A 72,089-nucleotide genomic window follows, 5' to 3' on the forward strand; every position below is an offset into this window, starting at 1 on the left:
TGCTATGTATATCACTGAGATGCACGTGGTATTCATGGTGACATGCTGGTACGTGCTATGTATATCATGAGCTGCACGTGGTATTCAGTGCACTGTCCCAATACAGCCTAATAAAAATGCAGATCTTTGGTTTAGAAATATATGCAACTTTGCAGTGAAGAGACCAGACAGAAAGGCAGGAAGGGCGTAGTGACAGGTCGGAGACTCCAACCTTTACTTATCCATGTGCTGAATGAACCTGTGCGTTTTATCTCTAATAAAAATAATAATTAGTTTTCCGCTGGCAACCAAAGATGTGGAAGAAAACTAAACTAAAACCCCCAGATAGTGTTAAATTTAGAATTGAAATGCTCTTTGTCATTGTGGATTAAATCTTTATTGTCCGTCTCATTTACAAATCATAAAGAGATTATCTGAGCTATAAAATAAAGCATTATTGGATGTGGCATGCTGGAAAATGGAATGTTCAATGACTTGTTGTATTGCTCGTGGGAGGAACTGCGTTGTATGACCCTTGTAGGTTTAGTGCTTCGTTTTGAATATATTAATTGTGGGAGGAAAGAACGAACTTGATCGAACCTGAATGCCTGACAGGCTTTATATAGCCTCTACTTGTTTAGCGCTTCCCGGGCATTAAAATTAAAAAATGTGGTAGCGAATTATTTTTATATTCAAAACCATTAAAAAATTCCAGCGATGGAATTCTGTCATCGTTGCCTTCAATGAGAAGCACAAAAATCGTAAGGGTCATACAATACCTGGGAGAATGGGAAGTAATCAGTTTGATACAAGGAAAAGGTGGGTAGTTGCATGTCCTTGGACCAAGAATTCTTCACCAGAATCAAGTGGGAAGGATGGAGTGTAGCAAGAGAGGAATGAGGCAGAACACGTGTATAGACTCAGACAAGACTTTGCAAGAAGGTAAAAGATACTGAAAGTGAAAGTGGCAGAGATAAGTGACAACACAACCGAGGCATAGAGGGAAGAACAAGGTAATTATGGGAAAGGTGGGAAGACTGCATGACCGAGATACTGAATAGTGGAGACGGTGGTGATGATAGTGGAGACGGTGGTGATAATAGTGGAGATGGTGGTGATAGTGGAGACGGTGGTGATAATAGTGGAGATGGTGGTGATAATAGTGGAGACACTGGTGATAGTAGTGGAGACGGTGGTGATAATAGTGGAGATGGTGGTGATAATAATGGAGACACTGGTGATAGTAGTGGAGACGGTGGTGATAATAGTGGAGATGGTGATAGTAGTGGAGACGGTGGTGATAATAGTGGAGATGGTGGTGATAATAGTGGAGATGGTGGTGATAATAGTGGAGACACTGGTGATAATAGTGGAGACGGTGGTGATAATAGTGGAGACGGTGGTGATAATAGTGGAGACGGTGGTGATAATAGTGGAGACGGTGGTGATAATAGTGGAGACTGGTGATAGTAGTGGAGACGGTGGTGATAATAGTGGAGACACTGGTGATAGTAGTGGAGACGGTGGTGATAATAGTGGAGACGGTGGTGATAATAGTGGAGACGGTGGTGATAATAGTGGAGACACTGGTGATAGTAGTGGAGACGGTGTTGATAATAGTGGAGACACTGGTGATAGTAGTGGAGACGGTGGTGATAATAGTGGAGACACTGGTGATAGTAGTGGAGACGGTGGTGATAATAGTGGAGACGGTGGTGATAATAGTGGCGATGGTGGTGATAACAGTGGAGACGGTGGTGATAATAGTGGAGACGGTGGTGATAATAGTGGAGATGGTGGTGATAGTAGTGGAGACGGTGGTGATAATAGTGGAGATGGTGGTGATAGTATTGGAGACGGTGGTGATAATAGTGGAGACTGTGGTGATAGTAGTGGAGACGGTGGTGATAATAGTGGAGATGGTGGTGATAGTAGTGGAGACGGTGGTGATAATAATGGAGACGGTGGTGATAATAGTGGAGACACTGGTGATAGTAGTGGAGACGGTGGTGATAGTGGAGACGGTGGTGATAATAGTGGAGACACTGGTGATAGTAGTGGAGACGGTGGTGATAATAGTGGAGACACTGGTGATAGTAGTGGAGACGGTGGTGATAATAGTGGAGACACTGGTGATAGTAGTGGAGACGGTGGTGATAATAGTGGAGACGGTGGTGAAAATGGCGCTGTGTAGCGATAGTTGTTAGATACGATTTTGTTCGGATTTTCAAGCTGGTGAGGGTTACCTACCCAGGATAACCCAACATAATGCGTCACTGAGGACTGTCAGTCTTATTTCCATTGTGGTCATTTAATCTTGTACACCAGGATGCGACCCATAACAGTCTACTAACACCCAGGTACCTACTTACTGCTAGGTGAACAGGGGCAGCAGGTGTACGCAAACATGACCAACGTTTTCACTCGTGCCGGGGATCCAACTACGGACACTTAGTGTATGAGCCGAGTGTACTGTCAACCGAGTTACAGGGTGGTTGTAAAAGGTGGGTAGTGATGGTTACGGGAGGTTTGTATTAATGGTTGCTGAGTGTGTGGTGATAGTGATGGTTGAGGTGTGTTGGTAACTGCTGGTGTCTATGGTGATAATATTGTGACGAGAGTGTGGCAGGGCTGCAGCCTCGTACTAGCATTCTTATTTTTGTTCATTCATATTATTTGTCTGAGCTACTAATATTTTCTTTCAAAAGCGCATCTTTTGTATGACTGTTCTTTAGTTTAATATTAATGATTCATATAAAATCATAACATCAACCAATCAAGACTTGACAACTCGTGGATTGCATTGATTTGTTCAGTATTGGCGGTATTGCCTCTTTGACAGATTTTTAACTTTACTCGTTTTCCATCAGACATCCGTAGAATACTTTCTGTAGCCAGCTGAACGTGTGACCTAATTACCAGATTGCAAGACGTTTCACTATGTAATCTGGAAGGTTACGGTTGGTCTGTTAGGAATGTTACGCCGGCAGGTGCTGTGCTGCCAGACGCACAACATCGTGCGTCCGGCAGGCGGGCGAGAGTCACATGCCAGACACCTATATATACACGTTGAGTGTACACGAGTCTCAGTCGATTACAAGATTTCTTTATAAAGTAACGTGCATCGAAGGAAGTCAAGTGATTGGTAGACAGTATTAAATTCATATTATTAAAGTCTGCTGGCAGTGAAATATCGGCGTTCCTACAATTAAAACCTTTTTCAACTAATTCTTAAATTTGACTTAGCGCTCAGCGGACTGTCATATGCCGTCTGAATATTAATAGTGAAGGTGCCAACCTTCACCCATTTCTCTGCTCAAATATTACTAAAAAACTGGAATAATTTTTACTAAATACAAAATTGACCATTGAAACGAGATCAGTATTCCTCGCAGTCATAATTGACAGCTTGTGACCTCAGGAACGACCACCACAAATTGTAGCAAGGGTTGAGACTTGAGAAAAGCCGGTGGATAAAGATAGGCGAGCATTGTTACATTGTTCAGGTGTCAGTCAAGATAAACCAGCACTATGATGCAAGTAAGCACAATGTACGCCCAATCTCTGGAGCGTCAGTTAGTATCAAGACGTTCACAACTGATCCACAACCTCTCTCGCTCCAGCTGTGGCCAGGTGGAACCGATGCGACAGGTTGCAGACGCCCCAACTTTGGACCCATTACCCCCTCGGCCACCACCTCACAGCAAACAAGAGGGATTACACGGTAGTGAAGTTGACCCCAAGGAGTGTACGGACCGCCTGTGTCGTCTGCCGTCGCAACATCGAGGAGGACATATGTTAGGGTCACCAAGACGACACAATGCTACGGCGACGGCTGTGTCCGCCGCTCGTCTCACTCAGTCCACGGGCAACCTCACTGTCCAGTCCGACCTCTCACTCCTGAGGAAGAAAGAGGATCATGCTTTATCCCTCTCAGCTCCACATTCTCCTGTTATGGACAAAAAAGCTGCGAAAAAGGCCAAGGAGAAGCAAGAAAAGGAAGCCAAAAAGATGCCTTCCAACTTCATGCTGCTGACACCATGGTTCACCAGGCAGAACTCTGAGAAACTCCTGTCACAGGTCCGCTCGGGAGACATCCTGGAATTTAATATTAAATTCCACCACCACTGGGGCATCGCCATCGTTCACAAGAACAAAAGTAAGTGCCTATTCTACTATTCTATGTTACAGATTTATATTTTCGTAGTTATAAGAGCTAGATTAGCACGTCAATCTGGAGTAATTCAGTGGTAGAGTGGTCGGCTCACAGAATAAGAACCCGGGTTCAATATTGGGTGTGTCAAGATTCTTGATACTTGGGCAAGTTTCCGTATGCCTCTTGCCTCTGCTCCCTTACCTGTATGTGGGTTTTAGCGGATTCTTGTTGCATGTAGGGGGCTGTAGTATGGTTTAAATGAGCTGAGGTAGAATAGCGTCTCAGCTTGCAAATAAAACTTTGTAAAACAATACTTCTAGTCCTGTATGTTGTTTAGCTTGTTTAATACATCCCATACTTTTATCACACTCTTAATGAGAGAACCAGGTGTATGAAACAAGAAGTTTTATAGGGCTTGTAAGAGTTTTATTCATTACTGCATTCTTTGATATTCTCATTTCTTACTAGTAAGGCTGCATTTGTTGCACCTCCCTAGCAAAGAATTATAGCAACTATGTTGAATTAGGAAAAATACTTAACAACTGGGCTTCTACGTTGTAATAATATCTTTATTTACTAAAAGTACTTGTACATATTGTACAGGCCTATCTGACATCAATGACATACAACTATATAGAAAGCCCCATGTTATACAGAGCATTTCGGGCAAATTAAATTAATTTTGTTCCAGGATGCGACCCACACCAGTCGACTAACTGCCAGGTACCATCTGTAAAATTAATTGCCATCCTAATGGCACGAAAGTTAACTTACGTGAATAGGCTTGACTTCTTTATTATTGATTCTCTCACCATTGATGCACCTTAACAACATGCTCATTGGAGAAGCCAGGTATATATATTAAAAAATCAGAGTAAAATTAATTGATGTAGATTTCTCATGGATTCCTTCACACGCACTGAATTACTACTACACGATAAGGCTGATAAATTAGTTTAAGGACCCTGAAGGAAGATGAATTAACTTATTAGGAGAAAAATTAATGATGAATGTGAATCTCCTAAGAATACAGTTAGAAACCTAACTAGATCTAACATTCACTTTGATAAACATATACAGATGATAGTCAAATTAAATGGAAATTATGTGGCGAGCCATATGGTCACATACTTGAACACTGTATATGGTGTCTTCTTACTGAAGAATCTAGAGATAGTATAATAAACTATATGATATCTCAGGCAGTGGCGCAGCCAGAATCTCAATCTGGAGAGGATGAGGGGAAGGGGAACTGCTGAGTTAAGATATCAATCTGCGGGGCTCAAAAATCATGTGAAAAGAGTGAAAGAAATCGTTAAAAAAAAAAAACACGATTTTCAGTATGCATGGGAAATTTCTTAAACTATCGTGCTTTCGTCGTCACTGGTCAGTATAATAGTAAAAACTAGTCATGAATTGAAAAAACAAAACATAAGTGTGTTTGCATCTGGAGCTCCCCCCCCCCGCACCTCCGTGACTGTGCCACTGTCTCGAGGTATCTTATGAATGACAATAAGATACGAGACAGTTTTATATAAATATCCTCAGTTTGCTTGTAATATGACATATAGGCTGCCATTATATGTATCCATATATACTTCTGTTAATTCTTTTGGGGCTTTGTTCCTATGCGTTTTGTTCATCTATATATTCTTGCACTACAGTCTTCAGGATTTATATTTGATACACAATAAACTAGCCGCTTTGGCTGCAAAATCTAATCTTCAGTGGTGGACCAAATATACTCTGTGACCCCCGTCTCGACTGTCCGCCTCCCTCATCCCTCCAACCGTCCCCAACCATCCCTCTCAACTCACTAGACCCCCCTGGCATCCATTCCCCACCTACCTACTCACCTACCCCCTCCCTCTCACTTTCCGTCCTCTGCTTCCGCACACCCTCCCACCCCTGCTAAACCATCCCACCCTCACTCCCTCCCTGCTTGACCCTCCACCCTCCTACTTCGCTTGTGCCCCCCTCCCCTCACTTTAACTGTCTGCTTCCTAATCGCTTGCTTCCTTATACAGTTTAATTTCACCTTTACGTACCCTCTTCCATCGTATCTTCCTCTCCAGCATCTTTATACATTCCTCCGAGATAAAATAAGGTCCCCTTTCCCCTGAATCATCATAGCCCGCTCCCCATCCCTCTACAGTTTACCACTACCGTAAGTTCCCTTATCACACTCTTCCATCTTCCATGCCTCCCTTTCTAGTTTTTCTACACACTTTTCCTGCTTCTAACATGTTACCTTAATTAAGCCTGGCGCAACACATACAACTCTACCTTACTCCTCGCCTACCCGTCGCTCCTCTCCCTCTGCTATACTTCACAACTTAGTAAGTTTATTCAGGTATACACAAATACAGTTACATAGAATTATCATACATAGCAGCATATGTGTAGAGAACTTCCTTCTCTTACATCCTAGCACACTTTCCCACTTGCTCAGGCTGTGTGATGGAATAACAAAATGTAGAAATCTTTTATTCTCACCACACAACTCAGAATTATGTAGCTGCACATTGAGGATGTACCTAATTTTGTTAAAATAATCCTAGCTCTTATATCCCCAACCTCTTCTCTTTCCCCCACCTCCCCTATATCTCCCCCTCCCTTTCCCACAGTTTCTAAACACTTTCCCACCTCCCCCTCCCTCTGCTTCCAAACACACCTTTCACTCTAGTTCATACGCCTTCCTGCCTGTGCCTTCCTGTTATTAAAATGATTCACACAATATTTAAGATTCCAGTCTGTATACATTTTAAGTCTCATTATTCACACACTAAGTAGTGTGCAGCTCTTGAAGAAAGATAATAATTTTCAGTGCACCAATTTAATAATGAGAGTTAAATTCTTTGAAATAATAAACTTTGTGAATTTTTTTCTTGTATGTATCAACATTTTTCCCAATTAATAACCCGATATGATGTTTATACACTCAGAGCCAAGCTTAGCCACTCTGGAGTTGGCACATCTTGTGCGGGATAAGGACGGGCGCCAGAGAGCAGTCCGGCAGCCACTCAAAGACTACTGGCATGAAGGGGTCACAGCCAGGGTCAACAATTCCAGAGACGTTCATAAGCCTCCCCTGGCCGCGGGCGAGGTTACCTCAGCAGCCCTCAAGGTGAGCAGGTGACCCTGCTTAGTGGCAGGTTGCTTTCTCTGCTGATTTGAGGTCTATCATTAATATCATTTACCTCCAGAGGAGGCATCCCGACACTGGTGAAGGACTCTTGATCCAAGGAATTGGAACCACTCTCCCAATTGGATCAAACCTAATTACCTTCCACTCCCCAGGCGCTGTATGACTCCTGAGGGTTGAACGCTTCCCCATAAATATAATAATAATAATATAATGCCAGTTATGGTTGGTTGAATCAACATAACGATGATTTATTTTTATTTTAATATTTTATATTAGCCTTTTCGTTATAGTAAAGATAAGGCAGGTTTGTTTGTTACCAAAACACCCAAACTATATACATTTAATGCATTTTAAGTGGTAAGTTTAATGTGTTTTCTTGGGGTGATCATTGATATTGGACAATTTTGGTGTGAACAGCTGATTGTGCAGCCTTACCGCGTGTGGCAGAACTCAGAACAGATGGTTGTATCGTGTCGGTATGGTGATGGGCAGCGAGCACGCCAGCTGAGCGACGCTGCCAGGTGGGTCGCCCAGCTACCTCCTGATCCTCTTTTCTTTGTAGACACTACTTCTCGCCATTTTCCGGCCTTCGTTTGATTGTAAACATTAATTTCCGCCATTTCCTGGGTTCCCTTTGCAAACAACACTTCCCGCCATGTTCAGGCTCTTTTGTTTGTAAATTCTACCTCCTGCCATTGTCCGGCTACTTTGTTTGTACATCCTACTTCCTGCCCACATCAAGGAAGGTATCTTAACGCCAGTGAGGGGCTCTTGATCCAACGAACTGGACCTAACCTTTCCTTCCTTGGATCGATCCTGAGTGCTTCAATTCCACAGAGCGCTATATGATCCCTATGGGCTTACAGATCTCTCTAGGAGTATAACAATCTGTTCCCCAGCCATTTTCAGAGTTTTCTTTGTATGTAAACACAACATCCGCAATTTTGGGCTACATTTTTTGTAAACACATCCCATCATTTTCTAGCTTTTCCTCGTTTGTAAACCCTACTTCCCACTATTTTCTGCCACCATTGGGTAATTACACAGCTATCTTGTAGTGTGTTAACCTGTTTATAATCTGAGGAGCAAAGCTATGCTCCTGGTGGCCAGTGTTTTTGTTTTATTTTGATTTTTCAAAATTTGCGGATGTTTTAGCACGCTACCAATCTCATTCCACCTCTTACCACTGTCTGTGAAGAAATATTTACTAGTATTCTTTCAGTATAACTGTTAATGTACTTTCTATCTGTGGCTTATTGTTCTCCCTGTTGATGGTGCTAAGAAGTCCTCATCTATCTTCCAGTATCCTTTTATAATCTTACTAAAAGTTATGTAATCTTGTGTCTTTTTATGACTACCATTCAGATAATTTTCAGGGTCTTCAGTCATGGTAATGCATATTTTTAATTTTGGATATATATATATATATATATATATATATATATATATATATATATATATATATATATATATATATATATATATATATATATATATAATTTCCCCCAACAAGTCGGCTGTCTCCCACCGAGGCAGGGTGACCCAAAAAAGAAAGAAAATCCCCAAAAAGAAAATACTTTCACCATCATTCAACACTTTCACCTCGCTCACACATAATCACTGTTTTTGCAGAGGTGCTCAGAACACAACAGTTTAGAAGCATATACGTATAAAGATACACAACACATCCCTCCAAACTGCTAATATCCCGAAACCCCTCCTTTAGAGTGCAGGCATTGTACTTCCCATTTCCAGGACTCAAGTCCGGCTATATAAAAATAACCGGTTTCCTTGAATCCCTTCACTAAATATTACCCTGCTCACACTCCTACAGATCGTCAGGTCCCAAATACCATTCGTCTCCATTCACTCCTATCGAACACGCTCATGCACGCCTGCTGGAAGTCCAAGCCCCTCGCCCATAAAACCTCCCTTACCCCTTCCTCCCAACCTTTTCGAGGACGACCCCTACCCCGTCTTCCTTCTCCTACCAATTTAAATGCTCTCCATGTCATTCTACTTTGATCCATTCTTTCTAAATGACCAAACCACCTCAACAACCCCTCTTCAGTCCTCTGACTAATACTTTTATTAACTCCACACCTCCTAATTTCCTCCGAATTTTCTGCATAATATTTACACCACACATTGCCCTTAGACAGGACATCTCCACTGCCTCCAACCGTCTCCTTGCTGCTGCATTCACAACCCTAGATTCACACCCATATAAGAGTGTTGGTACTACTATACTTTCATACATTCCCTTCTTTGCCTCCATAGATAACGTTTTTTGACTCCACATATACCTCAACGCACCACTCACCTTTTTTCCCCTCATCAATTCTATGATTAACCTCATCCTTCATAAATCCATCCGCCGACATGTCAACTCCCAAGTATCTGAAAACATTCACTTCTTCCATACTCCTCCTTCCCAATTTGATACCCAATTTTTCTTTATCTAAATCATTTGTTACCCTCATCACCTTACTCTTTTTCTATGTTCACTTTCAACTTTCTACCTTTACACACACTCCCAAACTCATCCACTAACCTTTGCAATTTTTCTTTAGAATCTCCCATAAGCACAGTATCATCAGCAAAAAGTAACTGTGTCAATTCCCATTTTGTATTTGATTCCCCATAATTTAATCCCACCCCTCTCCCGAACACCCTAGCATTTACTTCTTTTACAACCCCATCTATAAATATATTAAATATATAATATATTAATATGTATTAAATATATAATATGTAATATATATATATATATATATATATATATATATATATATATATATATATATATATATATATATATATATATATATATAATTATATATATAATGTCATGCCAAATAGGTAAAATTGGTCAATTAGCAATAATTCATTTAAAATTAAGTCCTTTCTAAAATTTTCTCTTGTACATTTAAATATATACTTTTTTATTTATGTTAATGTAAAAATTAATAATTTTGTCCCAAAAGAACCATAGAAAACTTACCTAACCTTATTGTAAGAAGCTAAATTTAATTTAGCCTAATCCAACTAAATATATTTTATATAAGTTTACAATAATTTAATAAACACAGTGAAATATAATTTTTTTTTGTTAGGTTCAGAATGATTTTTGCGAAATTATTGCATATACAAAATTTTGCTTGCCTTATTCAGCAAGAGGAGCATTGCTATTTAAGCCAAAATGGCAAGTTTTACCTATTCAGCACGACACGTATATAAAGTGGAACCTTAGTTTTTGTTTGCCCTGGTTTTCGTCGAATTCGGTTTCCGATGACTTTTTTCATCAAATTTTTGTCCCAGTTTTCGTTCATCACATCGGTTTTCGTTAAGTAGACAGTGGTCCGCCGTACCAAACATGTCTGTCAGCACCCACACAGAGCATCCCACGCGTTGTGAGTCAGTCTTGCTTTGTTTCTCGTCAATAGTTGGTGGTAGAGGGCGGTAGTGATGGTGGTAGAAGATGGTAGTGATGGTGGTAGAGGGTGGTAGTGATGATGGTAGAGGGTGGTATTGGTTGTGAATGTGGTAGTGGGTGGTAGTGGTTGTGAGGGTGGTAGTGATTGTGATGGTGGTAGTGGTTGTGATGGTGGTTGTGAGGGTGGTAGTGGTTGTGAGGGTGGTAGTGATGGTGGTAGAGATAGCCTCTCCTCGCCGTCTTCCATACACCAACAATAAAGGTAAAAGTGATGTTAATTAAATGTTCATTTATCCATTTCATTAGTCCATTACATTTCTCATTGTTTTCTCTATGTAAAACTATAATTATTCTCTATAAAATGTAATGTTTGTTAATACTTTTGGGTGTCTAAACGGATTAATTAGATTTGTATTATTTCCTGTGTGAAATATTGCTTCAGTTTTCATCGAATTCGGTTTTCGTCAGACTTTCTGGAACAAATTAATGATGAAAACCGAGGTTCCACTGTATATCAAAACAACCACAGGGAAAGTTGAATATTGTATCGCTTGTTCACGATTTTTGCACACACACACACACACACACACACACACACACACACACACACACACACTCTCTCTCTCTCTATATATATATATATATATATATATATATATATATATATATATATATAATGTCGTGCCGAATAGGCAGAACTTGCGATCTTGGCTTAAATAGCAACGCTCATCTTGCCATATAGGACAAGCGAAAATTTGTGTATGCAATAATTTCGCCAAAATCCTTCTGAACCTAACAAAAAAATATATTTCACTGCGTTTGTTTAGTATTTAATTATTGTAAACAGATCTAAAATATATCTAGTTTGGTTAGGCTAAAATAAATTGTTCTTGTTATAATAAGGTTAGGTAAGTTTTCTAAGATTCTTTTGGAGCAAAATTAAAATTTTTTACATTAACATGAATAAAAAAAATATATCTCTAAACGTATAAGAGAAATTTTTTAGAAAGGACTTAATTTTAAATGAGTTGTTGCTAATTGACCAGTTTTACATATTCGGCACGACATATATATATATAATATATAATATATAATATATATATATATATATATATATATATATATATATATATATATATATATATACACACACACACACACACACAGACACACACACACACACACACACACACACACACACACACACACACACACACACACACACACACTTGAGTATGTGCATGGATACGATATTATAGGGTCATATTTAATTTTACTTGACTCAATGTTTATGCAATATATTTTTATAATCCCCAGATCATTTTCTTTAATGTTTCCACACACATTGTTTTTATACATTATTTTGAATGTTAGGGATCTAGATCAAATTTTCTCATCCATTTGTCACTAAACTTCCTCAACTTAATCTTGTATAAGATTGTATTGTATCAGCGACTCTGCATGTGCAGTACACACACACACACACACACACACACACACTCTCTCTCTCTCTCTCTCTCTCTCTCTCTCTCTCTCTCTTTCTCTCTGCATATACCATATATTTACCTGTTTTCTTAATATTGTAAATTCTTTTGCATAGAAAACTATTTTTGTTTATGCCGGTGTAAAAGAACAGTTTATTTGCTGAACATAGCCACAGGGCGTTAACTACCTTCTTCACTCTCCCACGAGCATCCTTCCTAGTAACCAGATAACACAACCCACTAATAAACCTTCCCCATCACTTCGAAGATAACTAGCATCTAACACCATAACTTACTGTATTTATAAAAATGCGCCCATCATTGCAGATGACAAGGCATGTGAGCTTGTCATTTGCACCAACCATCCCTCGTTACAGGGAGTGTTTTAAAGCAGGTGAAGACTTTATGATCCAAGGAATTGACCTATCATCTCCTTCCTTGGATAGAACCTGATTACCTCACACTCCTCACGTGCAGTAGGTAACCTTGCAGGTTATTGCACTGCCCACTGAGTTTAGTAATAATAAAAGCACCCACCACCATCTATGACTTAACACACATTCTCACCTTTCTACTATTGATGTACCCACAGGTGGGGATCACTGAGCAGGTGCGTGGGTCTCTGGCTCACCCTCACCTCCTCCACACATACCTCTCCTACTGGATCCCCAGGACCACTCAGGAAGAGAACAGTCTCCGTCACTTTCTGAGCAGCGAGCACCTGGCCTAGTATGGCACCACCACTTGTATTAAACATTTTTATTTGTAAAGGGAAAGGTGTTATGAAGGTGTAGATATTTTTTTTATGCAAGAATTTATTTGCAATTATTGTACAGATAGATTATATTTTGATTTATTGTGTGTAATCTATAAATATACAAGAAAAATGTCTTCTGAAGAAGCCTATCAAATGAAAATATTTTTTACATTTGATTGGATTTATTGTGAATGGGATACTTCTAGTCTTTGTATTTTTTCAAAAAATGAAAATGATAAACTTTGTTGAAAAATAATAAAAATATGGACAATTGTACTTCCATCAACAAATTATTTATGATGGGAGTAATACAGATATTTCCAAGTTTATGGTTGATCATTTTGTAAATAGAAAATTTATTATGCTTATTATACATTGTACCTAAATTAGGAATTAGAGAACAACAATGGGTCTTGAGTCACACACACTGTATAGAACTGTATTCTGTAGTTTTCTGGTTAGTCTTCAGCTCTTGACTCGTGTTCAAATTCTGTTGAGAAACTATGGGTTTGAGAGTAAGCCGTGAGTGAAAAAGTGGAATTGGAGTAACTTGACCAGTGCCTGGTGTTGCAAGTAACTTGACCAGTGCCTGGTGTTGCAAGTAACTTGACCAGTGCCAGGGGTTAGAAGTGAAGATGATTCAGGCTGCCATCAGCCTTTTCTCTACCACCAGGAAAGTTATGACACACAAAATGGCTTACACAGGTTATGTACAAAAGGCAAAACAATTGAGATTGTATGAAGAAAACCATAAATCTTTTTTTGTTGTTGTCTGAAGTCAGAGGAATATGGACAAAGTAAAACTTTTGGATGTTAGCAGCCTGTCTTCACCTGTTTGTGTATTAGGTTTCAGCTTACAAGGCTTCATTTTAGCTGAGCATCGCTAGTCGAGACTATTTTAAGCCCTAAAATACAGATTAAAAATTAATCACAATATATACACCGTTATAGACATTTGGAAGGTCTGTGCAGTTGAAGATAATATATGTTTAAAGAATTTCGTTTTGCTATTCTAGTTGCAGTAATGTCATACACTCTTATCTCACCATGCTCTGACACTGAAAAATTATTTCTCTCGAGCTAAAAATGTTTTATCATTCCTGAATCTTGAGCTTCTCTGAGTACAATTTTCTCTGAGTGAAAGAGCATCAATTTTGCTACTAGGCTTTACTTGCCACTTTATATGATTATATATATATATATATATATATATATATATATATATATATATATATATATATATATATATATTATATATATCATTAGTTATTGATTGATGTCATTAGTTATTGACTTGAATTTTTTTTTTTTTTTTACTTCTGTGCTTGTAATATGTTAATGTGAAGAGCATTCGCTGTAATGTTAGGAGTATTATAAGGTGATTTCATAACCACTGACTACCTGTGTTGTCTTGCGCACTTGGATGTCATGAGCATCGATTGCCTACCTATTTTGTCAGATACATACTGTGCTTGTTTTGAATAAGCATGAACTAATGTTGAACTGTATGTGCACACATACATATTTGTTAGCCTCATATTTAGGAAGACAGCAGTTCAGCAGTTCCTATACTATTAATTAGTAGCGTACTGATGACTTGCTACTGACTTGACAAGTCTGTTACCAAGGGTGGCATTTCTACATTGCATCAACTTTACTCACCATCATCTGTAAATTATTACCATTTTCTTTGGTTGTCACATGTAAATTGAGTCATTTTTCTCATGTCACTTGTAAATTGTCATTATCTCGGCTAATCACATGTCACTTGTACATTCCCTGTCATTTGTATATTGCGTCATGTATCTTACTGCATCACTTTAAAACTACGCTATTTTCTGTATGCTACATGTAAAGTGTGTAATTTTGTGTGCCACTTGTGAAATATGTCACCATAATCGTGACAGTGTCACTTTTCCATGTGGTTTGACAAGGACTTTGCTCTCCTAGACTCTGCTTTCCCTATTACCTTTGCCTCCTCATTCCAGTCTTGGTGTTGTTCCTCGTACCTGAATAAGGACTCATCAGAACCTACCCGCTTTCTCCTTAATCAAATTAAATATTTCTACAAGGTGCTTACTTGTGGGACAGTCATTCAGGTAATCAGTTCCAGTGTTATCGTGAAAGTGGAAGTTACAAGAACTTGCTATTTCAGTATGTTAGGCCATGTGGTACATGAAGTCCTTAGGAATTTTCCCAGGTTACAGCCTAAGGGAGGAAGAGGTTAGAAGTTCGCAGGTAAATACCCTGCTCGGGCCTTAAGCTTATAATTTTAGTTAGGTCCGTATCTCAGGGATACAGCTTCTTTCCTCCTCTTCTCTTAAATGTTTTGTCCTGAGAGACATGCCTTGCCAACAATGACTTTTCCTACTAGGTTCTGATAGTTGGGCCCTTTTCCATTGAGGAATGTGGTGGGTAGGACTTAATTATATACTTCATATTTTGAAAAGTTTAAAAGTACTTGTTAATCATTAGACTTAGTGCAGGAACAGTTGAACCTCCAGATTGTTTAGTTAATGTAACATTACAGTATTAAGAGCCTCCACATATTATAAGTCTAGTTTAAAGACTTAAAACAAGTTTCTTTTAAAGGGTATTTACAAGTATTTCATAAAATATTTACCATTTAAATATGTTTCACATTAAATATTAGTTCTCAAAAGAAATATTTTTATAGATTTGGTCAGTGCCAGATTTTGTAGTAATATAATTTTTTATGACAGTTGGGATAACTGTACTGCACTTTGTTTCTCACTGTGAAACATTTTAGTAAAGAGTTTATTTCCCAGTAAAACGAGACATGCCATCAGACTTGCCTCATCCTTGTTTTGTCTCCCTCTGCAGAAAAAGTTAGTACATATATATTGTATCTAAAATACTGAAAGGTTGAATTCAACTTGATCAATGACCACTTTTTTGTTTTATTATTATACAGGAGTTATGTTTAAAATGCACCTGTGAGTCAGACTGTTTACCCAGGAGGTGATTAGTTCTGAAAGGCAACAGATTTCAGCAGCTGAAGAAAACCACACTAGGGAATCATGGGATGACCAAGTACTAGTCCAGACCAGACTGACTTGTTAATTGAATTGTTTACTTGTTATATTATATGAATTTCAGTGTTAATTCTTTGGCACTGTGATGTAGCAGTGGTCTTTAGTTTGTAAGGAAAACTTGTGTAAATAAACATTATTATATAAGAGTTATATTACGTTAGCAGTGTTTTGTATCCATGACCAATGATCTCTTTTATGTAGACGCTCCACATTGGTCTGAACCTCAATGGTTACTCTTGTCTATGCATGTAAATATTAGCTCTGTGATAACTAATGATATATTAAGGTAACAACCACACAGCCTCAGTCTCCAACCACGACTGTACATTCCGCGCAGTTCACTTCCACATCAGCTGCTAACAACGCAAGTATTGACAGCAGCATTTCCAAGTGATTCTTGCGATATGTTTCCCATATTTGACTGGTAGCACTACTGTCAGCCTTGACTGTGACATCGTCTTCAAGTGCTGTAGTGTTGTTAACCATCCTTGACACCTGGTGCTACTCTGACCCACACAACACTTACGCTGTTTACTACATTTCATAGCTGGTGCTTCTGCCAACTTTGATTTTAACAGCAATTCAGAGTACTTCTGAGGCTGTTATCTGCTTTGATAGTTGATAGGACCATCACTCTTTTTGTTTTAATTTGTAATGACGCGTGTTATCTGTTGCTAGATCCTGATGCATGGTTGCAGTGCAACCTTAAGTATGGGTGCTTGTTGAGGAGTGAATGTTGCTGAATGTTGAGGTGAGTAAATGTTCCTGAATGTTGAGATGAGTAAATGTTCCTGAATGTTGAGGTGAGTATATGTTTCTGAATGCTGAAGTGAGTAAATGTTCCTGATTGTTATGGTGAATAAATGTTCCTGATTGTTACGGTGAGTAAATGCCTGATTATTAAGGTGACAAAATGTTCCTGATTGTTACGGTGAGTAAATGTTCCTGATTGTTAAGGTGACAAAATGTTCCTGATTGTTAAGGTGAGTAAATGTTCCTGATTTTTATTAAGGTGAGTAAATGTTCCTGATTCTCAAGGTGAGTAAATGTTCCTAATTATTAAGGTGAGTAAATGTTCCTGATTGTTAGGGTGAGTAAAGGCACCACAAAATCGTTACATATTCAGAGTTTGGCCAATCATAAGATATAAACATTTTTTTTTTCAGTTTGGCAATGTAGTGTAAGTTTCTTAGTTTCATTTATATGATCTTCTGTTGACAATATTTTTTTAAATAATAACTCATAGATGTCCTACTCTGATGCTCTCAGTACTTTTTCACGTTGTATTTTTCCTGTGGCCTTACGTCACTCTCCCATTTCGATTACACGGCATTAATTTACTTTAAATGTACTCACCTAGTTGTGGTTGCATTGGTCGAGTCATAGCTCCTGGCCCCGCCTCTTCTGTGTGTGTGTGTGTGTGTGTGTGTGTGTGTGTGTGTGTGTGTGTGTGTGTGTGTGTGTGTGTGTGTGTGTGTGTGTGTGTGTGTGGTGTCAAGCATGGTTCAGCAGGCCTGCGCCCACAGTAGTGCATCCAGGATTTCATTGTGTAGGGAAGGGGAGGGGGGTGATTAAGATACTGGAAACACCAAAGAAATCGTCTTTAATTTAAAAACATGTATATGAAATTTCTTGAACTATCATACTTTTGTGGTCACTACTGTAAAAATTAATAATTAATGGAAAAATATATTGAAAGTATTTGTCTCTGGGCTTCCTAAGTCTTCATTCCACCCCTCCCTCCCTCCCTCCCCCTTCACCAATGATTGTCACGCGTCCTACAACAGTCATCTTCTCTGTTAACATCCTTTATCCACGTGGCAGCTTGTGTATATCTTGCCTGCACTCCTCCCTACCCTGTACTGTGTATGTCTTGCCTCCACTCCTCCCTACCCTGTACTGTGTATGTCTGGCCTCCACTCCTCCCTACCCTGTACTGTGTATATCTTGCCTCCACTCCTCCCTACCCTGTACTGTGTATGTCTGGCCTCCACTCCTCCCTACCCTGTACTGTGTATATCTTGCCTCCACTCCTCCCTACCCTGTACTGTGTATATCTTGCCTCCACTCCTCCCTACCCTGTACTGTGTATGTCTGGCCTCCACTCCTCCCTACCCTGTACTGTGTATGTCTTGCCTCCACTCCTCCCTACCCTGTACTGTGTATGTCTTGCCTCCACTCCTCCCTACCCTGTACTGTGTATGTCTTGCCTCCACTCCTCCCTACCCTGTACTGTGTATGTCTTGCCTCCACTCCTCCCTACCCTGTACTGTGTATGTCTGGCCTCCACTCCTCCCTACCCTGTACTGTGTATGTCTGGCCTCCACTCCTCCCTACCCTGTACTGTGTATGTCTGGCCTCCACTCCTCCCTACCCTGTACTGTGTATGTCTGGCCTCCACTCCTCCCTACCCTGTACTGTGTATGTCTGGCCTCCACTCCTCCCTACCCTGTACTGTGTATATCTTGCCTGCACTCCTCCCTACCCTGTACTGTGTATGTCTTGCCTCCACTCCTCCCTACCCTGTACTGTGTATGTCTTGCCTCCACTCCTCCCTACCCTGTACTGTGTATATCTTGCCTCCACTCCTCCCTACCCTGTACTGTGTATATCTTGCCTCCACTCCTCCCTACCCTGTACTGTGTATATCTTGCCTCCACTCCTCCCTACCCTGTACTGTGTATATCTTGCCTCCACTCCTCCCTACCCTGTACTGTGTATATCTTGCCTCCACTCCTCCCTACCCTGTACTGTGTATATCTTGCCTCCACTCCTCCCTACCCTGTACTGTGTATATCTTGCCTCCACTCCTCCCTACCCTGTACTGTGTATATCTTGCCTCCACTCCTCCCTACTCCTCCCTACCCTGTACTGTGTATATATTGCCTGCACTCCTCCCTACCCTGTACTGTGTATGTCTGGCCTCCACTCCTCCCTACCCTGTACTGTGTATATCTTGCCTCCACTCCTCCCTACTCTGTACTGTGTATATATTGCCTGCACTCCTCCCTACCCTGTACTGTGTATGTCTGGCCTCCACTCCTCCCTACCCTGTACTGTGTATGTCTGGCCTCCACTCCTCCCTACCCTGTACTGTGTATGTCTGGCCTCCACTCCTCCCTACCCTGTACTGTGTATGTCTATGTGTATGTTTCACTGTGTCCTTTTTTTTATATTATTATTGTCCATATTTTTATAAGAATTGCTTTTATTTTTTTTCCATTTTTACTGACGTCCTGATCCTGCGTTGTAAATTCTATATAATATAGTTTGCAGAGTTGCTAGTAAGGTTGTGTCAACATTCTCCTGCTAGCAGGGTTGTGTCAACACTACCCTGCTAGCAAGGTTATGTCAACATTCTCCTGCTAGCAGGGTTGTGTCAACACTACCCTGCTGGCAAGGTTGGGCCAACACTACCCTGCTAGCAAGGTTACGCCGACACCCCTGCTGGCAAGGCTGGGATAACACTAGGTATCATTGCTACACTTGCTCAAACTCTACTCTGTGTATAATTTACATAGTCTACATTATTTTGAAAGGACACGAGTGATGAAAGAAAAACTTTTACTACCTATAATGGTGTTTGTTTTCTTCCAAATGTAATATTCCGTTGTGCAGTTTCCTCCCAAATATATTTTGTAATAAATCTGAGCTGTTTGTTTTATTGACATTCCCTGTAGCGCTGTCTGACCCCTTAAGGGTTTAGCACTTCTTTATGATTATAATAATTGACATTCCCTTCAAGCGGGATGAAGATTTTCTGATTCGATGAACTGGAGCTTCCCTCTTCATGAAGCCATCCTGATTACCGCTAATCATGATGCTTTACGTATGATCCGCTGTATAATCCTACGGGTTTAGCGCTTCCCCTTGATTATAATAATAATACGTATGATCCCTACGGACTTAGCGCTTCCCCAGTAATATTACGAAAATTATCTGGACAAACCAAATAGAGCGGGGCTGTGACTGGTGTGTACACGTCCGTTCAAAAATGTTCACACACACACACACACACACACACACCCACCCTCAAGGGAGGTTCCTTAAAGCTGGTGAGGGGCTCTTGATCTAAGGAATTGGATCTGTACTCCGGTTCGCTGAATTGAGCCTGAATGCCCCTCAAGGAAGGTTCCTTGATGTTGGTGAGGGGCTCTTGATTTAGGGAATTGGATCTGTGCTCCAGTTCCCCGAATTAAGCCTGAATGCCTTCCATATCCCCCCCACCCAGGCGCTGTATAATCCTACGAGTTTAGCGCTTCCCCCTTGATTATAATAATAATAATGAGCCTGAATGCCTTCCATCTTTCCTTCCCCCACACGTGCGCTGTATAATCCTACGGGTTTAGCTTTCCCCCATGATTATAATTGCAAATAATCACACGAACATTTGATCACACAACTGAGGGTTGTGTCAATATATAATAATCTTTATTTCTATAAGTACATGATACAACTTTCACAGACCATAGCTGCCGTGAATGACATATAAAAAGACCTTCAGTGCTGTATGGCCCATGTGGGTTTAGCGCTTTGTTTTGATTATTATATAGAAAGTCCCTGGTTATGCAGGGCATTTTGGGCAACTCAGGTTAATTTTGTCCTCAGGATGAGACTCGCACCAGTCGGGTAACACCCAGGTATTTACCGCTAGGTGAACAGGGACAGCAGGTGTCTTAAGGAAATATGCCCAGTGTTTCTACCCGTACCTGGGGATCGAACCACAGACAGTGTGTGAACCGAGTGTGAGTTCGTTACGAACTGACCTACAGGACACAAAACCACAGTTCTCTCTTGAGGTGTGGCATGTGATGTCACCGGTTATTGATATCTTGTCAGCCATATTGGACGTGAAACCGTATGAACAACTACGTACACGTTCCGAACATGTATGTGAGATTTCTGTCACCTTAGTCTCTATGATGGTTACTGCTGCGCTGTTGTAGTCTTAAGTCTTCAATAATCACGCTTTGCTTTGTAATAATCTCCTCTTCAATGGGGGCTCCTTGGCGTGGTGAAGAGGCTCTTGGTCTGAGGAATTAGACCTGTCGGTCTTCTTCCTCAGACCGAACCTAATTACCCCCCAATCCCCCCTTCCCTATCCCATCCTCCCCCTCCTCCCCTTTTCCCTTTCCTCCTCCTCCTCCCCACCCCTCTCTTTTGCCCTTCCTCTTTTTGGCCATTGGAATTTTTCCCACAGGCGCGCTTGTTCCTAGGTAGGGGAAAGGGTACCGGGGTCCATCCCATTTCCCATTCAGTTGAGGTTCTTGGCGGTATCGCTTGAGGATGTCCCGATCCCTCTCCGGTATCCCGGGGAGTGGCTTTGGGTGTCTTTCGGGAGACGGGTGTATCTCTGGAAGCCACCTTTCAGATTCCGGGGGTGGTGGCCGAAGGAGCTATGCTTTGTGGCAGATATCCAGCCGCCCTCTCTTTTGTCCACGGAGGTAGCTCGGCAGATGTGAGGTTGCTATCCCGGATTACTGGTTTAATGGCATGAAGGGTAGGGTATGGCATGGGTTCCATGCTGCATCTGCGCTACTAGCGGTGCCGAGGTCCTCTTGGGCGCAGAGGGAGATTTCTGGCCCTTTCATTCCTCCTGGGAACTATTCCTCCCCGCTCCCCCCTTTTTTTATTTTTTTTTATTTTTATTTTCTTTTCTTTCTTTTTTTGCTTAAAAACAAAAAGCAAAGGAGTTACCTAACCATGGAGAACCCAATCCATGAACCCACTACCCCTGGGACCCTTCTTGATACTGCACCCCATTCTGACCCTGCCTTGGTTTTTGACCACTCTTCAGACACTCCTGATGCCCCTGTACCTCTTGCTGGTGCTGTTTCCTCACCCGCTTCAGGTACCGGGGCTTCGACTGACTCCTTGGATTTGTCTGACCTCCGCACTCTCCCTCTACGGTATGGCAATTTTCGAATCACCAGCCCGTTTCACGACGGACCAACTCCGTTCCTACTCCTAAATGCCAGCGACAATCTCCTGATGATGTTCCTTCGTTACCTCCTCTACTCAGAAAAGACCCTCTACTCAGAAAAGACCGACACGTCGTGCACTCCCTCTCCACGCTCAGTTTCGGACCACACAATGGACTAAATTCTTTACTATAAAACCGACTTCTGCCTATCTTTCTGACCATAGTATTGGCAGCTGTATAGCCCTTGTGGCTTAGCGCTTCTTTTTGATTATAATAATAATAATAATAGTATTGGCAAAGCGCTCCTGCGCCATGTTGGTAGAGATATTTCATTTCATGCTCTCAAGAGCAGTATGTGCATCGTCACTGTCCAGAATGCTACCCAAGCTCATGATCTTTCTCTCCTTTTGCATAGCGATACTACTCCTATCACTATTGAAAAACATCTTTCTCTCAATTCTTGTAGTGGTACTGTCGTTCTGCCCCATACAGAATTTCCAGTCATGTGGCAATGACATTCTTGAACAGCTGGAACTCCAGGATCTCCCAATCCTCAAAGTAGACACTTATGTCCTTCCTGCCCGCCGTGAACTCCTGTCCTCTGTTTATGTCGCAGGACATTGGTTACAAGTTCCAAAGGTGATCCCTACACCGCAACAGTGTAGAAATTGCTGGTGTTTTGGTCACCTAGCGAAATATTGCAGATCTATAGCCAAATGCCCAGTCTGTGGTGCCGACGACCATTCTAATACATCTTGCAGTGAACCTCCATCTTGCCTTAATTGTAATGAGGCTCACCCTTCGTACTCTCGCCATTGCCAGGTCTACTTAAATGAGCGTGAAATCCATTGCCTCAAATAGGCAGAAGGTCTCCCTTATGCTATGGCAGTTACTCATCTCCGCCTCCAAGGGAAACTACCCCGTGTTTCTTATTCTCGTGTTTCAAAACGTCCCCCCACTTCTGGGGTCCCATCTTCTGCAGCCTCCTCTGTTGTTACCCCTCCCATAGCCACTCCGGCATCTAATCCTTTTGCTGTCCTTGGCTCTGACGTCCTGACTACAACTCAGTCTGTTCTCGCATCTTCGTGTCCTTCCTCACAAGCCCCAATATTGACAAGACCTCGTACGACACCTTATACCAATCGCCCCTTTACTTCTCAGAAGTCCAAAAAATCCCCATTGCTCAAATCTTCTTTGCCCCTTCCTTCCCTTCTTCCACCTCCGCACTTTACCTTTCCAGTCTCTGTGCCTAGTTCTTCCCCTCTCTCTGGCTCTATTACAAGTGTGGAGGTTCACCCTCCTCCTCGTACTATGCCTTCCACCCCCGTCCCCTCCCAAGTTTCTCCGTCTTCTGCCACCTCCCAGGCTTCTGCCTTTTCTGTCCCCTCCCACACTTCTCCAGTCCCCTATACTCTTTCGTCCCCCTCTACTTTGGTACAATCCCAATCTTTACTCACCCTCCTCCTTCTACCTCCAATATTGTCTCCCATACATCTTTGAATTCAGAAACACTTGAAGCCATTTCAGAATATATTGCAGAGACTAAACCTTCAATGGACACTGATCCACCTCCTGTTCCTTCTCTTCCCTCTCCTCCATCTCCACAACTCCATTCTTCGCAACGCTTCATTCCTTCGCTGCTTGAACGTCTTCCAATGCCACCACACGTTGACTTTTCTAACCCCTCTAGTCCGTAGGTGCCCTTCCCTAAGGATTCCTGGTATTTTCTTCATTGCCAGTCATGGCCTATTTACAGTGGAATATCTGCGGGGTGAGCTTCAGATGTTGCTTTCCAGGTTTTTCCCTGTTGGTGTTTGCTTACAAGAACCAAAATTACACTCAGCTGTTTTCCAACCTCTCTCAGGCTATAATTTATTGTATTCTTCGGATCCTTTCTCAGATGGGACATTTAATGAAAGTGCTCTTCTACACAATGATATTCCGTACTGTCAACTATTTGTCCATACCTCGCTGCATTACACTGCAGCCCGTATCCACTTGAATAAGTGGTTTACAATATGTTCTTTATATCTCTCTCCTCGAGCATTTTCTATCCCAGATTTTGCCTTTCTCGTTTCATCCTTACCACCACCACTTCTGTTACTTGGTGATTTTAACGCCCACCATTTCCTCTGGGGGGGTCTCATTGTGACTCATGTGGCATCCAGTTGGAGGCTTTTCTCGCCTCTCACCCCCTCCATGTTTTAAATACGGGTACTCCCACCCATTTTGATCCTCGTACTCATACTCTCTCTTGCATCGATCTATCAGTCTGCTCTTCCTCCACTGCACTAGACTTCACCTGATCTGTTCTACCGGACTTACATGATAGCGATCATTTTTTCCAATTATTCTTACTTCTCCTTCATATTCACCACCTTTCCATAGCCCTCGCTGGCAATTTGATCGGGGAAATTGGGACCTTTATTCGCAACTCACTGCTTTTAGTGAGGTTCCTTCTTCATCCTCCCTTGATGAGCTCCCACACCTCTTCTCAACGTCAGTTTATACCGCAGCTTCTCATTCTATACCCCAAACCTCAGGCAGGCATTCTCAGAAGTGCGTGCCTTGGTGATCTCCTGCTTGTGCTCGTGCAGTACGTTTGAAACGTGCTGCATGGGGCAGGTACCAGTACAATAGAACCGATGAGAGACTTCTTGATTTTAAGCAGAAGCATGCGATCGCTCACCTTGTCATCCATGATGCTAAACGCACTTGCTGGCGAGACTATGTTTCCACCATCACCTCTGCTTCCTCTATGAGTGCAGTCTGGATAAAAGTGAGGAAATTGAGTGGTAAATACTCTCCTGACCCCGCTCCTGTTCTACGGGTCGCCGGTATTGATGTAGCAAACCCTCTTGATGTTGCCATTGAAACTGGCACTCATCTGGTCCATATTTCCCGGGGGGCTCCATCTATGCCCCTCGTTTCTTTCCTCAAAGTCTGCCAGAGAGTTAGTACCCTTGAACTTTTTTTCTCTCAGAGAAGAACAGTATAATGTGCCTTTTACACTTCAGGAACTGGAGGCAACGCTCTTAGCTTGCCGATCATCGGCAGCTGGGCCTGACGACATTCATATTCGTATGTTACAACATTTACATCAATCAGCCCTTGCAGTCCTCTTACACCTCTTCAATCTTATTTGGGAACAAGGAGTTCTTCCCCAGCTGTGGAAATCTGCCATTGTTCTCCCTTTCCGCAAGCCGGGTACTACGAGACATGATGCCTCCCACTATCGTCCCATCGCTCTTAATAGTGCAGTTTGCAAAGTGATGGAACGTCTGGTAAATCGACATTTAATGTGGTATTTAGAGACACACAACAGTCTCTCCACTAGTCAATATGGCTTTCGTAAGGGCCGTTCTACCATCGACCCCTTACTATGCTCTGTTCGTAATGCCTTTGCGAATAATCACTCAGTTATTGCCATATTTTTTGACCTTGAGAAGGCATATGACACAACTTGGAGGTATAATATTTTGGCCCAAGCTCACTCCTTAGGCCTCCGAGGCAATCTACCATCCTTCCTTAAAAACTTTTTAACTGACAGACATTTCCGTGTTCGAGTCAATAGTGTGCTTTCCCCGGACTTCGTCCAAGCTGAAGGTGTCCCTCAGGGATGTGTTCTGAGCACAACACTTTTTCTCCTTGCTATAAATGATTTGGCCTCTGTTCTTCCACCCAATATTTGGTCATCACTCTATGTTGATGACTTCGCTATTGCTTGTGCAGGCACTGACTGTCATCTCATTACAGTCTCTCTCCAGCATGCGGTCGACTGTGTTTCCACTTGGGCCACCACGCATGGGTTTAAATTTTCCAGTACCAAAACTTACCAAATTACTTTCACTAGATGCTCTGTCATCTCCGATCATCCTTTGTATCTCTATGGCTCCTGTATCCCTGAACGTGATACAGTCAGGTTTCTATGCCTTCTCTTTGACCATAGGTTATCCTGGAAACCTCACATTATCTCTCTGAAGGCAACTTATCACAGCCGGCTGAACCTTCTTAAAACCCTTGCTCATCTTTCCTGGGGAGCTGATCGTCGAACTCTGCTTCGCCTACATTCAGCCCTCATTTTATCGAAACTCGATTATGGTGACCAGATTTATTCAGCAGCCTCTCCTGCTACTCTCTCTAGCCTTAACCCCATCCATCAACAAGGATTATGTTTATGCCTTGGTGCTTTTCGCTCTTTCCCTGTTGAGAGCCTCTATGCAGAAGCAAATGTTCCATCCTTGTCTGAGCGCCGTGATGCCCATTGCCTTCGTTACTTTGTACGCTATCACGATCTCCACAATCCTTCCATTTATAGAATGGTCACCGATATTAGTAGACATTCTTTATTTGTTCGCCGCCCCTGTTTGCTCCGTCCCTTTTCTCTTTGCCTACATTCGCTCTTGTCTTTCCTTCAGTTACCACCTTTATATGTTCATGTAGCATCTCACTTTTCCTTACCCCCCTGGGAAGTTCCAGCTGTTCGGGTCTGTTCTTTCTCACTCCCTTGCTTGAAAGCCCAACTGCCTATGGTGGCTTCCCGCTCTCTTTTTCTTGATCACTTCCACTCTCATTCTCATGCCATCGCTGTGTACACAGATGGCTCTAAGTCTTCAGACGGCATCGGATTCGCAGCAGTGTTTCTGGACAGTGTCGTGCGGGGGCATTTTTACTGCTGAATTGTATGCCATTCTTGCAGCACTTATTTGTATCGCATCTATGCCTGTCATCATTTGTGGTAGTCTCAGACTCCCTTAGTGCTCTACAGGCTATACGAAAATTTGATACACTTCACCCCCTAGTTCTCCGTATCCAACTTTGGCTACGCCGTATCTCTACCAAGCATAAAGATATTGTTGGGTCCCTGGTCATGTCGGTGTACAGGGCAATGAACAGGCAGACACTGCTGCACGGTCAGCAGTACATGACCTACCAATTTCATATAGAGGTGTTCCATTTCTGGACTATTTTGCTGTAATAGCTGCCCACCTTCACACTCATTGGCAACAACGTTGGTCAACTCTGCTCGGTAACAAACTTCATTCAATTAAACCGAGGATAGGTTACTGGCCGTCTTCTTGTCATCAGTGCCGAGGCTGGGAGACCACTCTCTCCCGCCTTCGCATTGGCCACACTCGTCTTACTTATGGGTATCTCATGGAGAGGCACCCTGTTCCTCTCTGTGAGCAGTGTCAAGTTCCAGTATCGATTAGCCACATTCTGTTAGACTGCCCTCTCTATCAACGAGCACGCAGAATTTACCTCCAACGTCATCGCTCTACTACTCTCTCTTTACCTTCCCTTCTTGCTGATGGACCCATCTTTAATCCTGACTCTCTCATTGACTTCTTGACAACGACTGATTTACTCCACAAACTCAGCCCTTTCTACCTCAATCTCTTGCTGCCCTCTACCCTTTCACCATCCATTGCCCCGCTGTTCTCCGTAACCTATTACTCATCCATCTCCCTTTTGCCACCTAATGCCCTCGCTTCCTTCCTGCCCTGCAGCGCTGTATAGCCCTTGTGGCTTAGCGCTTCTTTTTGATTATAATAATAATAATTTGTAATAATCTAAGTCTACGATGGTTACCATATGTATTGTTGTCGTCTTCTAAGTCTACGATGGTTCGAGTTTCATAAAACTCATGTACAACAGTTAGGTATCTTTATTCCAATATCGTATTAGATATCTTTATTCCATTATCATATGAGATATCTTTATTCCTTTATCATATTAGATATTTTTATTCTAAGTCTCTACGATGGTTACTGTTTGTGTTGTAGTATTCTGAACCTACGATGGTTACTGCTCCTAACATTCTGAAGGTTCCTCAAGCTTTCTGAATGATGAAAACGGTGGATATCTGCTCTGAGAAGTAAAGACTAGGAGTCCACAGTCATGAAGCTGAGGGAAGACTAGGAGTCCACAGTCATGAAGCTGAGGGAAGACTAGGAGTCCACAGTCATGAAGCTGAGGGAAGACTACGAGTCCACAGTCTTGAAGCTGAGGGAAGACTAAGAGTCCACAGTCTTGAAGCTGAGGGAAGACTCTTACTCTAAGGATTTGCAGTTTCTCTTCTTTCCTGTGGATTATGTTATTATCCCTCATTCCCCAGGCGCAGTATTTCCTTATCACTATCAGTGATCTGACCTGAGTTACTCTTAAGTGGGCCTATCTTGTCCCTAATCTTACTTCTGTATACCTGAAAGAACCCTTTTGGGTTAGTCTTCGAATCCCTTGCGACCTTAGCCTCATAATCCATTTTTTGCTGTTATTATTCCTTTTTTTATTTATCTCTTTAATTGACTATATTTATTTCTTAACTGCCCATCCCCTCTTTTGATACGCCTATATATGCCTCTCTTTTGACCAGTGAGATGTTTTAATCTATTGTTCATCTATTTAGGATCATTTTTCTTAGATCTAATTTCTCTACTCGGAACAAAAGTTGTCTTGGCAGCTAGAACTATCCTCTGAAAAACGACATATTGGCAACCAACACCACCTACCTGACCCATACTCAGGTCATCCCAATTTAGCCCACCCAGGTAATTTCTCAGTCGCGAAAGTCTGGGACAGAGACTTGATTGCAGTTATCTGGGTAACTCCATGATATGTTGAAACTAAGTGATTTGTGATTGATTTTCCCTAGCTCATCATTAACTCAAGATTATTAGTTAATGATTCTTTGTTGGCAAGTCAAGCAGGTTGGTTCAGTCAAAAACTATTTTAAAAAGCAATCCTGAATCGTATCAAGAAAGTCACTAGACTTAAGATTTCCTGTCACATTGTTCCACTCAATTTGTCTAAAGTTAAAATCTCCCATTAACACAACATTTGCATATCACGACGCCTTATGAATTTCGTCCTATAACAGCCTACTGCACTCCCTGTCAAGATCTGGGGCATGTAAATCACACCCAGAATTAGTTTGTCACGACCCTCGAGAAACTGTAGCCAAACAGATATATATATATATATATATATATATATATATATATATATATATATATATATATATAAAAGTAGGCCTTAGACAAGGATGTGTGATGTCACCGTGGTTGTTTAATATATTTATAGATGGGGTTGTAAGAGAAGTAAATGCGAGGGTCTTGGCAAGAGGCGTGGAGTTAAAAGATAAAGAATCACACACAAAGTGGGAGTTGTCACAGCTGCTCTTTGCTGATGACACTGTGCTCTTGGGAGATTCTGAAGAGAAGTTGCAGAGATTGGTGGATGAATTTGGTAGGGTGTGCAAAAGAAGAAAATTAAAGGTGAATACAGGAAAGAGTAAGGTTATGAGGATAACAAAAAGATTAGGTGATGAAAGATTGAATATCAGATTGGAGGGAGAGAGTATGGAGGAGGTGAACGTATTCAGATATTTGGGAGTGGACGTGTCAGCGGATGGGTCTATGAAAGATGAGGTGAATCATAGAATTGATGAGGGAAAAAGAGTGAGTGGTGCACTTAGGAGTCTGTGGAGACAAAGAACTTTGTCCTTGGAGGCAAAGAGGGGAATGTATGAGAGTATAGTTTTACCAACGCTCTTATATGGGTGTGAAGCGTGGGTGATGAATGTTGCAGCGAGGAGAAGGCTGGAGGCAGTGGAGATGTCATGTCTGAGGGCAATGTGTGGTGTGAATATAATGCAGAGAATTCGTAGTTTTGAAGTTAGGAGGAGGTGCGGGATTACCAAAACTGTTGTCCAGAGGGCTGAGGAAGGGTTGTTGAGGTGGTTCGGACATGTAGAGAGAATGGAGCGAAACAGAATGACTTCAAGAGTGTATCAGTCTGTAGTGGAAGGAAGGCGGGGTAGGGGTCGGCCTAGGAAGGGTTGGAGGGAGGGGGTAAAGGAGGTTTTGTGTGCGAGGGGCTTGGACTTCCAGCAGGCATGCGTGAGCGTGTTTGATAGGAGTGAATGGAGACAAATGGTTTTTAATACTTGACGTGCTGTTGGAGTGTGAGCAAAGTAACATTTATGAAGGGATTCAGGGAAACCGGCAGGCCGGACTTGAGTCCTGGAGATGGGAAGTACAGTGCCTGCACTCTGAAGGAGGGGTGTTAATGTTGCAGTTTAAAAACTGTAGTGTAAAGCACCCTTCTGGCAAGACAGTGATGGAGTGAATGATGGTGAAAGTTTTTCTTTTTCGGGCCACCCTGCCTTGGTGGGAATCGGCCGGTGTGGTAATAAAAAAAAAAAATAAAAAAAAAAATATATATATATATATATATATATACATATATAAATATATACATATATAAATATATATATATATATATATATATATACAAACATTGTCACTACGTCCACAGCAGGACTCGAACCTGCTAACTCTGTATCAGAGTCCACAGTACTTTACCAATAAGCTACACCCAAGATAAGTACAGGCGCTTAGCCGAAGCTAAGCGATGTTACCCACATACCCCCGGACACCAACCTCGTTTTGAAAGCTATTTCATCGGATCCTGCCACATGCAGTGGACAACGAGGTTGGTGCCCGGGGGTATGGGGTAACATCGCTTAGCTTCGGCTAAGCGCCCATATTTTTCTTGGGTCTAGCTCAGTGGTAAATTACTGCGGACCCTGATTCAGAATTACTATTATTTATAAGCATTTCTGTGTCTTATATTGCATTAAGAATGATCAAAATATAAATAAGCCTCTTACTAATAAAAGACTACCAAAACTCGCTAATACTTACAGCAGCTGATAGGGCATAAATATAGACGTATCAAAACATGTTTATTTATTCTAGCCATGTTGATAAATTGTGATGCAAACCCAGAGACTACCAACTGTCGTATTCTTGTTACCCAGCCCCTAACAAAGTACCAGAATGCTTGTTACCCAGCCCCTAACAACGTACCAGAATGCTTGTTACCCAGCCCCTAACAACGTACCAGAATGCTTGTTACCCAGCCCCTAACAAAGTACCAGAATGCTTGTTACCCAGCCCCTAACAAAGTACCAGAATGCTTGTTACCCAGCCCCTAACAAAGTACCAGAATGCTTGTTACCCAGCCCCTAACAAAGTACCAGAATGCTTGTTACCCAGCCCCTAACAAAGTACCAGAATGCTTGTTACCCAGCCCCTAACAAAGTACCAGAATGCTTGTTACCCAGCCCCTAACAAAGTACCAGAATGCTTGTTACCCAGCCCCTAACAACGTACCAAAAAGCTTGTTACCCAGCCCCTAACAAAGTACCAGAATGCTTGTTACCCAGCCCCTAACAACGTACCAGAAAGCTTGTTACCCAGCCCCTAACAAAGTACCAGAATGCTTGTTACCCAGCCCCTAACAACGTACCAGCATGCTTATTACCCAGCCCCTAACAAAGTCCCAGAATGCTTGTTACCCAGCCCCTAACAACGTACCAGCATGCTTGTTACCCAGCCCCTAACAAAGTACCAGAAAGCTTGTTACCCAGCCCCTAACAAAGTACCAGAATGCTTGTTACCCAGCCCCTAACAACGTACCAGAAAGCTTGTTACCCAGCCCCTAACAATGTACCAGCATGCTTGTTACCCAGCCCCTAACAACGTACCAGAATGCTTGTTACCCAGCCCTTAATTAACAACGTACCAGCATGCTTGTTACCCAGCCCTTAACAACGTACCGACATGCTTGTTACCCAGCCCTTAATTAACAACGTACCAGCATGCTTGTTGCCCAGCCCTTAACAACGTACCAGCATGCTTGTTACCCAGCCCATAAAAACGTACCAGCATGCTTGTTACCCAGCCCATAAAAACGTACCAGCATGCTTATTACCCAGTCCCTAACAACGTACCAACATGCTTGTTACCCAGCCCTTAACAACGTACCAACATGCTTGTTACTCAGCCCCTAACAACGTACCAGCATGCTTGTTACCCAGCCCTTAACAACGTACCAGCATGCTTGTTACCCAGCCCTTAACAACGTACCGGAATGCTTGTTACCCAGCCCTTAACAACGTACCAACATGCTTGTTACTCAGCCCCTAACAACGTACCAGCATGCTTATTACCCAGCCCCTAACAACGTACCAGCATGCTTGTTACCCAGTCCCCAACAACGTACCAACATGCTTGTTACCCAGCCCTTAACAACGTACCAGCATGCTTGTTACCCAGCCCTTAACAAAGTACCGGAATGCTTGTTACCCAGCCCTTAACAACGTACCGGAATGCTTGTTACCCAGCCCTTAACAACGTTCCAGCAAGCTTGTTACCCAGCCCCTAATAACGTACCAGCATGCTTGTTACCGAGCCCTTAACAACGTACCAGCATGCTTGTTTCCCAGTCCATAATTAACAACGTACCAGCATGCTTGTTACCCTGCCCTTAGCAACGTACCAGCATACCTGTTACCCAGCCCCTAACAACGTACCAGCATGCTTGTTACTCAGCCCCTAACAACGTACCAGCATGCTTGTTACCCTGCCCTTAACAACGTACCAGCATACCTGTTACCCAGCCCCTAACAACGTACCAGCATGCCTGTTACCCAGTCCCTAACAACGTACCAGTATGCTTGTTACTCAGCCCCTAACAACGTACCAGCATGCTTGTTACCCTGCCCTTAGCAACGTACCAGCATACCTGTTACCCAGCCCCTAACAACGTACCAGCATGCTTGTTAATCAGCCCCTAACAACGTACCAGAATGCTTGTTACCCAGCCCTTAACAACGTACCAGCATACCTGTTACCCAGCCTCTAACAACGTACCAGCATGCTTGTTGCCCAGCCCTTAACAATGTACCGGCAAGCTTTTTGCCCAGCCCTTAACAATGTACCGGCAAGCTTTTTGCCCAGCCCTTAACAACGTACCAGCATGCTTGTTACCCAGCCCTAAGCAACGTACCAGCATACTTGTTGCCCAGCCCTTAACAATAACCCGGCATGCTTTTTGCCCAGCACATAACAACGTACTGGCATGCTTGTTACCCAGCCTTTAACAACATACCGGCTTATTAACGAGACACTAACAACGTACCAGCATGCTTGTTACCCAGCCCCTAACAACGTACCGGCATGCTTGTTGCCCAGCCTTTAACAACATACCGGCTTGTTAACGAGCCACTAACAACGTACCGGCATGTTTGTTGCCAAGCCCCTAACAACGTAGCTTTATGTATCAAGGCATTTGTAAGTTTTTAGATAATATTCCGTGTGGTGAGAGGTACTGTTCACTCTGTACTGATAGTTTCCAGAGTGGTGAGAGGTACTGTTCACTCTGCACTGATAGTTTCCAGTGTGGTGAGAGGTACTGTCCACTCTGCACTGATAGTTTCCAGAGTGGTGAGAGGTACTGTCCACTCTGTACTGATAGTTTCCAGTGTGGTGAGAGGTACTGTCCACTCTGCACTGATAGTTTCCAGTGTGGTGAGAGGTACTGTCCACTCTGTACTGATAGTTTCCAGAGTGGTGAGAGGTGCTATCCACTTTGCACTGATAGTTTCCAGTGTGGTAAGAGGTACTGTCCACTCTGTAGTGATTGTTTCCGAGTGGTGAGAGGTACTGTCCACTCTCCACTCTGTACTGATAGTTTCCAGTGTGGTGAGAGGTACTGTCCACTCTGTAGTGATTGTTTCCGAGTGGTGAGAGGTACTGTCCACTCTCCACTCTGTACTGATAGTTTCCAGTGTGGTGAGAGGTACTGTCCACTCTGTAGTGATTGTTTCCGAGTGGTGAGAGGTACTGTCCACTCTCCACTCTGTACTGATAGTTTCCAGTGTGGTTAGAGGTACTGTCCACTCTGTAGTGATTGTTTCCGAGTGGTGAGAGGTACTGTCCACTCCATACTGATAGTTTCCAGAGTGGTGAGAGGTGCTGTCCACTCTGCACTGATAGTTTCCAGTGTGGTGAGAGGTACTGTCCACTCTGTACTGATAGTTTCCAGTGGGGTAAGAGGTACTATCCACTCTACACTCTGTACTGATAGTTTCCAGTGAGGTGAGAGGTACTGTCCACTCTGCACTGATAGTTTCCAGAGTGGTGAGAGGTACTGTCCACTCTGTACTTTTCGTTTCCAGTGTGGTGATAGGTACTGTCCACTCTGTACTGATAGTTTCCAGTGGGGTAAGAGGTACTATCCACTCTACACTCTGTACTGATAGTTTCCAGTGTGGTGAGAGGCACTATCCAATCTGCACTGATAGTTTCCAGAGTGGTGAGAGGTATTGTCCACTCTGTACTGATAGTTTCCAGAGTGGTGAGAGGTATTGCCCACTCTGTACTGATAGTTTCCAGATTGGTGAGAGGTACTATCCACTCTGCACTGATAGTTTCCAGTGTGTTGAGAGGTACTGTCCACTCTGCACTGATAGTTACCAGTGTGGAGAGGTACTGTCCACTCTGCACTGATAGTTTCCAGAGTGGTGAGAGGCACTGTCCAGTCTGTAATGATAGTATCCAGTGTGGTGAGAGGTACTGTCCACTTTGTACTGATAGTTTCCAGAGTGGTGATGTTCGATAACGTGGATGGGGTTAAGAATACTCACGTAGGCTGGTAGTATGTATAATATAACAGAAAGTATGGTGAAGCACCAACAGCCGACCTGCCTCTCTCTGCTCCCTATCTTGACTGACTCACAGTGCCTATGGGTGAGGGAGTGTTTGAAATCCTGCTATGGTCAGCAGCAATATGAATACAGTCAGTGATTCACGCAGAGACGGTTGGTAGTGAGTCATCTACTGGTACACTGGTTACTGGTAACTGGTTACTAGGAACTGGTACTACTACTGAGAGCTCGGCGACGCTAACGTATGTCGTCCCGACATACAACTAATACAAACTAGAGACGGCAGGTGTACGGCTTGGGCTGATTCTATACAATGTCAAAGTACACAACAATTGAACATTATAACATACATAAGTAGAATATTGGAATGGAAGCTTACGTAACTGAAACTGTAATGCAATACAAGGTATAATATAGCACAACTCATCGAATGAAACTCAGCATTGGGATTACACAATAGAAGTGATAAAAAAAAAATTTGATCGATCGATCTGTATTCATGTGATCTACGGATTCTGAGGAAGGAATATCTACAAAGAAAGAAGTGTTTAACAGAAGGCAGATTCGGTGCACTCAAATCTAGACTGTTAACTCTCAGAATTCGGAGAGAACGTGAACACAAAAAAAAATTCTTGAATACTGTTAAGTTGATACTGTAATTATTCATCTATACAGGTTATTTACATTTAACCCCAACTCTGCTAGGGTGAGATTGACATATGCAGAATGGGTGTCATCTCTGGGAGGATCAAACTCTGTTGCACTGGCTAACTCATGCTGTATTTGAGGCAAATCTGAATTGGAAGTAACAAATGATACTTGAGGATTTCTCAATACCTGTCGTGTATGTAGGGAATAACGACATTCAGGTTGATCGTCTGACTGAGTATCAGAGGTAGAGAGTACAGGATCAGGAGGATTGTCAGAGTCTGTCACATTAGTCTGGGTTGGAGCATCATTATCATCACATACTAACTTCATATGATCTAAATGCGATTCTTTATACTGACCAGTACTAATTTCTCTAACCTTATACTTATTACCAGTGATATGTTCAACTACTCGATAAGGACCAACAAACTTTTGATCAAGCTTAGGCATTGCAGACGTTTTGTTAATGTTAGTCAGCATAACTCTCGAACCTACTTTGATTTTGGATGGCTTTGCTCGAGTGTTTGTGACTCTTGTAAATTCTGCTGTTGATTTATGAAGTGTTTCACGGATTCTTCTAAAAACACTTTGAGCTAAGCTGGTACGAGTTGCTATGAAATCATCAGGGTTGTAATTTGGTTTCGGATTAGAATATAGCAACTCATAAGGCAAACGTTTATCTACACCATACAATGCATAATGTGGGGTGTCACCTATAGAAACATTGTAAGCAGAATTTATAGCACACTGCACATCAGGTATAACTTCATCCCAAGTTTCACTGTTGGGATTGATAGTTGCTCTCAAGACATCAAGTACTTTCTTATTGGTACGTTCCGCTAACCCATTGCTGGCAGGATGATGAGGAACAATGGTGGATTTAGAGATCTTGTACAAGGTGCACAAATTTTCAAGAATCTCATTACAGAATTCTCCTCCATTATCTGTTACTAGGGACTTAGGGGTGGTATGCCTGCAGATAATGCGTTCTTTAAACGCTTTAGCTACTGTCTCGGCAGTCTTATCTGCAATAGGAACTAACTCACAATATCTGGTGAAATGATCTACCATAACACACAGATGTTTGTTGCCCTGGAGGGAACATTGGAAATTAGTTAACAAATCTAGCGCAACTCTTTCCCAAGGTTCGCTAGTGGTTGGATACACTTGGATTGGATTAGGACCATTAGCATTACCTTTATGTTGCATGCAGACACTACATTTCTTAACATACTCAGAAATATCAGTTGCCATACGAGGCCAAAAGTATTTCAATCTGGCTTGTTTTACTGAACGATCCATACCAGGGTGCTCAACACCTGGTACATCGTGAACTAGCTGTAAGGCTACATTCACTAGCGACTGTGGAATTACTAACTGGTATACTCTTCTGCTAGGAGTACCCAACTCGGCTGTTCGATACAGTAATTCTTGGTTCATGACAAAGTCACTGATGGGTGCTGGTGGCTTCACATTCAGAATAAGATCTTCCTGGAGCAGGAATCGAATAACACCAGACCACATGGGATCTGTTCGTTGAGCATTCTTTACATCTTCAGCACTAAATGGAGGGTCTGCAGTTACTATACTAACATGTCACGATAAGGCATCTGCGACTACATTTGACTTGCCAGGTAAGTGTTCATAGGTCGGATTGAACTCTTGGATAGTCAAGGTCCATCTGGCTAACCTTCCAATAGGTTGTTTGTTCTGGAATAAAGGTATCAGTGGAGTGTGGTCTGTCAAGACATGAACAGAGTACTGATAAATAATGTCTCGGAAGTGCTTTAAAGACCATACTATTGCTAAAGCTTCTTGCTCAGTTACTGTATAATTACGTTCAGCCTTCGTAAGGACTCGGCTAGCAAATGCAACTGTGTTGTACTTGCCATCAGTGTTCTGAGCAAGTACGGCACCTATGCCAATAGAACTAGCATCAGTAGTCAGATAGAAGGGCTTAGAAAAATCTGGAAATTTCAAAATTGGAGCAAATGTTAGCTTTTCTTTTAGAGTTTGGAATTCTCTTTCTTGACGGAAGGTCCAAACAAAAGGAGCATCTTTCTTAAGCAACTCAGTTAGAGGAGCAGCTATGGAAGAAAAATTGGCAATGAAAGATCTATAAAAACCTGCTAAGCCCACAAAGGATCTTACAGCATCAGCAGTTTTGGGAGTTGGAAAATTTAGTACTGCAGTTACTTTACTTTGGTCAGTCGTAACCCCTCTAGGAGTGACTACGTGACCAAGAAACTTAATTTCTGATCTGAAAAATTGACATTTAGACAGTTTGATCTTTAAATTGGCTTCTTCAAGCTTACCAAGTACTACATCAAGTCTTTTCAAGTGTGTATCCACGTCTTTAGACATGACGATTACGTCATCTAAGTACACCATAAGTGCATTACCTATGAGACCTCTAAAGATATTAGTCATGAGCCTTGAGAACGTGATAGGGGAGGATCATAATCCAAACGCCATACAGAGGAAGTGATAATGACCTGTAGGAGTGGAGAATGCAGTTAGCTCTTGGCTGTTCTCGTGAAGAGGGACTTGCCAAAACCCTTGTAACAAATCCAGGGTTGAAAAAACTTTGTTATCTCCAATGTTACGTAAAAGATCACCCAGTACAGGGAGTGGAAAGCGATCTGGAATAGTTTTCGCATTTAACTTCCTAAAGTCAATCACTGGGCGCCAGGTACCATCCTTCTTAGGTACTAGGATCAAGGGTGCATTCCAAGGTGAATTGCTAGGTGCAATAACTCCATCATCAAGCATTTGATTGATCAATTCTTCTGCGACAGCAACTCGTGAATGAGGCATTCTGTACGCAGGTATATAGATAGGTCTAGTACCAGGTTCAAGTGGAATACGATGGGACAATAAGTTCGTTAACCCATCTTCTCACCTGGTAAGGCAATAGCTTTACGACGTTTGTTCGAGTCAACAAACGCTTGACTACATCTGGGAAGTCAGTGGGAGCTATGTCTTTCTCCTCAACTGGTGGAACAGATTGATCCAGTGAAGTGGATGAGGTCTCCCCGGTAGAAATAGCACCGACCCACTGGTCAGGTGACAACTCATCCTCTACCTGAACAGGGTAAGGATAGTGAACAAGGTCAACAAGATTAGTATTTGCTCTGAGACGAACACTGTGACCAGAAGTGTTGGCTAGGAAGAAATAGATCTTACTATCTCTTACAACATGTAAGGATGGTTCAACAAATAGACCTTTTACTTTGCAGGAATCACTGTCAACTAGGACGTTATCACCATCTGGAACACTAGGAACAACAACAGACACTCTAGTGAGAGCACTAGCTGCGACAGAAACGTCTTTCTGCAGACGGCATGTGACATCAACAAGAGATGGCATTACTAGTTGCAAGTAATTGTTTTCCGACAAGGCGTCCCCTGTGGAGAAACTACTACTTGAACTAGCAGACATTGCAGGGATAGGCTCAGCACTCAAGGTAGTCAGAGCGTCCTCGGACACTTGAGGTAACTGGACACTATCTTGCAAGTCTGAAGTTGCAGGAACACAGACAGGAATGACAGGATCATCAGTGCCTGACCGCTTGGGTATGCTACTGGAAAATGCACTGGCCTGTAAGGACTTAATTCGAATGTCGTACTCTGCGGCAGTATGGCAGATCTCGGATCCAAGCTGGTAACCCCAAAATGGTACGATCAAGTCATCAATTTGGGCATGCCATCGATAAGGGTCGAGCACAATGCGTAAGTCTCGCATGGAAGCAAAGCCCAGTAGAAGGTCACCAGGGAAAGTAATCTGGTCGACAACAAGGAAGGAAGCAGTGAAGTCTCTACCTTGGATAGAAAAAGTGAGGGAAGTCCGACCTCGGACACGCAGGTGAGAACCAGCTACTCCACTAAGGGAGGACACATGAGTCGGTTCTACGAGAAGGACATGTCGTAACTGCTTATCCCTAAACAAACTAGACCTAATAATATTAACTTGCGCACCAGAGTCCATGAACAAATGAACGGGCGCATTATGAACAGATGCTTGCACTATAGGACCTATGGTTGCATTGGAAGTTTTGTGCAAATAAAAAGGTGGATTGTCATCAGCAAAGATTTGTTCCACTTCATCCCCAAAATCATCTACATCAGAGACATGCGAAGCAACATCATCAGCAGGATTGTCATTCTCGAGACTGCTTAAGGCTTCAAAGGAATTGTGAATGGGGATGGTGTACTCATTATCACCTACTGTCACCATGGGACGGTTTGACTGGGGCGCTCGACTGGGGCGCTCGATTCCCCCGAATTGGAAGAATGAGCATGGTTCTGGTTATTTTGAGAACCACGATGTCTGTTTCCTCTACGGGTTCTGCGGTTGGAACGGCCACGGAAAGACCTAGAGTACTGAAGGTTGTAGAGAGCATTGCACTCAGATGTGTCATGTCCATGTATTCTATGATAAGTACAGTAGGGAAGATCTGACTGGTACTCATCATCAGCACGACGCCTCTTAGGGTGACTATCAGGACAATTAATTGCAATATGGCCACGGAAACCACAGTTGTAACAAGTCCGCTGACTATGGTTACTGAATGTACTATGAGTACTACGAGGTTTATAATGACTCTGTACACTGGTCCTTGGTGATCGCTGAGATGGTTGACGACCACGATTTGTCGCTGTGGCGCAAACAAGAGGTGGTGCAGACTGAGGCATAGGTGTGAAATTACTTTTGATACATGGGAAAGTACCCTGGGGGCATAAGGAACGTACATGATTTAGGGCTGTAAGGGGTTCCATCGTCACAGTTGGAGGATTAGCCTCAAAAGCACACACGGAAGCAGGCGGCATTAGTTCTTTGATTGCTCCGAAAGCTGCTATTTTAGCAAACGATGCTGTGGATGGTTTATCCTCGTCAGGGACAAAAGCTGAGGACTGGACAGCTTTGATAAATGATGATAAAAGTTTGTCTAATCGAACAGCAAATGCACTCAACGATTCATTAGTTATGGGTGTAGCATTCACTAGTTCCCTAAGAACGACATATGGATCAGCTGTTTTTACTGGTACAAGGAAAGAACGAATCAGTTCCTCATATTGTGACCACTTAGTAAGATTCCTGAAGTCTCGCATATCAAGGAGATCAACAACGTGAACAGCAGCAGGGGATCGATGAAGAGCTTCTTTCGCAAGTCTGATAAGACTTTCCTCAGAAGGAGGACCTTCAACTAGAGCATTAACACGAGAACGAATGGCAGTAAACCATGCTTCAAGACTATGTACATGGCCATTGAATAAAGGTAACGCATCAAGGGAATCACGAGTAAAACTGTAGTGTCTCAGTGTCTGGGTCGGTCTGTCAGTCCATAAGGAACTGTGAGGACTGATGACAGAAGCAGCAGTAGCCTGAGAGGTCTGAGTGTCGACATTCACTAAAGTATCACTTAGCGGTATGTGAGACATAATGGCAAAGAAGTTGCACGAGAACAAATAAGGCAAAAATAATGAACAATAAAAATGATACAAAATGCTAAAATTGAAATAAAAGAGATGCAACTAATTCTGCAGAAGTAATAAAAAAAATGTCCAAGATACACTGCAAGAGGAAGAACAACTCAATGTAAAGGACTGCTGGACAAGATAAAAAAAAATACATTGAAATTTACAAGTAAGAATATTACTGGAGACTGAATTAAATGCAAAATGAGCTGTCTGTACTCTTGCTAATAAAGAAATTAACTAATAAAACTGTAAATCAATGTAAAAAGTATAAAATAAAATCACTAAATTGTATGCAACGAGAGATAACTGGGAAATTTAAATATTTTCTAAGAATGCATAAACAAAATTAAAATATAATGCAAAGACAACATGAGGAAAAAATAATAAAATGAAAAACAAGACTCACACAATAATGAACTGAGAATAATAATGTCAATAAAAGAAAATAATTCACTGCAGAACAAGTGCAACAAAATAAGGTGTAGAAATAATCACTGCAGTAATAAAAGTTACACTGGGAAAATGTTGGTTAAATAATAAAATAAAAATATGAAGAGAAACTGATTGAACACTTTAACTCTTAATTGTAAATTAGACAAAACAATTTACTCAAACAGAGTAAAGAAAACACTTTACGTTAAAAAAAAAGAAGTTAAAATTACACTAAGAGTGAATTTGTTCAAAGAAATATGAAAAATATGAATAAAAATAAAACAAGAAACAAAACTGGAAGTGTAACACTTACAAGTGGCGGGGCACACAACACTTACAAGTGGCGGGGCACACAACACTTACAAGTGGCGGGGCACACAACACTTACAAGTGGCGGGGCACACACAACATATTCACTTATTCATTTTTTTTAGTATATTCTTACAACAAAATCTTGCTGTGACTGATACGACAAAAATTGCTGGCAAAAATAATGGTACACAAGTCTGGGAAAAGATCAGGGAATGAGACACTGCTGGTGTACGAAAAAAAAGGTACACACATAGAAATAAATGGATAATTTGGTCGACGACAAATACTGGAGAATACAATACTGAAAGAATACAAAAAAAAAAAAAATGAATGAATTACTTCACACGGAGTGACTGACTGGGGAAGGCGTAAGGAGAGGAGGAGAATGAGGTAATCAGTCCCTCAACCTGGAGTCGATGTGTTCAGTCCATAAAAAAAAACACAGATAAAAATTATAAAAATGAAACACAAGAGATGAGCGATAACACTGAAAAATATTGCAAAAATAATGAGTCAAAGAAACACTGAGTCTACACTGAAAACACAAGGTTTAGAGTACACAAGAAATTGTAAATGTCTCACACATGCAAATGTCTTTAAATGCAAGAAAATGTCTATAAACAGAAAATTATCACTGAAGTCTGGAGTAGAAAACGGGATGACGAGTGATGAGGAGAAGGTTGTCCTGCTGGTGATTACGCCTCCTACACTCACACTGTCGTCGGAAGAAATGCGCTTTCTAGGTGAACTCACATAACTGGCTTTATCGTTGGCGCCAGCTACAATCTCTTGACCAATTATGTGAGCCAAAAAAGTACTAGGACCCGGTACAAGGGCGGAAAAAAGAAAAAACCCACAGGTAGATGAGGTGGGTGGCGGGTGGTGGGGGCAGCGGGACAAGCTGGCCCTGTGTGCTCTCACTGCCACGCACTTCTCACCACGCACAAGGTGGCTTAACTAAATCACAATGCCACAGGGATGATGAAGACCACTCTTACCAGCATCCAAGCACAAGCGATATATGAAACAATACTTCAGAGGAACTTGCGTGGCTTACTTCTCTCTCTCAGCTGGGTTAGAAGCTGGGCTGGCTGACTGGCTTAACCCAAGAGAATGGCTGACTGGAAGACGTGTAACGATGCACACAGCATGAAGGAGCAGGTGGATGACAGGAGACAGGCTGGATGGTAGGCTGACTAGCATTCACTTCCACAGTCTGGCTTACTGACTGGCTTAATTGCAAAATCCGGGTCAACATCTCGGAGATTGAAGCAATTAGCACACGAACTAAGCCAGGAAGCTTGAAAAACGGCTGCAATAGGCTTGCAGGCTGGAGTACAGGGTGGAGGTGAGTGAGGGTAGCAAGTAGCTGGAGGTGGCGGACGGTTCACCTTTGACCTGCCGGCTCCCCACAAACAGTTATCTAACGTCTGAAATACCCTTAAATCCACGCCCACACCGGTGCCACCATTTGTCATGTGGGTTTTCGATAACGTGGATGGGGTTAAGAATACTCAAGTAGGCTGGTAGTACGTATAATATAACAGAAAGTATGGGGAAGCACCAACAGCCGACCTGCCTCTTTCTGCTCCCTACCTTGACTGACTCATAGTGCCTATGGGTGAGGGGTTGTTTGAAATCCTGCTATGGTCAGCAGCAATATGAATACAGTCAGTGATTCATGCAGAGATGGTTGGTAGTGAGTCATCTACTGGTACACTGGTTACTGGTAACTGGTTACTAGGAACTGGTACTACTACTGAGAGTGAGAGGTACTGTCCACTCTGCACTGATAGTTTCCAGTGTGGTGAGAGGTACTGTCCACTCTGTACTGATAGTTTCCAGAGTGGTGAGAGGTACTGTCCACTCTGTACTGATAGTTTCCAGAGTGGTGAGAGGTACTGTCCACTCTGTACTGATAGTTTCCAGTGTGGTGAGAGGAACTGTTTACTCTGCACTGATAGTTTCCAGAATGGTGAGAGGTACTGTCCACTCTGTACTGATAGTTTCCAGAGTGTTGAGATGTACTATCCACTCTGCACTGATAGGTTCCAGTGTGGTGAGAGGTACTGTTCATTCCAGTGTGGTGAGAGGTACTGTCCACTATGCACTGAGAGTTTCCAGAGAGGTGAGAGGTACTGTCCACTCTGCACTGATAGCTTCCAGAGTGGTGAGAGGCACTGTCCACTCTGCACTGATAGTTTCCAGAGTGGTGAGAGGTGCTGTCCACTATGTACTGATAGTTTTCAGAGTAATGAGAGGTACTATCCACTCTGCACTGATAGTTTCCAGAGTGGTGAGAGGTACTGTCAACTCTTTACTGATAGCTTCGAGAGTGGTGAGAGGTACTATCCACTGTGCACTGATAGTTTCCAGAGTGGTAAAAGGTACTGTCCACTCTGCACTGATAGTTTCCAGAGTGGTGAGAGGTACTATCCATTCTGCACTGATAGTTTCCAGTGTGGTAAGAGGTACTGTTGACTCTCCACTCTGTACTGATAGTTTCCAGAGTGGTGAGAGGTACTGTCCACTCTGCACTGATAGTTTCCAGTGTGGTGAGAGGTACTGTTCATTCTGTACTGATAGTTTCCAGAGTGGTGAGAGGTACTGTCCACTCTGTACTGATAGTTTCCAGAGTGGTGAGAGGTACTGTCCACTCTGCACTGATAGTTTCCAGAGTGGTGAGAGGTACTGTCCACTCTGTACTGATAGTTTCCAGAGTGGTGAGAGGTACTGTCCACTCTGCACTGATAGTTTCCAGTGTGGTGAGAGGTACTGTCCACTCTGTACTGATAGTTTCCAGAGTGGTGAGAGGTACTGTCCACTCTGTACTCATAGTTTCCAGTGTGGTAAGAGGTACTGTCCACTCTCCACTCTGTACTGATAGTTTCCATTGTGGTGTGAGGTACTGTCCACTCTGCACTGATAGTTTCCAGAGTGGTGAGAGGTACTGTCCACTCTGCACTGATAGTTTCCAGAGTGGTGAGAGGTACTGTCCACTCTGTACTGATAGTTTCCAGAGTGGTGAGAGGTACTGTCCACTCTGCACTGATAGTTTCCAGAGTGGTGAGAGGTACTGTCCACTCTGTACTGACAGTTTCCAGAGTGGCGAGAGTCACTATCCACTCTGCACTGATAGTTTCCAGTCTGGTGAGAGGTACTGTCCACTCTGTACTGATAGTTTCCAGAGTGGTGAGAGGTACTGTCCACTCTGCACTGATAGTTTCCAGTGTGGTGAGAGGTACTGTCCACTCTGTACTGATAGTTTCCAGAGTGGTGAGAGGTACTGTCCACTCTGTACTGATAGTTTCCAGTGTGGTGAGAGGTACTGTCCACTCTGCACTGATAGTTTCCAGTGTGGTAAGAGGTACTGCCCACTCTCCACTCTGTACTGATAGTTTCCAGAGTGGTGAGAGGTACTGTCCAGTTTGCACTGATAGTTTTTCAGAGTGGTGAGAGGTACTGTCCACTCTGCACTGATAGTTTCCAGAGTGGTGAGAGGTACTGTCCACTCTGCACTGATAGTTTCCAGTGTGGTGAGAGGTACTGTCCACTCTGCACTGATAGTTTCCAGTGTGGTGAGAGGTACTGTCCACTCTGCACTGATAGTTTCCAGAGTGGTGAGAGGTACTGTCCACTCTGTACTGATAGTTTGCAGTGTGGTGAGAGGTACTGTCCACTATGTACTGATAGTTTCCAGAGTGGTGAGAGGTACTGTCCACTCTGTACTGATAGTTTCGAGAGTTGTGAGAGGTACTGTCCACTCTGCACTGATAGTTTCCATTGGGTGAGAGATACTGTCCACTCTGCACTGATAGTTTCCATTGGGTGAGAGATACTGTCCACTCTGCACTGATAGTGTCGAGTGTGGCGAGAGATACTGTCCACTCTGCACTGATAGTGTCCAGTGGGGTGAGAGATACTGTCCACTTTGCACTGATAGTGTCCAGTGTGGCGAGAGATACTGTCCACTCTGCACTGATAGTGTCCAGTGGGGTGAGAGATACTGTCCACTCTGCACTGATAGTTTCCAGTGTGGCGAGAGATACTGTCCATTCTGCGCTTTTATAAATCAAGAGTTTATTCAATGACAAGTAAACTGATTTTTATTATCAATGCAGATTCGCTTAAGTAACGTCCAATATGGCTGACAAGTGTAATTTCAGGTAAAGTCACGTGACGGCAAAGTCGCGATATGTTTCTCTGGTGGTATAATATAACTATCAATTAAACCCCCATGAAGTTTATTTAAGAGTCGACAGAATAAAGTGAACAAACACTGCAACGTTGCTTCTTATGGTTTACACTCTTAAGTTATATAACTCATTATAAAGATTGTGTTGACAAGGAAGCGATGAGTGAACTTTACAAACATTGAGCACTTATATATTTGTATAAATGTTAACATGACGGAAAAGTTAGTTGTCAGTTGTAGTTTGTGAATCTCGTCTTCGTATTACTCTGCATCTAATGCAAGCTATGGAAAGATCCTTGATGCCGGTGAGTAGCTTTTGATCCAGTGAAATGGTAGTGTTTTCCCCCCTCCTGGGATCGTACCTGATTGCCTCTAATTTATCAGACGCTGTATGGCCCCTACGGGCTTAGAGCTCTCCCTCCTCTCATAAATGTTATGTAATAATGCCACGTATATATATTTCAGACTGGATCTGGAATCCTGATGAGGCGCTCAGAATGAGATCCAAACATAATAATCAACTGTTCTCCCGTGCTTGTCTGTATATACTCACCTTTTTTTGTGGTTGCGGAGGGGTCGATTCCCAGCTCCTGGCCGGTCTCTTAACTTATCGTTCTTAAGATTCACTCCCTCTTAACCTTGTACCTGCTCTTAAAACTATATATGAAGTCTGCCTCCACCACTTCCTCACTAAGATCCTTCCACTTTTCGACCACTCTGAGACTGATGAAATACTTCCTAACATTCCTGTGGCTCATCTGTGACTAACTTTCAGCTGTGTCCCTGACTTCCTGTTACTCGCCTATTAAACAGCTTATCCCTGAGTATTTTGTGTATTGTTATCAAGTGTTTCCCGGTTCTCAAGTCCTCCTGTGTCGTTAGGTAAAATTCTGTTAGCCTTTAGTCGTAGCTTATAGCTCAGCAACAAGCCTTGCTGTATCCCTCTGCACTTCTGTTTCTTAACATGCTTTGTCAGGTACGGGTTTCATACACGTGCTGCATACTCCAGGATGGGATTATCGTATATTGTATAAAGGGCCCGTAATGACTTTGTTGAGATTTCTAAAAGCTACTCTTAGATTTGCCACACAAGCATTGGCTGCAAAGGCTATTCGGTTGATGTGAACACCTGGCGTTGTACTGGGCACTATGCTTACCCCTCTGTCTTTCTCTCTGAATGAGGTTTGCAGTCTCTGTCTCCTAAGCCTACACTCTGTGTCCGGTCTTCTGGCCCCTTCCCTAATGATCACAACCTTGTATTTCATGTGGTTGAATTTAAATTAATACTTATCTGACCAACCCTGCAGTTTGCTCAGATCTGTTTGTAACCTTTCCCTTTCTCATCTGTTTGTATTGTCCTCAATAATTTTAAATCGTCGGTAAACATTGACACATCTGATTATCTCTCTCTCTCTCTCTCTCTCTCTCTCTCTCTCTCTCTCTCTCTCTCTCTCTCTCTCTCTCTCTCTCTCTCTCTCTCTCTCTCTCTCTCTCTCTCTCTCTCTCTCTCTCTCTCCCTCTCTCTCTCTCTCTCTCTCTCTCTCTCTCTCTCTTTCGCTCTCTCTTTCGTTTTTTCTTTCGCTCTCTCTCCTCCTTTACTTAAGTTACCTTTGTGTGTGTGTGTGTGTGTGTGTGTGTGTGTGTGTGTGTGTGTGTGTGTGTGTGTGTGTGTGTGTGTGTGTGTGTGTGTGTGTGTGTGTGTGTGTGTTTGTGTGTGTGTGTGTGTACTCAGTTGTACTCACCTAGTTGTGGTTGCAGGGATCGAGTCACAGTTCCTGGCTCCGCCTCTTCACTGGTCTCTACAAGGTCAGTCTTCTTGTCCATGTGCTTCATCATACCTCTTTTTTAAAGCTATATAAGGATCCTGGCTCCACTATATCACTTCTCAGACTATTCCACTTCTGACAACTCTGTGACCGAAGAAATACTTCCTTACATCCCTGTGATTCATCTGAGTCTTCAACTTCCAACTGTGACCCCTTGTTGCTGTGTCCCATCTCTGGAACATCCTGTCTCTATCCACTTAGTCGATTCCTCTCAGTATTTTATATGTTGTTATCATATCTCCCCTATCTCTCCTGTCCGCAAGTGTCGTCAGGTCGATTTCCCTAAACCTCTTCTCGTAGGATATTTCCCTTAGCTCTGGGACTAGTCTTGTTGCAAACCTTTGCACTTTCTCTAAATTCCTTACGAGCTTTACTAGGTGTGGGTTCCAAACTGGTGCTGCATATTCCAATATAGGCATAATGTACACGGTGTACAGGGTCCTGAACGAGTCCTTATTGAGATGTCGGAATGCTATTGTTAGGGTTGCTAGGCGGCCGTATGCTACAGCAGTTATTTGGTTGATGTACACCTCAGGAGATGTGCCCGGTGTTATACTCACCCCAAGATCCTTTTCCGTGAGTGAGGTTTGTAGTCTCTGTCCCCCTAGACTTTACTCCGTCTGTGGTCTTCTTTGCCCTTCCCAAATCTTCATGATTTTGCCAGTTACTGGAGCCAGTTACTGGACCAGGCCTGCAGCCTTTCCAGATCCCTTTGTAGTTCTTCCTGGTTCTCGTCCAATTGAATTCTTCTCATCAACTTCACATCATCTGCAAACAGAAACACCTCTGAGTCTATTCCTTCCGTCATGCCGTTCACTTTTTTCAGAAACAGCACTGATCCTAGGACTGGCCCCTCTGGAATCCTGCTCGTCACAAGCTCCCACTCTGACACCTCGTCACATACCATGACTCGCTGTTGTCTTCCTGACAGGTATTCCTTGATTCATTGCAGTGCCTTCCTTGTTATCCCTGCCTGATCCTTTAGCTTTTGCACTAATCTCTTGTGTGGAACTGTGCCAAACGCCTTCTCACAGTCCAAGAAAACTCAGTCTACCCTCCCCTTTCTCACTTGTCTTACTTCTGTCACCCTGTAATAGAACTCCAGTAGGTTTGTGACTCAGGATTTCCCGTCCCTGAAACAGTGTTGGCTGTCGTTGATAAGCTCACTCATTTCTACGTATTCCACCACTCTTCTCCTGATAATCTTCTCCATGACTTTGCATACTATACATGTTAGTGACACTGGTCTGTAGTGTAATGCTTCGTGTTTGTCTCCTTTTTTAAAAACTGGGTCTACATTTGCTGTCTTCCATACCTCAGGTAGGTACCCTGTTTCGATAGATGTGTTGAAGATTGCTGTTAGTGGTACACATAGCATCTCTGCTCCCTCTCTCAGAACCTATGGAAAGATGTTTTCTGGCCCCATCGCCTCTGAGGTATCTAGCTTGCTTGGCAGCCTCTTCACTTCTTCCTCGGTTGTATGTATTGTGTCCAACACTTGATGGTATACCCCATGTCTCTGTCTTTTTGGAGCTCCTTCTGTCTCCTCAGTGAATACTTCTTTGAATCTCGCGTTGAGCTCACATACTTCTCGGTCGTTTCTTTTCATCTCCCCTCCTTCCTTCCTCAGCCTGATTACCTGATCCTTGACTGTTGTTTTCCTCCTGATGTGGCTGTACAACAGCTTAGGGTCACATTTGGCTGTCGCTGCTGTGTCATTTTCGTATTGTCATTGGGCCTCCCTTCTTACCTGTGCATATTCATTTCTGGCTCTGCGAGTGATCTCCTTATTCTCATGGGTCTTTTGCCTTCTATACTTCTTCCATTTCCTATCACTCTTGGTTTTTGCCTCTCTACACCTCTGGGTGAACCAAGGGCTCATCCTGGCTTTCTCATTATTTTGTCGCCCTTGGGTACAAACATCTCAGCTGTCTTGCATATTATTATCACATATTAAATCATCTCATTTACAGACTTCCTTGCCAGTTCTCTGACTCACTGAACCCCATGCAGGAAATTCTTCATGCCTGTTTAGTCCCCTCTCATGTAATCTGGCTTCATTTATCCTGCCCTTCCTGCTTCCCTCTCCACTTTTAACTCTACTATGTATTCAAAGCTCAGAAACACATGGTAACTGGTCCCAGGGGGTCTTTTGAATGTGATGACCTCAACATCTGCACTACTCCAGGTGAATACTAGGTCCAGTCTTGCTGGTTCATCCTCTCCTCTCACCCTGGTTGTGTCCCTTACGTGTTGGTACATGAGGTTTTCCAGTTCCACGTCCATCATCTTAGCTCTTCACGTTTCTGGGCCCCCATGTGGCTCCAGGTTCTCCCAGTCAATTTCCTTATGATTGAAGTCACCTACAATCAGCAGCTTTACCCTGCTTGCATGAACCTTTATGGTCACTTCAGCCAGTGTGTCAACCACCAAGCTGTTACTCTCTTCATACTCTTGCCTTGGCCTCCTGCTGTTCTGTGGTGGGTTACAGTTCACTGCAATTACCACCTTGGGACCTGCAGACTGAAGTGTTCCTATTATGTAGTCTCTTGCTGCTACTCTGTCTCCTCTCTCCAGCTCACCAAAATTCTTTTGGTGCAACTCCTCCAACCTTTCTGTTATCTTTCCTGTGAGCTTGGTTTCTGTGAGAGCTATGATGTCTGGTGATGCCTCTTTCATTCTTTCGTGATACTCCTCCCACTTATTCATTACACCATCAGCGTTGGTGCACCATACCTTCAGTTTCCTCTCCAACACTGTGTTCTGGGGGATCTGTGGGGGTGTTGGGCCTGGCAGTGTGCTGTGGGATTCTACTGCATAGTGTGGGGGGGGAGCTGTAAGTTTGGATTGTGGGTTGTGTTGGGATAATATGTTTGGCTGTGTGGTTCTGTGCATGGTTCTGTGTGTGCTTGACCTTGTTGCTCTGCCCTGCTCTGGTTGTCCTCTGCTGACTCTATCCTTGTCTCTCTTCCTAGCCCCTTTCGTTTCTGTGTCCTCTTCCTTAACTACTGTCATTCTATTCTTGTTCTGTCACAGTCTAGGAACACCATCTTGTATGTTAATAATTCCTTTAGCCATGGTTTTTCTTGTAGTATTCTGTTCTGCACCGTTTCTGTCTTGAAAATCAGTTTGACAAGTCAATTTCTCCCCTTCCAGTACCCCCTATCCTCTGAAAATTTGCTATCTCAGTCATGTCATCCTCGCCTATTTCTTTGATTATGTTTTCAATCTCCTGTTTTTCTTTCTGCTGTCTTTCATTGTGCATCCTCCCTTTGCTCTCCTGGAGCCAATGAATAAACACTGACTTCTCCATCTCCTCCTCCCGTTGCCTTTCCCTATGTCTCTGGGTCCCATTTATACATGGCCATTATCTCCCTTGATTTTTCCTGTAACTCTCGGTGGCACGGTCGTGCCTCTGCATGGGACCTGTCACCTTCTCTACCTTTACCCCCTCTACCCCCCTCCCTTACTGCTATCCCTGCTCCCACCGGCTCTCCCCCTTCATTGCTCAGCCTTGCTATGTGGACTGATAAGGCCTTAGCGCAAATTTTGTCTCCTTCCTATCCATTGGACTCCTCATTCAGTAGGAGTGTACCTGCTTCAGATGTTATGCCTCCTCTAGGCAATAGCCCTGTAATTCGCTTCAGCATAGGTACCTCATATTCTAGGGCCCATATCCTGGCTTCTGCAGCTTCAACTTGTGACTCCCATTTCTTCTTCTCTGCTTCCAAACTCTTTTCCATTTTCACAGATAGCTCACCTAGTTTGCTCTCCCACTCTTGTTCCATCTTTTTACATTGCTCTTCCATTCATTCTTCCTTTCAAAGACCATCTTCCTCTGATCACCTGAGTCTTCGACTTCCTCTCTGAGCCCCCATTTTTTTTAATGGGTTAGGTGTTGCACTGCAGGTGTCTGCTATTTGTGTGGGAGGGGGGCTGGAGGAGTTATAAGGGAGAGAGAGATGATGAGAGGGAGGGTGGGGGACAGGGAGAGGGATTTTTAACCCCGGAGGGTTATCCTGGGTGGCTAACCCTCCGGGGTTAAAAATCCGAACGAAATCCTATCCTATCCTATATTTTCTAGTAGGTCCACAGTTGGTTTGCAAAAGGATGTAGGCAGAGTTGAGAACATATTGTCCTTGAGAGATGGATGTAGCACCTACTCCTAGCTATGTGTTGGAGTGCTGCCAGTGTCTAAGGATACCTATACTGGGGTAGATATATTGTTGAAGGGTATTACGGTTTCAGCCACAAGGACACCTGTGCACAAATTATGGGTAGAATCTGCATACCAGGTTGGCTATCTCCCTGTAGGTATTTCAGATGAAATTCCCTTCGAAGGGTCAACCTCTTATTAGGGAATAATGTTATGGGCCTGTTAGACAGTGAGGAACAACTAGTTTGGGGGAAACCAAGTCCCAAATGTTGGGAGGAAAAGGCTAGGAAAACCCTGTCAGACCTTCTCCCTGATGGTTCCACCATGAGAAGTATGGCTCATGATCATGCTATCAATAGTTCTCATATTTCTCATGAGGATGGTGAGGGCGTAAGTCTGGAAACTCTGTTTTCTGATGTTAACTGCAGCCAACTGAAGAAAAGGATGCTCCAGCCAGAGCTGAGCATTATTGGAGAATGAATCAGTTAAGTAGTGTGAGAGAGGCTGCACCTACTAGGGTGCAATTAATTTCTGCGCAGGAAAATGTCACTCTTAAGCTGATCAGAGCCTCAGCTGTTGCTGAGGAAGAGATTTTTACAATTAAATAAGCGTTTTCATTTCAGAGAGGAAACTCTTAAAAAGAATTCACCTCTGTTTGCAGTATCGATGGAAGGAGAACAAGGGTTTTGTCCCCAGGTGGTGATGTCCAAGGTTTCCAGACATTTCTTCTGGTCACAGCTGTGGGAGACTGTCAGAGAGTATATTGAGACCTATCATGTCTTTCAAATTATAGGGAAACCTAGTCGAAGTATTAAACCTGTTCCCCTTCAGTCTATTTCAGCACCAGGTGAACCCTTCAGCAAGCTGGTAGTAGATGTACTTGGTCCATTCCCAAGGACCAAACTGGGAAATGATTATTTACTCACAAATATTTGCTCCACTACCAGGTACCTGGAAGCAGTCCCTCTACATAAGATAACTGCTCATGTAGTCTTAAGGGTTTTGATGAAGTTCTTTTTTCATGTTGGTTTTCCTCAAGAGGTGCAAAAAGACCAAGGGCCTAACTTTACCTCAAAGTCTTTTAGAAATGTTTTAAAATGATTAAAAGTAGAGCCTCAGTTTTCAACTGCCTATCACTCTCCATCTCAAGGGAAAATAGAGAAATTACATCAAACCCTCAAGACAATGATGCAAGCCTATGGTATAAACAATACTAACAACTGGGATAAGAGGATCTCTTTCTTTGTATTTGCTGAGTGGGGAAGCACTCTGGAATCTCTGAGCTATTGGCTTAGGGGGATGGTGATGCTTCCCCTTCGGAGCTTTTTCTCAGTTTCAGACACTGTTTGGCTCGTATGAGGTGGATGGTACCAGTGAACGTGCCCATCAACCAGACCAGGATGATGATGTGGGACCATAAAGTGGACCATAATGCTCTGGAGGCTGGAGAGGAAGTGCCGATGCTGAAGCCAATTCATGTGAAAATCTGTATGGCAAGTTGCTGTGAGCTGAACATGTTGTGGGGAAGTTCACAGGGGTTAGATATAAAACCCACACCCCCGAGCAGAAAAAGAATGAGTATAATGTACACAGTAACCGGTTAAAGGATTTGAAGTTATGTCAAAAATTCAGAGAGACCAATGTTTTAATGGAATGTAAAGGGCTGCAAAACATTAATCTGTATGAAATAGCAAGTGTATTTAAGAAATAACATGTGTAATAGATTTTGGAAAATGCATGCTTGGTTTTAATGAGAAAAATGTTGGAGAGTTGGCTCAGCCACCTTGGAACTTAATAAAAGTTTGGGAAGTCAGTAATGGGGAAAAGTTGAAACTCCATGAAGAAATTGTTAAGGAAGCTGAGCCAATTCAACAACTTTTGTGTGGGAAAAATCTGTATGAAAAATTGGATATGGAGGAAGAAGTGAAATTCTTCCAACACCAGTTTGTAGTGCTTAGTGAGAGTCAGTGGGCATTCCCATGCTTCATGGTTCCCAAATTAGATGGCACTCTGGGCATAAACACTGACTACCACAAAGTACGTTTAACAATTAAGGTTTACAGGATTAGAAAGATTGATACTTATGCACTAAGAGATGCAAACAGTTTAAATAAACAAAAACATGGGACAGGAAGATGTTATTTCCATGGCTTGTGTTCCAGTACAATTTTCATGTGTGTAATGCAAATTGTGTTCATTGTGTTTAAAATTTATGTGTGAGATGGAAAGTGATGGTATTTGTGTAAACTTGATGTATCCAACCTGGGTGCAAAGATATGTCTTTGGTGTTTGCTGTTGCACTGCGAGAGGTTGCAGAACTGTTACTATCTATGAACAACCTTCTAGGTTTTAATGTCAACATTTTACCACAGGAAAGAAAATTTTCGTTTTGGGGCTGGCTATTCAGCATTTGTATATGTCTCAGGATCTCTTCATCCTGTTCCTGTATATGGTGACTAAAATCAGACTCTTAAAATGGGCTTCGTTCCTACAGCCTTTTAATTTGGAAGTTAAATATATAAAAGGCTCAGAGAATGTGGTTGCTGACGCTCTCTCTAGATGTTTCATGCAGATGCATGGTGCGTACTTTGTACATAGTGTTTGTCTTGTGCTGACCTTGTTGTTTTTGTAGTGGTGAACTCTTGGCCAGCCTGAGTATTCCCTACCAGCCATCCAACTGTGAAGGAGTCAAGTCGGAGCCAAAAGAGTGACGAGGGTCAGTGTATATGTAAATGTGAGTTGAGGCAGAGGTTGACAACCTTCGGTAACATGAGATGTTCAGGAAGGTATGTGGTATATTGTCTTGGTGTGCACTATGTACGAAACGGCCCAACGATTTGCCTTTGTGGTCCCTTGGACCCTCCATGTTCTATGTCAGCCTTCTCTTCATAAGGTTGGAGGATCTGTGTGGAGTGGGACCTCGGAAGATGGGCTTGAGTGCCTGACCATGTTAAGGATCGTGAGTGTTGACGGGAAGTCTCACTGTTTGGTACGGCCACCAAGTGAGAGACACCTTGACATGTTTTGTGAAGTTTTCTGCCTGGTGTACACCTGACTGCTCTGGGTTTGGCTCTACTCTCGTCTCCTGATCAGGAAGATGCCACCCTTTAATATCCAGTTGCTTGCTGGATTACCGCAGCAGAGGCATGGGCCTGTCGGTGCAGGCATTCACAGTGGGCATTGTGCGCAATTCTTGCATTGTGTATTATGTTTTAAAAGCCACTAAAATTGTAGATTGCCATGTAGTTTGTCACCTTGTTGTAAATAACAGTAAACTGAAGAGTAGTTATGGTGCTGGGAAATATGTAACATTTCTAGTAGTCTTACTAACCACCTTCAGGCTAAAGCAATATTTTTTTTTTACTAGCCGTATCCTGAGGGACACGGCTAGCTTTTGTGAGACTTCGTCTGGAGGTGGGGGTGTTATGGGGCTATAGGACCCAACATGTATTTATGTATCTGTAACAGTTACTCTGGAATACCTAATTATATTGAATTGATGGGGACACAGCACTTAAATTGCACTAAGTGAAGATCACCCTTAGGGACTGAGAGGCAGCTGGGTCAAGCCTGTTTTTTTCTCAATATAATAGGTTATACTATAGAGAGAGAGACACACACACACACAATTTAAATAAGTAGTTTATAAAGTTGTATTTCTTTTGTAAATGTAAAATAAGTGTGGTAAAATTGTGGTAACTAGAGAATTGTGCTTGGCAACAGTCTTTTGTTTTTTGGTGGGTGTGGGAGGAGCTAAGCTAGGTTCCTCCCTCTCCCTCTCTCTCTTGGTGGACTTCAAGCTGGTAGGACCTCTGGGTCCTTCTTTTTATTTTTTGGGCATTATGTGTGCCCCAGGGGTGAGTTTTTATAACTAAAGTTGTGGCCACCATACCCAGGGTGACTAAAGTGTGTCAAAACACTGGTTAGTCCAGAGATAGTCCAGAAGGAAGAAGGGCAATTTGGCCAGATCCACCATGCAGGCTGTCTTAGAAGAGCAACTGAGGGGGTATGTAGGCTTATGTTTTGAATATGTGAGTGCTGTAATTGTATATTCTGTACTGTACTCACCTAGTTGTGGTTGCAGGGGTCGATTCATAGCTCCTGGCCCCGCCTCTTCACTGGTCGCTATTGGGTCACTCTCCCTGAGCCGTGAGCTTTATCATACCTCTGCTTAAAGCTATGTATGGATCCTGCCTCCACTACATCGCTTCCCAAACTATTCCACTTCCTGACTACTCTGTGACTGAAGAAATACTTCCTAACATCCCTGTGATTCATCTGTGTCTTCAATTTCCAACTGTGTCCCCTTGTTGCTGTGTCACATCTCTGGAACATCCTGTCTTTGTCCACCTTGTCAATTCCTCTCAGTATTTTTTAGGTCGTTGTCACGTCCCTCCCTATCTCTCCTGTCCTCCAGTGTCGTCAGGTTGATTTCCCTTATCCTCTCCTCGTAGGACATACCCCTTAACTCTGGGACTAGTCTTGTTGCAAACCTTTGCACTTTCTCTAGTTTCTTTACGTGCTTGGCTAGGTGTGGGTTCCAAACTGGTACCGCATACTCCAATATGGGCCTAAAATACACAGTGTACAGGGTCCTGAACGATTCCTTATTAAGATGTCGGAATGCTGTTCTGAGGTTTGCTAGGCGCCCATATGCTGCAGCAGTTATTTGGTTGATGTGCGCCTCAGGAGATGTGCCTGGTGTTATACTCACCCCAAGATCTTTTTCCTTGAGTGAGGTTTGTAGTCTCTGTCTCCCTAGACTGTACTCCGTCTGCGGTCTTCTTTGCCCTTCCCCAATCTTCATGACTTTGCACTTGGTGAGGATGAACTCGAGGAGCCAATTGCTGCACCAGGCCTGCAACCTGTCAAGATCCCTTTGTAGTTCTTCCTGATCCTCGTCCGATTGAATTCTTCTCATCAACTTCACATCATCTGCAAGCAGGGACACTTCGGAGACTATTCCTTCCGTCATGTCGTTCACAAATACCAGAAACAGTACTGGTCCTAGGACTGACCCCTGTGGGACTCCGCTGGTCACAGGTGCCCACTCTGACACCTCGCCGCGTACCATGACTCGCTGCTGTCTTCCTGACAGGTATTCCCTGATCCATTGTAGTGCCTTCCCTGTTATCCCTGCTTGGTCCTCCAGTTTTTGTACTAATCTCTTTTGTGCAACTGTGTCGAAGGCCTTCTTATAGTCCAAGAAAATGCAATCTACCCACCCCTCTCTTTCTTGTCTTACTGCTGTCACCATGTCATAGAACTCCAGTAGGTTTGTGACACAGGATTTCCCGTCCCTGAAACCATGTTGGCTGTTGTTGATGGGATCATTCCTTTCTATGTGTTCCACCACTCTTCTCCTGATAATCTTCTCCCTGACTTTGCATACTATATAAGTCAATGACACTGGTCTATAGTTTAGTGCTTCTTGTCTGTCCCCTTCTTTTAAAAATTGGGACTACACTTGCTGTCTTCCATACCTCAGGTAATCTCCCTGTTTCGATAGATGTGATGAATATTGTTGTTAGGGGTACACACAGCGCCTCTGCTCCCTCTCTCAGGAACCACGGAAAGATGTTATCCGGCCCCATTGCCTTTGAGGTATCTAGCTCACTCAGAAGCCTCTTCACTTCTTCCTCGGTTGTATGTATTGTGTCCAACACTTGGTGGTGTACCCCACCTCTCCGTCTTTCTGGAGTTCCTTCTGTCTCCTCTGTGAACACTTCTTTGAATCTCATGTTGAGTTCCTAACATATTTCGCGGTCGTTTCTTGTGATCTCTCCTCCTCCCTTCCTCAGCCTGATTACCTGGTCCTTGACTGCTGTTTTCCTCCTGATGTGGCTGTACAACAGCTTTGGGTCAGATTTGGCTTTCGCTGCTATGTCATTTTCATATTATCGTTGAGCCTCCCTTCTTATCTGTGCATAGTCATTTCTGGCTCTATGACTGTTCTCATTATTCTCCTGGGTCCTTTGCCTTCTATACTTCTTCCATTCCCTAGCACACTTGATTTTGGCCTCCCTGCACCTTTGGGCGAACCACGGGTTCATCCTGGCTTTATCATTATTCCTGTTACCCTTACATATTGTTGCCACATATTCCATCATCTCGTTTACTGACTTCCCTGCCAGTTCTCTGTCCAACTAAACCCCGTTCAGGAAGTTCTTCATTCCTGCATCGTCCCCATTCTTGTAGTTTTGATTCATTCGTCCGGCTCTTCCTGTTCCCCCCTCCACTTGTAACTCCACTGTGTATTCGAACCTTAAAACCACATGATCTCTGGCCCCAAGGGGTCTTTCATATATGATGTCCTCAGTATCTGTGCTACTCTAGGTGAAAATTAGGTCCAGTCTCGCTGGTTCATCCCCTCCTCTCTCTCTGGTAGTGTCTCTTACGTGTTGGTACAGGAAGTTTTCCAGTACCACCTCCATCATCTTAGCCCTCCACGTTTCTTGTCCCCCATGTGGCTTCAAGTTCTCCCAATCGATTTTCTTGTGGTTGAAGTCACCCATGACCAGTAGCTTTGCCCTGCTCGCGTGAGCCCTTCTTGCCACTTCAGCCATTTTGTCAACCATTGCTCTATTACTCTCATCATACTCTTGCCTCGGCCTCCTACTGTTCTGTGGTGGATTTTATATCACTGCAATTACCACCTTGGGACCTCCAGACTGAAGTGTTCCTACTGTGTAATCTCTTGCTTCTCCACTGTTTCCTCTCTCCAGCTCATCAGTCTCCTATCGATTTTGACCAGCAGTGCCTCTCCTCCACCCCCTTTGTTCCCTCTGTCTTTCCTCAGGATCTGATATCCTGTTGGAAAGATGGCATCTGTTATCATACCTGTGAGCTTGGTTTCTGTGAGAGCTATGATGTCCAGTGATGCCTCTTTGACTCTTTCATGCCACTCCTCCCACTTATTTGTTATTCCATCAGCATTGGTGTACCAAACCGTCAGTTTCCTCTCCAACACAGTGTTTTGGGGGGTCGGTGAGGGTGGGGGATCTGGCAGTGTACTGTGGGATTCTATAGCTGAGTGTTGGGTGTGAACTGTGGGTGTGGGTTGTGGTTTGTGTTGGGATAGCATGATTGGTTGTTGGGTTCTGGGGATGGTTCTGTGTGTGCTTGCTCTTGTTGCTCTGCCCTGCTCTGGTTGTCCTCTGCTAATTCTGCCCTTGTCTCTTCTCCTAGCTCCTTTCACTTTTGTGTCCTCTCCCTCAGCTGCTATCGTTCTGTTTGTGTTCTGTCTCGGTCCAGAAACACCCTATTGTATTCTGCCGAGTCCTTCAACCGTGGTTTCATTTGGAGGAACCTGTTCTGCACTGTTTCTGTCCTGAAAATCAGCTTGATCAGTCATCTTCTCCCCTTCAAATACCCCCCTATCCTCTGAAAATTTACAATCTCAGACATGTCCTCTTCACCTAATTCTATGATGATGTTCTCAATCTCCCTTCTTTCTGCCTGCTGTCCCTCAGTGTGTGTCCTTCCCTCGCTCTCCTGAAGCCCATGAATAAACACTGACTTGGTTCTCTCCTCCTCCCATTGCCTTACCCTCTGCGACTCGAATTCCTGTCTGTACATGGCCATTTTCTACCTTGTTTTTCCCTGTAGCTCTTGGTGGCGTGTTCGAGTCACTGCATTTGACCTGTCCTCCTCTCCACCTGTGCCCAGCTGCTCTCCCCCTTCATTCCTTGGCCCTGCTTGGTAGGCTGATATGGCCTTAGCGTAAGTTATGCCTCCTTCCTTCCCGTTAGTCCTCCCAGCTTCATATGCTGTGTCTTCTCTGGGCAATACCCTCTGTGTGTGTGTGTGTGTGTGTGTGTGTGTGTGTGTGTGTGTGTGTGTGTATGTGTGTGTGTGTGTGTGTGTGAATTTAGCCTTTACTGTCCACATTTATTTCAGGAAAACACCAGAGACCCGGGAATGCGAGATATTTTCCATTTTATTTTTTTCTTTTCCTACCCCCTCACTTATGTGTGTGTGTGTGTAATCACCTAGTTGTGGTTGCAGGGGTCGATTCACAGCTCCTCGCCCCCGCCTCTTCACTGGCCACTACTAGGTCACTCTTCCTGCTCCATGAGCTTTATCAAACCTTTTTTTAAAGCTATGTATGGATCCTGCCTCCATTACATCACTTCACAGACTATTCCACTTCCTGACAACTCTGTGACTGAAGAAATACTTCCTAACATCCTTGTCATTCATCTGAGTCTTCAACTTCCAATTGTGACCCCTTGTTTCTTTGTCCAATCTCTGGAACATCCTGTCTTTGTCCACCTTGTCAATTCCTCGCATTATTTTGTATGTTGTTATCAAGTCTCTCCTAACTCTCCTGTTCTCCAGTGCCGTCAGGCCGATTTCCTTTAACCTTTTCTCCACAGTACTTTACCCTTAGTTCTGCAACTAGCCTTGTTGCAAACCTGTTCACTTTCTCTAATTTCTTGATGTCCTTGACCAGTTGTGGGCTCCAAACTGGTGCTGCATACTCCAGTATGGCTTGACGTACATGGTGTATAGACTTGAACGATTCTTTACTGAGGTATTGGAACGCTATTCTCAGGTTTGCCAGGCGCCCATATGCTGCAGCAGTTATCTGGTTGATGTGTGGAACTGAGTCGAAGGCCTTCTTATAGTCCAAGAAAATGCAATCTACTCACCCCTCTCTCTCTTGTCTTACTGCTGTCACCCTGTCATAGAACTCCAGTAGGCTTATGACACAGGATTTCCCATCCTTGAAACCATGTTGGCTGTTGATGATAAGCTCATTTCTTTCCAGGTGTTCCACCACTCTTCTGATAATCTTCTCCATGACTTTGCATACTATACATGTCAGTTACACTGGTCTATAGTTTAGAGCTTCTTGTCTGTCTCTTTTTTTAAAAATTTGGATTACATTTGCTGTCTTCCATACCTCAGGTAATCTCCCTGTTTCGATAGATGTGTTAAATATTGTTGTTAGGGGTACACATAGCACCTTTGAACCCTCTCTCAGGACCCATGGAGAGATGTTATCCGGCCCCATCGCCTCTGAGGTGTCTAGCTCACTCAGAAGCCTCTTCACTTCTTCCTCGGTTGTATGTATTGTGTCCAACACTTGGTGGTGTACCCCACCTCTCCGTGTTTCTGGAGTCCCTTCTGTCTCCTCTGTGAACACCTCTTCAAATTTCATGTTGAGTTCCTCACATACTTCACGGTCGTTTCTTGTGATCTCTTCTCCTTCCTTAGCCTGATTACCTGGTCTTTGACTGTTGTTTTCCTCCTGATGTGGCTGTACAACAGCTCTGGGTCAGATTTGGCTTTCACTGCCATTTCATTTTCATATTGTCATTAGGTCTCCTTTCTTACCTGTGTAGAGTCATTTCTGGCTCTACAACTGCTCTGTTTATTCTCCAAGGTCCTTTGCCTTCTATACTTCTTCCATTCCCTAGCACACTTGGTTTTGGCCTCCCTGCACCTTTGGGTGAACCACGGGCTCATCTTGGCTTTTTCATTATTCCTGTTACCCTTGGGTATAAACCTCACCTCAGCTACCTTGCATATTGTTGTCACATATCCCATTATCTCGTTTACTTACTTCTCTGCCAGTTCTCTGTCCCACTGAATCCGGTTCAGGAAGTTCTTCATTCCTGTGTAGTCTCCTTCTTGTAGTTTGGCTTCATTTGTCCGGCTCTTCCTATTACCCCCTCCATTTGTATGTGTGTGTAAGTGTAAGTGTTTATATCAGGGGTTTGTGTATGCGTGAGTTTGTGGGTGGTTCTTGTTTATTTAGGCTGCTAATGGTTTGTATTCTGTGTTTGTTTGTGCATACCTGCATGTGTACTCACCTGCATGTGTACTCACCTGTATGTGTGTGTTAAACTACTCTGTTAATTCTAGAAACCTATTTGTCATGCTCCTACCCTTATTTAGCAGCTATGTTAGTATGTATGTTTGTTTGCTGGCAGTTTTGTTTGACCGTAGCATCTGAACGCACACTCACTGGTGTGTGTTGGCCTACATGTGGTAACCCACATTATCCTACCCAGTTTTTCATCCTTACTAAATATTAAGTGCTCTGTGTTATATTCAGCTCTCCAGAGTAGAGTTTATGGCCGCCAACTACCAGTGATGCTGGATCAATTACCAATCGCACAACATGCAACCACAAAAGGTTATTGTACATCATGGTCACGTCCGGCAGAGGTGTCGTCTGGACTCCCAGCTCTGCTACGGCTGCACGATGATTAATGTTGCAGCAGCGCTCCTTATGCCCTGTTCCCCTTCTGTTTCTTCTCTATATTTATTCTGTTCACATTAACCGTACTTCAAATACTGCTCTAGGTTGGCACTATGCTATCAAGTGAACAATTTAGCCCTTACTGTCCACATTTATTTCAGGAAAACACCAGAGACCCGGGAATGCGAGATATTTTCCCTTTTATTTTTTCTTTTCTTTCCCCCCCTAACTTTATGAGTGTGTGTGTGAGTGTGTGTGTGTGTGTGTGTGTGTGTGTGTGTGTGTGTGTGTGTGTGTGTGTGTGTGTGTGTGTGTGTGTGTGTGTGTGTGTGTGTGTGTGTGTGTGTGTGTGTGTGTGTGTGTGTACTCACCTAATTGTACTCACCTAATTGTGGTTGCAGGGGTCGAGACTCAGCTCCTGGCCCCGCCTCTTCACCGACCGCTACTAGGTCCTCTCTGCCCCTGCTCCATGAGCTTTATCATACCTCGTCTTAAAACTATGTATAGTTCCTGCCTCCACTACATCGCTTGCCAGACTATTCCACTTCCTAACTACTCTATGACTGAAGAAATACTTCCTAACATCCCTTTGACTCATCTGAGTCTTCAGCTTCCAATTGTGACCCCTTGTTTCTGTGTCCCATCTCTGGAACACCCTGTCTCTGTCCACCTTGTCTATTCCATGCAGTATTTTGTATGTCGTTATCATGTCTCCCCTGACCCTCCTGTCCTCCAGTGTTGTCAGACCGATTTCCCTTAACCTTTCTTCATAGGACATTCCCCTTAGCTCTGGAACTAGCAATGTTGAAAACCTTTTCACTTTCTCTAATTTCTTGACGTGTTTGACCAGGTGTGGGTTCCAAACTGGTGCTGCGTACTCCAGTATGGGCCTGAAGTACACAGTGTATAAAGTCTTCAACGATTCCCTACTGAGGTACCGGAACGCTATTCTCAGGTTTGCCAAGCGCCCATATGCCGCAGCAGTTATCTGGTTAATGAGTGCTTCTGGCGATGTACTCGGTATTATACTCACTCCTAGGTCTTTCTCCTTGAGTGAGATTTGCAGACTTTGGCCACCTAGCCTATACTCTGTCTGTAGTCTTCTTTGCCCTCCTCCGATCTTCATGACTTTGCATTTGACGGGGTTAAATTCTAGGAACCAGTTTCTGGACCACGCATCCAGCCTGTCCAGGTCTCTTTGTAGACCTGTCTGGTCCGTGTCTGATTTAATTCTCCTCATTAACTTCACGTCATCTGCAAACAGGGACACTTCTGAGTTTATCCCTTCCGTCATGTCGTTCACATATACCAAGAATAGCACTGGTCCCAGGACTGACCTCTGTGGGACCCCACTCGCCACTGGCGCCCACTGTGATACCTCATCACATACCATGACTCGCTCTTGCCTCCCTGTTAGACATTCTCTGATCCATTGCAGTCCCCTTCCTGTTATACGTGCCTGTTCCTCTAGCTTCTGTACTAATCTCTTGTGAGGAACTGTGTCGAAGGCCTTCTTGCAGTCCAAGAAAATGCAATCAACCCACCCCTCCCTCTTATTTCTTACTTCAGTTACCTTGTTGTATAACTCTAGTAGGTTTGTGACACTGGATTTGCCTTCCATGAATCCGTGCTGGCTGTCGTTTATAATCTTGTTCCGCTCCAGGTGCTCCACCACTCTCCTCCTGATAATCTTTTCCAAGACTTTGCATACTATACATGTCAGTGATACTAGTCTATAATATAGTGCTTCATTTCTGTCTCCCTTCTTAAAGATGGGGACTACATTTGCCTTCTTCCATACTTCAGGTAGTTGCCCAGTTTCAAGGGAAGTGTTGAAGATTTTGGTGAGTGGCACATAGTGTCCCTGCTCCCTCTCTAAGGACCCATGGAGAGATGGTGTCAGGTCCCACTGCCTTTGAGGTATCAAGGTCATTTGGGAGTTTCTCCACCTCCTCCTCAGTTATGTGTAATTCATCCTACACTTGTTGGTATACCCCTTGATGCTAGAGTTCGTCACGGCCACACTAGCTGGAGATTCGTCTGTAAAAACTTGCATTTGTGGTTACAGTGGTGCCTGTGCTAACCTTCCTATGGTGTAGAAATATACCTAGTTGGATGAATCTTATTTGTGGCTAGCTGGTCTAGTGACTAACGCGACGGGCTGGAGTTTTGAGACTCTATGACCGCGGGTTCAATCCCGGCCGGGGGTATGGTTTGTTTGCAATCGTGTCATTACGATTTCTTGAGTCTTGTCTTCCCATTGTCCCTTCAGCCTCCTCTGTAAATACTTCCTGAAATCTCATGTTGAGCTCCTCACATACCTTCTGGCCATTTCGCGTGAGCTTCCCACCTTCTTTCCTCAGCTTGATTACCTGGTCCTTGACTGTTGTCTTCCTACTGATGTGGCTGTAGAGTAGTTTCGGGTCAGACTTGACTTTTGATGCTATGTCATTTTCATACTGCCACTGCACCTCCCTTCTTATCTGTGCATACTCGTTTCTGGCTCGTCGACTAATCTCTTTATTCTCCTGAGCCCTTTGCCTTCTGTACTTTTTCCATTCTCTAGAGCACTTAGTTTTTGCCTCCCTGCACCTTCGGGTAAACCAATGGCTCGTTCTGTCCTTCCCATTATTTCTGTTACCCTTGGGAATAAACCTTTCCTCTGCCTCCTTGCATTTTGTTGTTACAAAGTCCATCATTTCATTTACTGATTTTCCTACCAGCTCCTGTTCCCACTGAACCTCCTGCAGGAAGGTGCTCATTCCTGTGTAGTCCCCCCTTTTATAGTTTAGCTTTTCCATTTCTACTCCTGTTACCCTCTCCACTTTTAGCTCCATGATGTATTCAAAGCTCATAACTACGTGGTCACTAGCTCCAAGGGGCCTTTCATATGTGATGTGCTCAATGTCTGAGCTATTCAGGGTGAACACGAGGTCCAGTCTTGCTGGTTCATCCTCCCCTCTCTCTCTGGTAGTATCCCTAACATGTTGTTGCATGAGATTTGCTAGCACCACATCCATCATCTTGGCTATCCATGTTTTGGGACCCCCATGTGGCTCCAGGTTTTCCCAATCAATCTCCCTGTGATTGAAGTCACCCATGACCAGTAACTTCACTCTACTTGAGTGGACCCTTCTTGCCACCTCAGCTAGAGTGTCCACCATTGCTCTGTTGCATTCATCATATTCCTCTCTTGGCCTCCTGCAGTTCTGTGATGGGTTATACATAATTGCAATGACTACCTTGTGTTCCCCTGACTGAACTGTACTTACTATGTAATCTCTTTCTCCAATCTCGTCCATACCTTCCATTTCTTGATAACCCCACCGGTTTTTTATTAGTATTGCAACCCCTCCTCCCCCCCTGCTCCTTCTATCCTCCCTCAGGATCTGATATCCGGGTGGGAAGATTGCATCTGTTATTATCCCAGTGGGTTTCGTTTCTGTAACTGCTACGATGTCTGGGGACAACTCCTTGATTCTTTCGGGTCCCTCCTCACATTTATTCGTTATTCCATCCGCGTTCGTGTACCAAACCTTCAACTTCTTTTCAATAACTGTGGTCTGGGGAGAAAGGTGGGTTAGGGGGAGCAGGGGCCTATAGGGGGTTGGTGTGGGGGTGGGGTTTCTGGTGTGGGATGTGGGGGCAGAGGGCCTATGGGGGTTTCAGTGGGGGTGAGGGTAGTGGTGAGGGGGATGGGGGAAGAGGGCCTATAGGGGGTTACAGTGGGGGAGGGGGTTGTGGTGAGGGGGATGGGGATAGAGGGTACAGTGTGTGAGTTGCTTTGGGTTACTGTGAGGGTGGGGTTTGTGGTGAGGGGGATGGGGGAGAGGGTACATTGTGTGGGTTACTGCTGGTTTCTGTGGGGGTGAGGTTTGAGCTGAGGGGGATGTACGGGTTACTGAGGGTTACTGTGGGGGTGGGGTTTATGCAGAGGGGGATGGGGGCAGAGGGTGCAGTGAGTGGGTTTTGGGTTAGGTCGTTTGGTTGCTTTGGGATTGCCATGGTTGTGTTCCTTCTGTGGGTGGTACTGGAGGGGGTTGTGTTTGTTCTTCTACTTGGGCCTGATTTCTTCTGTTCTCCACCTTCCTTGCCTCCCATTCCTCCTTGCGATGTTGCACCCTCTCTTTCAGTGTCATCCTTTCTTCTTGTGTTCTGTCTCGGTCGAGGTACACACTCCAGAACACCTGATTGTCCCTTAGGCGTGCTTTCTCCTGCAGGATCTGGTTTCGAGCTGACTCTGCCTTGAAAATCACTTTGACTGGACTCTTTTTCCCCTCAAAAATCACCCAATTCTCTGAAAATTTGTCGGCTGAGTCATGTCGTCCTCTCCTATTGCTTTCATGATGCTTTCAATCGTTTTTTTCTCCTCCTGTTTCCTTGCCTCGTAAGTTTCCCCATCTAATTCTTGGAGCCCATAGACAAAAATGGCCCTCTCCCTTTCATCCTCCCACTGTGCTTCCCTGAGCATCCTCCGATTCAAATTAGTTCCTGCCATTGATGTGTTGCTTCTTACTGTCTCTTCCCTATCTGGTGTCCCTCTGCTTATTTGTTCATGGACATGGCAGTTGCCTGTTAGAGCCTCTGTGAATAGTTTAGCTCCTTCATTGACTTTAGTCCTCTCATTAGTTCTTGCTGTTCTCCCTGCCTTTTCCCAGGCCCCCCTTGGGTCCAATGGGGTCATCGCATACAGTATATCTCCTTTGCCCCCTACTGTCCCCTCATCGGTGACTGAGGTAGTAGCTCTTGGTGTCATGGCTGTACTGTCCTTTGGTTCTTTAGGCTGTTTCAGACTCTTTAGTTCTTCTACTAAGCTCTGTATCTTAGCTTCAGCTGCTGTGATTTGTAATTCCCATTTCCTGCTCTCATCAGCTATTTTCTCTTCCATTTTCTTGCTGATCTCTTCCAGCCTCCTCCCCCACTTCTCTCTTTGCGTGAGCTCTGCCTCCCAGTCCTCTCTCCCAGGTCCACCACTCTCTTCATCCACCATTCCTCTGGTTCTATGTCCAGGTTTTTGGTGTCCCATGTTTTTTTTTTTCTTTTCACAGAAGGAAGAGCTTATGCCAAGGGTGCTGTGGAGGGAGGTCTTTGTTGTGGGGAGAAGGGAGGAGACAGGGAGCAGAAAAAGATAGTGAGCTGGAGGGGGGGGACAGCAGCAGAGGGAAGAGAGATGGGGGGGAAGACCAAGGGGGACAGGGGAAAGAGAAATGGGGGGAGGGGAGTAGAAGGAGTAGGGAGGATGAAAAGGAAGATGATGAGGGAGAGACAGTGGGATAAAGAGAGACAGGGAGTGTGGTTGAGTATGAGTTAGAGAGAGAGGGGGGGGGTAAGGGAGAGTCAGAGTGTGTGGAGCATGTGAGTTGGGGAAGATCAGCCTTTAGTGTGCTTACAGGCCTCGGAGGAGAGGGGAGTGGGAGGAGGAGAAGGAAGAGGAGGTGAGGGGGGGAGATGGAGGAGGTATAGGAGAAGGATGATAGAGAGGGACAGAGAGTATGTTTGAGTGTGAGCTAGAGGGTTAGAGAAAGAGAAGGAGGATAGAGAGAGATAGTGTGGTTGAGTGTGAGTTAAAGAGAGAGAGAGAGGGGGAGGGGAATGTTAGAGTGTGTGGGGCGTGTGGGTTGGGTAGTGTTCTTGCTGGCCTAGGCGAGGGGAGAGGGAGGGGGAGAATGGAGGGTAGGTGGGGGAAGATGGAGGAGGTATAGGAGGAGGACCAGGAGGAGGAAGGGAGGGAAGGAGAGAGGGTGGGAGTGAATGAGTGGGGTAGGGGAGGTAGGTAGGGATGAACGGAGGGGAGGTGGGGGGAAGATGGAGGAGGTAAAGGAGGAGGAGGAGGAGCAGGGGGAGGAATGGAGGGAAAGAGAGAGGGACGGAGGGAATGGGAGAGGTAGGTAGGAAGGAAGGGAAGAGAGGTGGGGGGAAGATGGAGGTACAGCAGAAGGAGGAGCAGGAGGAGGAAGGGAGGGAAAGAGAGAGGGAGCCAGGGAAAGAGAATGGTAGGGGAGGTGGGTAAGGAGGAAGGGAGAGGAGGTGGGGGGAAGATGGAGGAAGTATAGGAGGAGGAGGAGGAGGGATGGAGGGAAAGAGAGAGGGAGGGAGGGAACGAGAGAGGGAGGGAGGGAAAGAGAGAAGTAGGGGAGGTACACGGAGAGTGTGAACTGTGGGTAGGTGTGGGTATGAGTGGGTTTATGAGTCGGGTCCGTTATGGTAGTATGTGTGCGTTACTATCCTGTCACCCGAGTCAAGCGAGGGGAGAGGGAGGAGGAGACGGAGGGATCATCTCGCTGCCAGGATTATGGGCCTATCATAGACTCTCCACGTGTAAGTAAGTAAGTAAGTTTATTCAGGTATACACAAATACAGTTACATAGAATTAGCATATGTGTAGAGAACCTGGGATAACCCAAAAAAGTCAGAGTGACTTATTTCCATTGGGGTCCTTCGCATGCTGCTATGTACTGAGAGAGCCTCTACCGGCAGTACCCTGCCTATGCCTTTGTACCTACTCGTGCATACCTGGATCTATACTTACTTAATGAGTAAACACCTGTGCAACTACTGGTGTATACCTGGATCTATACTTACTTAATAAGTAAACACCTGTGCAACTACTCGTGTATACCTGGAGCTATACTTACTTAATGAGTAAACACCTGTGCAACTACTGATGTATACCTGGATCTATACTTGCTTAATAAGTAAACACCTGTGCAACTACTGATGTATACCTGGATCTATACTTACTTAATAAGTAAACACCTGTGCAACTACTCGTGTATACCTGGAGCTATACTTACTTAATGAGTAAATACCTGTGCAACTACTGGTGTATACCTGGATCTATACTTGTTTAATAAGTAAACACCTGTGCAACTACTGATGTATACCTGGATCTATACTTACTTAATGAGTAAACACCTGTGCAACTACTGATGTATACCTGGATCTATACTTACTTAATAAGTAAACACCTGTGCAACTACTGGTGTATACCTGGATCTATACTTACTTAATAAGTAAACACCTGTGCAACTACTGGTGTATACCTGGAGCTATACTTACTTAATAAGTAAACACCTGTGCAACTACTGGTGTATACCTGGAGCTATACTTACTTAATAAGTAAACACCTGTGCAACTACTGGTGTATACCTGGAGCTATACTTACTTAATGAGTAAACACCTGTGCAACTACTGGTGTATACCTGGAGCTATACTTACTTAATAAGTAAACACCTGTGCAACTACTGGTGTATACCTGGAGCTATACTTACTTAATGAGTAAACACCTGTGCAACTACTGGTGTATACCTGGAGCTATACTTACTTAATAAGTAAACACCTGTGCAACTACTGGTGTATACCTGGAGCTATACTTACTTAATGAGTAAACACCTGTGCAACTACTGGTGTATACCTGGATCTATACTTACTTAATAAGTAAACACCTGTGCAACTACTGGTGTATACCTGGATCTATACTTACTTAATAAGTAAACACCTGTGCAACTACTGGTGTATACCTGGAGCTATACTTACTTAATAAGTAAACACCTGTGCAACTACTGGTGTATACCTGGAGCTATACTTACTTAATGAGTAAACACCTGTGCAACTACTGATGTATACCTGGAGCTATACTTACTTAATAAGTAAACACCTGTGCAACTACTGGTGTATACCTGGATCTATACTTACTTAATAAGTAAACACCTGTGCACCTACTGGTGTATACCTGGATCTATACTTGCTTAATAAGTAAACACCTGTGCACCTACTGATGTATACCTGGATCTATACTTACTTAATGAGTAAACACCTGTGCACCTACTGGTGTATACCTGGAGCTATACCTACTTAATGAGTAAATACCTGTGCAACTACTGGTGTATACCTGGAGCTATACCTACTTAATGAGTAAACACCTGTGCACCTACTGGTGTATACCTGGAGCTATACTTACTTAATAAGTAAACACCTGTGCAACTACTGGTGTATACCTGGAGCTATACCTACTTAATGAGTAAATACCTGTGCAACTACTGGTGTATACCTGGAGCTATACTTACTTAATGAGTAAATACCTGTGCAACTACTGGTGTATACCTGGATCTATACTTACTTAATGAGTAAATACCTGTGCAACTACTGGTGTATACCTGGAGCTATACCTACTTAATGAGTAAATACCTGTGCAACTACTGGTGTATACCTGGATCTATACTTACTTAATGAGTAAACACCTGTGCACCTACTGGTGTATACCTGGAGCTATACCTACTTAATGAGTAAACACCTGTGCACCTACTGGTGTATACCTGGAGCTATACTTACTTAATAAGTAAACACCTGTGCACCTACTGGTGTATACCTGGATCTATACTTGCTTAATAAGTAAACACCTGTGCACCTACTGATGTATACCTGGATCTATACTTACTTAATGAGTAAACACCTGTGCACCTACTGGTGTATACCTGGAGCTATACCTACTTAATGAGTAAATACCTGTGCAACTACTGGTGTATACCTGGAGCTATACCTACTTAATGAGTAAACACCTGTGCACCTACTGGTGTATACCTGGAGCTATACTTACTTAATAAGTAAACACCTGTGCAACTACTGGTGTATACCTGGAGCTATACCTACTTAATGAGTAAATACCTGTGCAACTACTGGTGTATACCTGGAGCTATACTTACTTAATGAGTAAATACCTGTGCAACTACTGGTGTATACCTGGATCTATACTTACTTAATGAGTAAATACCTGTGCAACTACTGGTGTATACCTGGAGCTATACCTACTTAATGAGTAAATACCTGTGCAACTACTGGTGTATACCTGGATCTATACTTACTTAATGAGTAAACACCTGTGCACCTACTGGTGTATACCTGGAGCTATACCTACTTAATGAGTAAACACCTGTGCACCTACTGGTGTATACCTGGAGCTATACTTACTTAATAAGTAAACACCTGTGCAACTACTGGTGTATACCTGGATCTATACTTACTTAATAAGTAAACACCTGTGCAACTACTCGTGTATACCTGGAGCTATACTTACTTAATAAGTAAACACCTGTGCAACTACTGATGTATACCTGGATCTATACTTACTTAATAAGTAAATACCTGTGCAACTACTGATGTATACCTGGATCTATACTTGCTTAATAAGTAAACACCTGTGCAACTACTGGTGTATACCTGGATCTATACTTACTTAATAAGTAAACACCTGTGCACCTACTGGTGTATACCTGGATCTATACTTGCTTAATAAGTAAACACCTGTGCACCTACTGATGTATACCTGGATCTATACTTACTTAATGAGTAAACACCTGTGCACCTACTGGTGTATACCTGGAGCTATACCTACTTAATGAGTAAATACCTGTGCAACTACTGGTGTATACCTGGAGCTATACCTACTTAATGAGTAAACACCTGTGCACCTACTGGTGTATACCTGGAGCTATACTTACTTAATAAGTAAACACCTGTGCAACTACTGATGTATACCTGGAGCTATACCTACTTAATGAGTAAATACCTGTGCAACTACTGGTGTATACCTGGAGCTATACTTACTTAATGAGTAAATACCTGTGCAACTACTGGTGTATACCTGGATCTATACTTACTTAATGAGTAAATACCTGTGCAACTACTGGTGTATACCTGGAGCTATACCTACTTAATGAGTAAATACCTGTGCAACTACTGGTGTATACCTGGATCTATACTTACTTAATGAGTAAACACCTGTGCACCTACTGGTGTATACCTGGAGCTATACCTACTTAATGAGTAAACACCTGTGCACCTACTGGTGTATACCTGGAGCTATACTTACTTAATAAGTAAACACCTGTGCACCTACTGGTGTATACCTGGATCTATACTTGCTTAATAAGTAAACACCTGTGCACCTACTGATGTATACCTGGATCTATACTTACTTAATGAGTAAACACCTGTGCACCTACTGGTGTATACCTGGAGCTATACCTACTTAATGAGTAAATACCTGTGCAACTACTGGTGTATACCTGGAGCTATACCTACTTAATGAGTAAACACCTGTGCACCTACTGGTGTATACCTGGAGCTATACTTACTTAATAAGTAAACACCTGTGCAACTACTGGTGTATACCTGGAGCTATACCTACTTAATGAGTAAATACCTGTGCAACTACTGGTGTATACCTGGAGCTATACTTACTTAATGAGTAAATACCTGTGCAACTACTGGTGTATACCTGGATCTATACTTACTTAATGAGTAAATACCTGTGCAACTACTGGTGTATACCTGGAGCTATACCTACTTAATGAGTAAATACCTGTGCA

The 72,089-nt window shown here is 43.4% G+C and overlaps 1 protein-coding gene and 1 long non-coding RNA gene across 3 annotated transcripts; both read left to right on the forward strand.

Moving 5' to 3' along the window:
* Positions 1–3,051: 3,051 nt before the first annotated feature.
* On the forward strand, positions 3,052–14,161 carry l(1)G0469 (lethal (1) G0469). Of its 2 annotated transcripts, XM_053792971.2 has the most exons (4): positions 3,054–4,138; positions 7,081–7,262; positions 7,701–7,804; positions 12,796–14,161. In XM_053792971.2, exons 1-4 carry the CDS (start codon positions 3,511–3,513, stop codon positions 12,911–12,913), a joined length of 1,032 nt encoding a protein of 343 aa, XP_053648946.1. In that variant the 5' UTR covers positions 3,054–3,510; the 3' UTR covers positions 12,914–14,161. The 2 variants fall into 2 exon arrangements, with proteins under 2 accessions (XP_053648952.1, XP_053648946.1); XM_053792977.2 differs by lacking the exon at positions 7,701–7,804 and having other exon boundaries at positions 3,052–4,138.
* A 77-nt stretch (positions 14,162–14,238) lies between these two features.
* LOC128703640 (uncharacterized) lies at positions 14,239–17,946 on the forward strand. The gene is made up of 2 exons (XR_011392218.1): positions 14,239–16,897; positions 16,974–17,946. It is a non-coding gene; the product is annotated as an uncharacterized lncRNA (long non-coding RNA).
* The last annotated feature ends 54,143 nt before the right edge of the window (positions 17,947–72,089 follow it).

The sequence above is a fragment of the Cherax quadricarinatus genome, chromosome 20, assembly GCF_038502225.1.
Source record: "Cherax quadricarinatus isolate ZL_2023a chromosome 20, ASM3850222v1, whole genome shotgun sequence".
Taxonomy (NCBI): Eukaryota; Metazoa; Arthropoda; class Malacostraca; order Decapoda; family Parastacidae; genus Cherax; species Cherax quadricarinatus.